This window comes from Quercus lobata, chromosome 10 (genome assembly GCF_001633185.2).
Source record: "Quercus lobata isolate SW786 chromosome 10, ValleyOak3.0 Primary Assembly, whole genome shotgun sequence".
NCBI classification, from domain to species: Eukaryota; Viridiplantae; Streptophyta; class Magnoliopsida; order Fagales; family Fagaceae; genus Quercus; species Quercus lobata.
In genome coordinates, this window is record NC_044913.1 from 5,366,565 (window position 1) to 5,427,512 (window position 60,948).

General features: G+C 35.4%; 5 protein-coding genes across 6 annotated transcripts in view; 2 read left to right on the forward strand and 3 right to left on the reverse strand.

Annotated features, from left to right (window-relative positions):
- The window catches only part of LOC115964088 (E3 ubiquitin-protein ligase AIRP2-like), a 2,561-nt gene extending 61 nt beyond the window's left edge, over nt 1–2,500 (forward strand). The window contains exons 1-5 of the mRNA XM_031083403.1: nt 1–287; nt 1,000–1,162; nt 1,322–1,388; nt 1,748–1,982; nt 2,107–2,500. The exon at nt 1–287 is cut by the window's left edge and continues 61 nt beyond it. Coding sequence (XP_030939263.1) covers nt 196–287; nt 1,000–1,162; nt 1,322–1,388; nt 1,748–1,982; nt 2,107–2,317 — 768 coding nt within the window. The 5' untranslated portion in view covers nt 1–195 and the 3' untranslated portion in view covers nt 2,318–2,500. The remainder of the gene's footprint in view (nt 288–999; nt 1,163–1,321; nt 1,389–1,747; nt 1,983–2,106) is intronic.
- Nucleotides 2,501–5,643: 3,143 nt separating this feature from the next.
- Nucleotides 5,644–8,399, reverse strand: LOC115965724 (GDSL esterase/lipase At3g48460). Its single transcript, XM_031085022.1, has 2 exons — nt 7,679–8,399; nt 5,644–6,261 (listed from the first exon to the last, which is right to left on the reverse strand). Exons 1-2 carry the CDS (start codon nt 8,333–8,335, stop codon nt 5,758–5,760), a joined length of 1,161 nt encoding a protein of 386 aa, XP_030940882.1. The 5' UTR covers nt 8,336–8,399; the 3' UTR covers nt 5,644–5,757.
- A 27,985-nt stretch (nt 8,400–36,384) lies between these two features.
- LOC115964254 lies at nt 36,385–38,232 on the reverse strand. Its single transcript, XM_031083607.1, has 2 exons — nt 36,794–38,232; nt 36,385–36,712 (listed from the first exon to the last, which is right to left on the reverse strand). The coding sequence occupies exons 1-2, from the start codon at nt 38,230–38,232 to the stop codon at nt 36,385–36,387; spliced, it is 1,767 nt and encodes a 588-aa protein (XP_030939467.1).
- Nucleotides 38,233–43,902: 5,670 nt separating this feature from the next.
- On the reverse strand, nt 43,903–48,083 carry LOC115966039 (phosphopantothenoylcysteine decarboxylase-like). The gene is made up of 3 exons (XM_031085378.1): nt 47,873–48,083; nt 46,133–46,480; nt 43,903–44,447 (listed from the first exon to the last, which is right to left on the reverse strand). Exons 2-3 carry the CDS (start codon nt 46,475–46,477, stop codon nt 44,151–44,153), a joined length of 642 nt encoding a protein of 213 aa, XP_030941238.1. The 5' UTR covers nt 46,478–46,480; nt 47,873–48,083; the 3' UTR covers nt 43,903–44,150.
- Nucleotides 48,084–56,531: 8,448 nt separating this feature from the next.
- Nucleotides 56,532–60,748, forward strand: LOC115962579. Of its 2 annotated transcripts, XM_031081437.1 has the most exons (4): nt 56,532–56,754; nt 59,090–59,462; nt 60,098–60,283; nt 60,436–60,748. In XM_031081437.1, the coding sequence occupies exons 2-4, from the start codon at nt 59,451–59,453 to the stop codon at nt 60,505–60,507; spliced, it is 270 nt and encodes an 89-aa protein (XP_030937297.1). In that variant the 5' UTR covers nt 56,532–56,754; nt 59,090–59,450; the 3' UTR covers nt 60,508–60,748. The 2 variants fall into 2 exon arrangements, with proteins under 2 accessions (XP_030937297.1, XP_030937298.1); XM_031081438.1 differs by lacking the exon at nt 59,090–59,462 and having other exon boundaries at nt 56,535–56,754.
- Nucleotides 60,749–60,948: the final 200 nt, after the last annotated feature.

Genomic DNA, 60,948 nt, shown 5'->3' on the forward strand with positions numbered 1-60,948 from the left:
CTTTTGTGCCTTTTGCTTCAATCACCAAACATCTTTTTCTTAGTGTTTGTGTACACTGATTATACATGTAGGACCCCACCACTTTCTGGGTTTCTTTTTCTCCGATCATCTCTCACTCTTGGTTCTTCTTAAACTCCATAATTCTAACAAAAATTATCATAGTCGAAAGAGAAAAGGAAAAAAGAGTGAAGAGAAATGTTGGATTACTATCAGCAGCTTGCTGCTAGGCCCTCTTACCATGATTCCATTATGGTTCTTGAGAGTGATATTCAGTATGCTAATATGCTGTAAGCTCTCTGTCTCTTTCTCTCTTTGTGGGTTTTTTTTTTTTTTTTTGGTTTCTTTTGCTGTGGTGTGAAGGTTCAGTTGTGTAACTGGGACTTGTTTGGTGTGCTAACTAACCTGACTGAGATTCTTTGAAATTTACTGATAGGCTTCTGTTAGCATGATTTTGATTTTGCCTTTTTTGTTTCTATATTCTACTTTCCTACTTTGAGACTGACACTTGCAGAGGATTTGGATAGTGGATACTTTGCCAAACCCAGAAAGCTCACATCTTTAATGGGAATTTTTGAGTTTGGTTCCTTTTTGTGTTTCGTTTTAGTTTTTTGTTTTTGAAATTCCTTCTTTTTTTTGGGTTCCTCTTTCTTTTTCCTAATAACTAAAAAAAATTTAAATGCTACATGCATTTTAGGAACTTCTTAAAACAAGTCATGAACTTGGGTATATTGGTATATATGGAAAGTTTTGGCTCAGCTTTGATTTAATTGTAAATTTTGTTTTTTTATGATCATAAGTGTTTGGTTTATACAAGAAAATGTGGGGTTTGCTGAAAAACCTGTAACTTTTGTGTTAGTCCACACCCCTTCAAATTTCAAAGGCCATTACCATCAATATATATATGTATATATATATCTGAATTTGCTATTGAGCCTTGTAATGCATCATTGAATTAATAGACCAAGATTTGGTTAGTTGATCTTTTGAATATGTATGCAGGGCAGCTTCAATTCCAAGAGGCAAGGGTGGTGCCTGCCTTCAAATGAAATTGGTTTACAATCATTTGGCACCCATTATATTGCTTTTGCTTCAGTGGATGGATTGCTCATGTACTTGTCTACTTTCAAGCTATTTAAACCTATTTCACATAATTGTATACAAGGTTAATTCCACTTCCTTGCTTATGCATTACTACAGCCAATTAGATGGTATATAATTTATATAACCATATCTCTAATACATCATATATCCATATTTGTATATACATGTAAAATTTAAGCTCTTGAAATTTGATATGTATGTTAATCTCTTATTTCTTTAGGTGCACTCTGATGGGAAGCCGAGAATGTCTTCAAGTGGAAGGAGAGCTACTATTAAAGAATTCTACAGTATGTAAATTATCTTCAATTCTGTATTTAGCATATTTAAGATAAGAGGGCTATTGGGCATCATACATAGAAGAAAACAGTTGTGTTTGATTCAAAAAGATTATCAAGAATGTTGCACTTATCCTTTTATTAGTATAATAAGATGATATAATTCCAATGTTTTTTAATCAATTCGTTTTAAGGACACCTATAATTTATATTTTTTGGAAATTAGAGTAGAATAATGTCATATTCATATCTATAATTTTTTAACTATCCCTAGGAACAGCAAAAGAAAAAGAAATGGCTTGATGGTCATGTGCATCACTTCTTCTTATGTCATCTTATGTCAACCATGTGTCCTTAACTTGTGACTGCAGCTGTTATATTGCCATCTCTTCAGCATCTCAATTGTAACTCGTCAGAGTTTGATATTAGTCAAGAGGAAGATGATGGCACGGAAATGATTGTCAGGAAGAAATTGAACGATAAGAGGAAGACTTCAGATATGGACTTGGAGAGAGAAGATGAGTGTGGGATCTGCTTGGAGTCCTGCACTAAAATGGTTTTGCCTAATTGCTGCCACTCCATGTGCATCAATTGCTACCATGACTGGTATTTATAACCTTATCAAATTCATCCTTCCATTTCCAATTTAGCCCACTGTTGATTTGTGATAACGGAGAGAAGCCTAAATTTTCAACAGTTACAAATTCCATTTATTTTCTACATGTTATAGGAGCACAAGGTCAGAATCTTGCCCATTTTGCCGGGGAAGTTTGAAGAGGGTGAAATCAGGGGACTTGTGGGTTCTGACATGCAGTAGCGATGTGGTTGACACTCAAACTGTGTTGAAGGAGGATATGTTGCGGTTCTATCTTTATATAAACGGCCTGCCTAAGGATATCCCTGATGCTTTGTTCTTAATGTATTATGAGTACTTATTTTAATCTAACCGACATTAAGAGCAATATACAGGAAGGAAATATGCCAACCATTACCTGTCCATAGAGTCTGGTAAGGTTTCCACGTAGAAAATTCATTCCAACTTGATATTTGGGTAGAATAATGTACATCCTCTGTTGAAGAGACCCGGTTATTAATTTTAATGTTGCCCTTTTTCCAGCTCGAAATACTGTTTTTGTGTTTTTATGGGTTGAGAATGCATAAGATGTTGAGGCTATGGGTTGTGATTTCTCACATTACAAATAGAAGTTCATTGGCGTTGGCAAAACACACGCACACACACACCAACGCTAGTTAACTTCTTGTTGAATAAGTAATGATCAAATGACACTCATGAACTACTTTTCCTACTTACTATTTATTTTTCTTTTCTTTTTTTCCTTGAAGTGACTCTTTGCTCTCTAATATTGCAAGTAACCATGGTTTAGCACGGTACACGCAACAGCCAGCTTGTGAAAATATGAAACTGTTTGGGCATGTACTAGTTCTCATGTTTTTGAGTGCCTTGCACGAATCAAAAAAGATCATAGTTATACTTGTAATCACAAGAAAATGACAAATGAAGCAAGTAATTATAGATAAGCATCATAAAAGCTAATATTTTACATCTTCCCTTTTTGGAGAAGCTCATGTGTACCGCTCGTCCTGCTTGATTTGTGTATTATACTATTATCAAGCTTTTCAAACATGCATGTTCTCTAGCTTCTCAAACTATATTTGCTTGAGTTTCAACAAGCCTGAAAATGTCTTTCAATAGAATTCCAAAGAAAATTAAATTGAATTCCTACATGTTGTATACCTGAGATACACTAGTTTGCAGCTTTGCAATGCTATTATAAAGAAATGCCAGTGTTTATCCTTAATCATTGTCTTGCGCATTCTAAAAACTAACTGTTTCTGTATTGAATCAAAATGCATTTCAAGCTTCATTCGATTGTTAAACCTCCACGATAGAAACTTTATTCACTTTCATGATGCGGTCTTCTTGCAATTTCTTATATTTCTATTCCAAGAGGGGAAAAAATACCCCAGTTTATTTGACCAGTGAAATCTGTGTAACTTGGCAATCTATGTGTAAAGATCTTGGTTGCATATCTGAACTTCCTGCCCAAGGTTAAAACTCAAAATGATTGTATGTCTGGGAAAGAATGAGTTTTAATTCTGAACTTTCCACAAATTTTCTGGAATTCTTTTGATGGTGTGTATTATGGCGATTTAAAAGAAAGGGGGGGGGGGGGGGGGGGTTTGGTTTGAATGCACTAAGATGTTAAAGGGTATTCCTTCATGAAAAGACGATGTCAAAGGTTTTTCCTTCATGAAAAAACATGACTGGGAGACCTTTATGGCCGATTACTTAGCTTCAATCATATTTTTTTGATCGGGTCAATTGGCCTACAGACAACCTTTATGAACTTCAGGGCTCCAAATGTGCATCAGTATGGTGGGATAGCATAGTGTCTTGTCCTTTGGATTATATATTAATTTAAACCTGGAGTGTAGTACGATCTTTGAAGACTTGGGCACACATTTTCTATGTTGTTTATAGATAATAGATGTATTGTGGGAGACAAGGCAAAAGAATTATGATTCTATGGATATATTTATAATCTAGCTAAATTAATTATTGATTGTGTTTTCTTGAAGGGTGTTTGCATGATAAGTAGTGGTTGATCCAAGAAGTCCTAGAAGAAGCAGAAGAATTTTCTGTCTAAAAGGGGAAAGTTTTATAGAATAAGATGACAAGTTTTATATCAATCCGCAAACTTTTGGCAATTCTTGTGCAAACAGTCTCATCCGTACTGGATAAAAGAAGTTTAATTTGGTTTTCACTTTATACTAGGCCAAGTATGTATCTATTGCGGTGTCATGTCAAAATGACAAGCAATAAATTTTTTGCAGAAGATACATACAATAGAGAATCCTTTTAACGTAGTTCATAAATCAAAATGGCAATCAAAATAAACATTGAGATACCATGTAAAAAGTTATTAGTGGCTAAGAGCTCTAGTTCAAATAATATTTGATCTCTTTATAAAGACAATGTGGAGGGTCTAGTTGTGGATTCAAGAGTTAGATACGTGTGTAACTTACCCATGGTTCTAAAATCAAGAATGGCTTTAATACTAAGTTGAATGTACCAGAATATAAAGAAAAATTGAATTAGGGCTAAGAGAGAAAAAAAAGATAAGAAAAAAAAAAGTGACTAAAAAGAGACAGAAAAAAGAAAAGTTTCGAACTTAATCCGTCACCCTTACCTTAACATAAATTTATATTAAAGTTTATAACATGATTACGAAATGACTCTTATTAATATATTAATATAATGAAATAATTTAAAGTAACTCTAACATTACCCATCAACTGAAAAAGAAAAAAATCTTTCTCAAAAAAACTGAAAAAGAAAAAAGAAAAATTGTTAATTTCATTAATGGTGGTCCCCTTGATGATTATTGCACAGATGCCGACCCTTTATTTCTTTTCATCATGAATGAAGTACCAAACCAAGTGATTGAAATTTTGGTGATTGGCATAATGCTAAGTGCGCTGGTGACAAATCTACCTTACCAATTCGCGATGACGCAATTAATGTTCCAACAACAGGTCCATTTTATGTCGGCTTTGTAAAATGCCAAGGGGTAAATCCAGATATGAAGGTAAATATCTGTAGACTCACAGCAAAAGACAACTGATTGCAGCAAAGTTGATCAGAGTAACAACTGTGACACTGTATGCACAATCAAGTAGGTGTAATGCACTTTTCAAGCAAAGGAATTAATTTAACAATGGTAGCATTTTCCTGATAACAATGTATGTCATTCCAGGAGAAAACATTCTATTCAGCCCACTTATCATAAAGTGGGTTTGCCAACAGTATTCTCCTTTGCTTTATTTGCTTATGTGCAATTATACTTGTTAGGGTTGTTGTGCAATTGTACTTGTTAAGGTTGTTACACGGTTGTAGGTGATGACCAAAAACATAAAAAAAAAAATATAGTAAATACAGAGGTTTATATAGTCCGGCCTAACAACTTATTTTCACAATAAAAGGCCCTTAACAGCCACAATAAAAACAATATAGATTTTATATACTAGAGAACTTTATACTAACCTTAGGCTAACCATAATCATAAACTAACCCAAGGTTAGTATGCTTGTTCAACAAGTATACTACACTATGTGTGGGTCACTTGGATCATAATATGTAATAATACTTTAACTAACTTTTAGCAAATAAGTAATAAGCTTATATAGCAAAAATTTACATCCAAAAATTCTTTAAATATTTGCTTAAGTTTGGAGAGGCCATCAGTTTTGTAAAAAACTTGTAGCATAAAATTCTTATTTGAATTTTGTCACACATATTTCCAATTCATAGCTCAACTATTAAGATCACAATAGTTAACATAATATAGTGACAAATAGGTCACCCTTGTTTGATTTTTCTATCCAACAAGTAGCTAAATGGAGGGTGACTAAATGTCCCATTGAGGAACATCTTTGAAACCACCTTATACATAGCTTCAGTGAGGTGCACACCATCCCAATTGATGTACTTTGAAGGGTTTGCACAGGCACTAACATTAGCCATTCCACAAGAAGTGAACAAATCAAAGTTGTATGGTTCACCTTTTCCACAGCAGCAACTGAACAATTCCTTGAACCCATATTGACTTGGACTCTTCATGACAGTGCGGTAGGCATTCCAGTAATCAGCATAGGTAATGACAGCATTGGGAAATTGCTTCCTGAGTTCTTGCAATTTTGCTTGGAGAACAGCATTGTGGACGTAGCTCTGGTTGTTCACACTCTTAACACAACCTATGTCATCTCTATCATCTTCAGGAGCTAGTGACATGGACAATGGCAAGCACCCACTTAAGGGTAGGCCTTGGACAACAACATATTTTGCACCCTTCTCTAGCAATGACTGCAAGCCAATGTAAATATTCAATCATTAATCTCACCTATTGGTCAATGTTCAGTGAAATGCAATGAAAAAAAATGGGACTAAAATGAAAATTTACTGTAATGTGGTTGTTAAGGTGACTTATCTCACCCGAACTAATATAAATAATATTAGAAACACATTCTCTATTACACTCAAATTCACACTCTACTTATGTGTCAACTTATGATTAGATTTTAACACTTTCACGTAAGTCCACCACGAGTACTTAAGCATATTAATTCAACTTATGCACCAATTACAAGTCGACACTAAAACACAGTGTGAATTTAGGCGTGAGAATGTGAATTTGGGTGTAAAAATGGGTATGTCACATAGAGACCCTACTCATATTTTGGTAACATATGTAAAAGTGACGTTACAAAAAGAATATATATCTCATTAGGCTTTTGGTAACACTTTGCAATAGGAATTTTACAAAGATACTTGTACAGGAGACATATTCAAAATCTTGTTGCCTCAGTAAAGCGTTTAGTAACGCCATCTTACAAGTCTGAAAGACTTCTATTGAGGCGACCTTGGCTGTTCTATGCAACATATTCGCCACAATAAGTCTAAAAAAAATTTCCACCTTTGAAACTGGATTATATATAATAGATTATGCTATGACAAGGACCAACAAGCAAAATTAGGAATTTTTTTTTTTTATTTATAATTATTATTAGCATTATACAAGAGAACAAATCAATTTATGTAACAACACATCTACGGATTTATTCTCCTCTTTTCTTTTCTTTTTTGGTCTTCTGGGTGTTTGGGGAAGACTTTGGTTTGGATATATTTGGATTATTTTTTAGCTTTAAAATTTATTTATGTATTACTTTTTCAAATTTCACTTTTTATAGATATAATTATATTTTTACCTATTTTCAATAAATCAGCAATTCAGAAAAAACTAATCCAGCAATTTTAGAGTAGAGTTTTTTTTTTTTTTTTTGAGAATCAGAGTAGAGTTAAAGCCTAAGTAAAAACTAGAAAACCATAAGGCTTCCAAGCCATTTGCAATAGGAAGGGCTGGAAGGCAAAAATTGGGGCTCCAATAATAGCAATTATGAAAATTAAATAAACCTAAAAGGGTTTAATATTTAGCTAGTAAAAAAAAGAGAAATGATATGACTATAACATTTTTACAACAAATCCTAAGTGGTAAGTTGTTACTAGTTGTTATTGTTGGAGCAAAAAGTAATCTCAACGTTAGTTTGAAATTTGAACCAATAACAACTAAACACCTGTGATTTGTTGTAAAAATATTGTAGATGTAGCATTTCTCTTAAAAAAAAAAAGAAAATAAAAAAGGAAACAAACAATGCAAGAAAGTTTTGGCGGTCACCTATGTGCTTATAATTTTAGAAAGTTTTGGATACCATTCAATACTTGCCTGTAAAACCGCAGTAAAGCTTGTGATACCAAGCTTTCTGAGGGTATCATCTGGTATGGAAGATCCAACAGCGTATGCATAGTCATTGACTCCAATTTCACCAAACCAAAAGAGTGCATCATCAAAGGCTTCTTTGCAATCTGATGCAGATGCTTTTTTACACCCCTGACTTTGCAAGTACTTGTTGAACCAATGCAACTGAGTTTGGATAGATTGAGGTGTGATATCAAGTGTAAGGTTGTTCTTAACAAAGAATGCATGGTTTGTAGCTGTGGCACCAGCTACAGCAAAGTTAACACCAAAAGTAGAAGAAGAAACATTGCCTCTGATTTTAAGGTAAGGAGGCAAGTAAGGTAAAGACAGTGTTTCAGCTACAAAATCAATCACAAGCCTTCCATCTGAGTACCTATTTGTGGGGTGGTGAAAGAAAGTGGTTCCATATGGAGGGTTTGATACATGACCAAAACCAGTGGGGCCTGTGACAGACTTTGTGTTGCCTGTGTCAGTGAATGAGTCACCAAAGGCATAGATCTTCTTGAATGGACGTGGTGGGTGTGTTTCTGTTGCAGCAGAAGATGAAGAAGTGAGGATGAAAATGGTAGTGAGGGTGATGAAGATGAATTGATGAGAGTGGTGAGATGTGAAATGGGAAACCATTTTTTTCTTGAGTCTTCAAAGCTTTACTTAGGAGCTATTGGTCTTGGAGCCCATTTATAGAGCAATATTAAAAGAGGCAACTTATTTGTGATTAGTTCTAGGTATCTCACATGTGAATTCATTATGAATAAATATTTATGAAGAATGTTACCTCCACCGGTTATTTTACAATATTTTTATAAATTCTCATTTAGTGCACCATTAATATCATTTTTTTTTTTACTAATAATTACTCACCATATTAATAATTTGTAAAAAAAAATTATAAAATAATTTGTAACTTTAGCATTCTTCAATTTTTATTGTATACTACACATCTCAATAGTATTAACATCACTTTTTTATTTACTAATAATTACTCACCGTATTAATAATTTGTAAAAAAAAATTATAAAATAATTTGTAATTTTAGCATTCTTCAATTTTTATTGTATACTACACATCTCAATAGTATTAAATTACTAAATTTCCCTTGCATGCACCCATACCTTGTGATGCAATAAATTTAGTAATTTACTCCTAGATCATCCAAACAACTTCAAATATATAAGATAATAGGGTTATGTTTATTACACACAAACTTTTACATACACCATATTTTTAAATTAAAATCATAATTTTTAAACTTGAAATTATGACTTCAAGTCACAGTTTCAACTTAGAAATAAAGTGTATGCAAAAATGTGTGTAACAAGTTGTTTGCAATAAGTATTACCACCTTGTTATAATAATCACTTAATAACTATTACATTAAGGAGACTTATTAATATAACCCCTTTTTTTCTCCTAAAAAAAAAAAAAAAAAAGTTTCTATAGAAAGATTGGTGAGCATATCTGCATATGTTCAAACCATGTAGGACAAAATGGGCTTTTGCCCTTTTCCACAAAATTAATTAGCTTTTTGTCCTTCTTTTCAAACTAAATAGGAAAATGTCCCTCTTTTGAAACTTGACTTTCTTAAAATCGAGTTAAAAAAAAAAAAAAAATTCTAAAGCCCTATAGTGACGTTTTTAAGGACCTATAGTGACGTTTTATAACTTGATATTCACAAAATCGAGTTATAGGCAATAAAATTGCCTATAACTCGATTTTATGGATATCAAGTTACGAAACGCCACTATAGGTCCTTAAAAACGTTACTATAGGTCCTTAAAAACGTCACTATAGGGTTTAACTCGATTTTGAAAAAGTCGAGTTTCAAAAGAAGGGCATTTCTCTATTTAGTTTGGAAAGAAGGGCAAAAAGTTAATTAATTTTGTGGAAAAGGGCAGAAGCCCATTTTGTCCAAACCATGTAATAACATTTCGATTCACTTCAAAATTAAATCTGTCCCATTTATAATTCAACTGTTCACCGAAATCAAACGCTCTCACAAGATATAAAAAATAGTAGCACTAACGTGGAAGAAACTAGAACATGTGGCTATAATGTCCTCATTTTTCTTCTTTAAATTCTTGATTCATGAAAGAAAATTAGTTGGGGCTTTAAATAAGCTTGTCCCTACTCCAACTGCTACCCAGCCTATTCTTGTGATTTTATTACGGTGAAGAAATGAACCATTAATTTAAGAAAAATATTAATAAATTTATTTAAGGTAATACTTAATAATTTATTTAAATAAATTTTTATAAAAAAAAGAAAAAAATTTTTTTTTTATTTTTTATAAAAATAATATTAAAATTTTCTTAAAATAAAATATTAACCATTATCTTAAAAACAACCGTTCATATAATCTTAATTTAATTAAAGCAAAGTTTATTTCTTCTCTTTTTTTTTCTTTTTTTCTTTTTTTTTGTGGGATATTGAAAAATCTTCCATTACAGCATTACAGCATTAACTTCATTGTTGCTTTTGTGGTTGCTTTGGTGTTATCCTTAAATGTGACCGACACTTAACAATATCGTTGTCAGGTTGCCACAATAAATGCATTGAACTACTTTCACTGAGAGAAAGAGAAAGATCACTGAAACGAAATTACATCAAAAGGTAAACTATCGATGATCTCTCTGATGAGTACTAGTTGAGTTAATTTGAACTCGTGATAATATATTCTTTATTTCACTTAAAACGGTGACTGGTAAGAGATTATTTCAACTAGTAATTTATTATCTTAGTCAATCATTCATTATTTATTTAGCAAAATCAAATCCAAAATACTATTTCCGGTTTGTTTGTCCTCTATTCTATTTTAAGATGTCCCAAAATATTGTTCTGTTTCTAAAAATAAAAGTTATTAATTTACTAATGTTCCTATTATACCCCTAATTTATTTTCAAAACTATTTAAAAAGAAAATTAACAAATATTTAAAAAAAATTAATCCAATTAAGGCACCTTTTTAGTTGTCTCTTTAAGAATAACTCTTTTAAAAATAAATTTATTTAAGGGTATTTTTATAAACTTATACATTTTTATAAGGCAAACAAAATAACAAATGATATTCTCTTAAAAAGTTTGACTTTTCAAACAAGACAAACAAATTGAGATAGAGAGAGTAATAACTTTTCAAAATTTTCAAACAAAACTCGTAAATATGTCACGCCATTAAATAATATATCTTAAAAACCTCTACCATATGATATATCAATAATTAAAGCATTATTATAAAAAAAAATAATTAAAGCATTATTTGTCCATAATACTATGGATTTATTTCTAGATCTGGAATACTTAATCTAAATAATGAATTGAATTACTTCAATAAATTATCTACTTGATAATTATTAAAGCATTATTAGTTTATAATGACTTCATTTTGGATAAGTAAATTGTTGAATATACATATATGTATAAGTGAAGTCGCACATTAAATAATAACTAGTATGTAGCCCCGTGCTACCGCACGGGAATGGATATATTATTAACCAGAAAATTTCATTAACAAAACTTAGCAGTATATATATTTTACACAGAAAGATGAACCTTGGTGACAATGTTTATCCAAAAGATCCATTCACGCTTTTGAATCTTTAATCTCTATTGGTGATTGAAATTTTCGCATCTTAAAAATTTTAAAATTAAAAAAAAAAAAAAAACCCTCAGAGTTGTACTCATTTTGTAGTTTTACGATGGGTCATTTTGTAACATGATGGGCATTTGTGTGAAAAAAAAATCTCTGAAGTTCCATCGCTGATAAAAGAAATTCTCTCCAATCTCTTTTTATAGAGAGAGGGGTTTGTGCGTGTTTTTATACATCCTTCATTGTTGTATTATCACGAAGCAGGTCCAATGGATTTAGATTGGTACTACCGATTCTCAAAGCATGAGTGTTTAATGTGTTATTAATTTCATCTCATTGGCTTCTGCACATGACAGCAAAATTAAAAATAATTAGATTGTACACGTGTATAGTAAAATTGGACTCCAATTTCAGATTCTAATTGAACAATTGGAATGATAATATATGATAGTAACAACAATAGGAAAATTCAAATAAAATTTCAAATTAAATTGTAACAATCTGAATAAAAAATTCCAGTAAAAAGACAGGGTGGAGTGATCCACTCCAAAAAGGCGACCAAACTTGTGTAAATATAGAATAATAAATCTCTCTCCGGAAAATTTATATTGTTCATAACCTTTACATTCACTGAACATTTTAAAAACATAGTGACTCACATCTGCCATCTAGACATCTACAGCCGAGTCCTCTCCAATTCGCATGAGATTCCATTGATCACTAAATTCCTTTGCAGCCTGCAAAAAGTATCATCTATCGGTCCACAACAGTGCTTTCTTCATTTTATAGGTGCCAAACCTGAACAAAAAGCCAAATATAAGGATAGTGAATTTTAGGTATAATGTGCATCTAATCATATATTAGCAATTTATAACAAATGCAAAGATGCAAATTTTGTAAGTGAATAGTAAACAAAACTCAATGTCAGAACCAAGAAGAAAACACTTTAATTTGAAACTCAGTGCAAATGTAAAGATGCAAACTTTGTAAGCAATTTATAACAAAGATGCAAACTCTGGCTTTGCTATCTTTTTGGAAATTATGCAATGTACCCAAACTAAGTTTTTATCACCGATATAAATCTCTTTGGTTTTCGCGTTTGACTACAAAATCAATAAAAAACTTAATTAGCACAGTAACTCACTTGACCCGATACATAGAAGTGGTTTTAATGAGAATTAACTCACATACATTTAGCTACATGATGCAAAATTCAACTTCAATTTCAGATTCTAGACACATGGCACAAAATTAGAGTTCTAATTTGGAATTCAATTTCACACTCTCTCTGCTTCACCTATTATTTTATATATAGACTAGTCAACCTGCACATTGCGCGTGATAAATTTTTTTATGATAGTATTATTATTTTGAATATTTTTCAATGAATTATTACTTAAGATGCATTATATATGTATGACCAATATATTGTAGGATTCATGATGATTTGAGGTTTTGGTCTTGGAATTAGATGCGGAAAGTTCCGGCAATGATGCCTTAAGCTGTAAATACCGGAATCCTAAATTACACCATACTATTTGAGTCTAGATTTTTAGTACTTAATATAAGGTAACAGATGAACAAAAATAATGATTTATGTCTTGCATATGTATTTACAAATTTGTTCATTACATAATGTTATTAAAAGCAATCATCAGAATACAAATGATACAACTATAATTTATTCATTTCAATTCGACAAGCTTTTAACCATAGTCCTTACTTAGTTGCCATACTCAGCCTTGTAGTCACTCCAAAGCTGATCAACCGTCTTCACAAGTTAGTAAAATTTAATTCACTTCAAAATAGATAGATAGGATTTTATAAATTTCAAGTTAGAGTCATGCTAGGTAACCACTTTAGAGGACTGTAATTAAGTCCTTGCAAGTCTTTTTAAATAAATAATAATAATAATAAAAAGATCTATTCTTTTGAAAATAGAGATTAGTATTATGAATAGGATGAGGAAATTTTATTGTATTCTTTTTTTGGGAACATAATTTCTATCAAACTTAGTTGGCTAATTTGTACATTTCCAAGTCAATTGAGCACATTTTGCATGTTACATGTAATTCTTCGTTTCCATAAGGGTAAGGGCATTCACGATCCCAATAACCCACTCCATTTTTCTTGCATGCTTGGTTTTTTGGGATGCGAAATGTGTTTGTTCCAAAAGTTGTATGTCGAAAGATTTGTCAATAGTTTTGCAGCAATTGTTTTCCACCTGTTTGGTTTAGAATTGATAATAGTAGTGGTATTCCTTCATCATTTGATTCACATAACAACGCAATTGTTAGTCCATACTTTGCATTTTTGTCTCCTTCTATGTTTGCTTGAAGAAGGATTTCTTTTCCTGCTTTAGTTTGATCTTATAAAAAATATTTGTGAACTCCAACCCAAAATAGTGCTTGTTTGTTTCCAGCCCTAAAGCATTGATGAATGTGTTTTTCTTCATCATTTCAAAGGAATAAAGGATTTTGGAACAGTCTAGTTAGATTGATGTGGTGAAAAACTTCTTTTCTTTTTGGTTATCTGATTGAATTGCTTGTAGCTGTTTTTTAAAAACGAAAACACATATTAAGAAATTAATGTGTAAAAAAAAAATCAACTGGTAACAAAACATGACCATAATCATATACTAAGGATTACACGTGAACATTATTATCATCATAATTGCAATATTGGATTGATGAAGCTAAATTTTTTTTTCTTTCAAAAATATAACAATGACACTAGAATTGTGCATGACTTCATAGTATAAAGTTAATAAAAAGAGAAAATATAGGATTGCAATATTTTTTGCCACAATTTTGGACTTGGTAGATTGTGATTAGTAGAGAAAAAGTGGGAAGTTCATGTGAAAGTAACAAAAATGAGATGTAAATTTAAATTTGTATACCTCATTTTGATGTTGCCTAAAAATTTTGGCGATTGTCTTCTAACATTGGAAAATATTTCGAGCAATAATTCTGTTGGTAATTCATGTTGCATGCTCATTTTTGTGATTGTGGAGAAAGTATTTTTATGATATTTTTGGTATGTATTTTTGAAGTTGTTTGTTTTATAATTTATAGTGTTTTGATTGTTGTATGGATGAGTGATTGTTTAATTTATTAGCATTTTTTTTCTTTTTTGGTGAATAGAAGCCTTTCATATACCCTTCTCCATAAATCTTAAATCTTATAGTATTGTGTGTATATATATAAATATATATAAATTGTAAATTACGTTTGACTGTTCAGTGTTCATTTTGTTTAATTTATCTTTTATGGCATATATATACATATATATGTGTATACAATTTTTATTTGTTGTGTTTAACTGATAAATTTATTATTTTCTTAAAGTTAAACATTTCAACAATATTTTTTAATAAGAAAGGGATATATCAACAACTTTACTCATTCTACATGATAAAACAATTGATTTTGAAAGATACAAGAAATAAAGATCCATTGGAAATGAACGTGACATTTTGGTGATAGGTTTAGGAACCAAAGGTATATTTCAATACAATTACTCACAAGCTTTGAAGAAACTGCACGTGCGCATTCCTAGCAACTGCTTAATTAAGTTGTATTTCCAATCACATGATGTCAGGCATAGTCTTGCTAGGAAATGAAGAAAACTCTTGTTCGTTACTTTTATTAATTAATGATAAAATAACAGTTGTGGATGTGAAACCTATTCAATAAATAGCCGTATGTTTATGTTGACAAACATGTGTCATATAGCCACAAGCTTGCTTTTCAATTGTTTATGAGAAGACAGAAGTTCACCTGCAACATATGTATTGATGACAGTCCAATCATTAAATATTGCAAGTAGAAACCTAAAGAGAGCTGTCCAAAAACAAAAGCTGCATAAGTTGAATCAATATATAAATAAATTATTAATAAATTTGAAATAGCTGGAAAATCTTTGATATCCATTTAAGTTACTGAAGAAAAAGTTATTCTTTGGTGATGGTCATGGCAAAATAGATTGATATTCCCCTTTCAGTTTCGTAGAAAGCATTGATATTCCTCTTTTAAAGAAGGCTAAAGGGAGGCCAAGAGAGCTAACTTAGGTGCCATTATACAGTGTAATTCCATAAACACATGGTTCCTCAATTAAATTAAATCCTTAATTATATGTGCATCTTATTATATGGTAAATGTATCATGTACTTCAAACAGTACAAATTTTATATGCTAGATGGCCTAGCACTAAACTAATTTTCTATGTTTACGATTAATCTGCTGCTATCTTATAGAAAGATTGTAGTAGGAATAACATTTAAAATATATATATATATATATATATATTATATGCTATGGATACAAATTTTTATAATCTCAAGAATGTTTTATATGACAAGAGAGAACATACAAAGCATTTGAATAGAATTTTAATTAATGTTTTCTACTAGTGGGTGGCTTAAGATTCATAAATCACATACAAATTAAAACAAAAACAAAAACTTTGAACAAATAGTCAGCTATTGGGATCAGAAGAAAGAAGACTAAACATCACTAGGTCTCCGTTTTTCCCCTTCAAAATCATATATTTTTTTAGAACACCTTCCCTCTAGAACCCAGCGTTCTCTAGCACCCTTTGGGAGCCCATATTTTCTGCATCAATTATAGCTTCAAGCCTTTCCAAGTGTGGTTATTCAGCAAATATAGTATTAGTCACCTGCTTAACTGCTTTAATTGCAATCCCTCTGCCTCAGTACTTGGAGCCCAAAATATAGCCAAGTTCACCTCTACACTTATCATTGTCTGAATTTTTGGTCACTGAAATGGCACCAATGGGCTAACCATTAAGGCAAATTGCCCTGAATTATGGGTGAGGAATAACTTTGGTATTTATAAAGTTGATTGCATCTTCTTTGTTAGTGTAAGGTTCCCATGTGCAAAAGCAATGAAGATGAAGTTACCACTAAAAGGTGGAGTTGAACATGTGTTAGTCAAAAAATTCTTATCTCAATTAGCAAACAGAGCTTCCAATATTGATAAATGCTTTGGCAGGGTCTGACATGGCAGACTGTAACTCATGGAACATCAAAATAATAAATTTTCAGTTAAGGGAAAACAATTCTTAAGAGACACCAATCCTCTTATCAGCAAGTAACCTCCTTTTTTTTTATAACAAAACTAAAGCATTCATAGATCCAAGATGGTATTTAACATCAAGAAATTTTCAAATTAAAAAACTTCCCAAACTGAAATATAAGAATTGCTACATCCCATAACACAGCCAACAAAAAATAAACTCCAATCGACATTGAGATTAGATACTTGATATAGCTTGTTTAAATTTAAATACATACACAGAGGAGATCTGCTACAATATTTGGCATTGTAATAAATACACAAAAAATTGTTTCAGCTGCAACAATATTGCCTTGTTTTGCACAGACTGCACAAACTAATTTGAGTCGCATCACAACACTCAAGAGGCAGCAAGCGGTAACAAAATTTAAGAAGGGAATAAAAAACATCAAGCAATCAAGCAAAAAGAATAGAGTAGCAAGTATTTAGAGATACCTGAATTGAAGCATTCAGTTTCCGTCAGTATTTATCATGGTTTTAAAAACCGGTACGAACAAAGAACCAAAAAAGGGACTGATTACCGATTTTCTGGCCCGGTCGAGGTTGAACCAATGGTCGAACCGGTGATGTCATAATTAATAAATAATAAATAATATAATATAATAATTTTATAGTAACTAATAATATTTACTTTAAAAAATTTATATTATAAAAGTTTAATCAGAATCATTAAAAACAAACTTATAATAAAAATAAATAACTAAATAACTCCCCTACAATTCCACCTACCTCCATTGGCATTAAATTTTCTCTACCTACCTCCCACTTTCTTCTCCTTTTCCCGTGAATCAGTACTCTGATCATCAATTCAAAATTTGCTTACATTAAATTCTCCACCTACCCCCACTTTCTTCTCCTTTTCCCATTCAATCAGTACTTGCTTCTACCATCCGAATCTATTTCTGCACTCTTTATTTCTTCTCCTCATTTTACACATCTTCCTCTTCCTCTCTCTCTGCCAAGCAAAGTTCAACCTCACTCCACAGCTAGCATGTTCCCAAAATATCATTTCTTTTACAATAGATTAGTGTTGCTTCTTCCCTAAATTTCTTTTCTTTTACAAGAACTGAAGATGAGAAAAGATTAAGTGTTCTTCAGTTCTTGTCCTTTAAAGCTCGTTTATCTGCTCAAAATACCGCAAGGCCGAGAGAAAAAGGAGGCTGAGGCTGAGGCGTGTGAGGGAAAAAGGCGACCACCAAATTTCAAAGCCGAACAGAGAAGATGAGAAAGAGTGAGAAAAAAAAAATTCAAAGGAAACGAAAGTTGAGAGTGTGAGAGAGGGTTGTGAGGGAAAGAAAAATAGAGGATATGAGTTTTTAAGGTTAAGTTTCCCCAAAACAACGTAGTTTTAGGTTGGGAAAAATGTCAAAACGGTGTAGTTTTCAGTCTCAACACAACTGGCCAATAACCGGTTCAACCATACCGATTTTCGGTTTTACGATTAAACCGGCCGGTTTTTTACTATTCTCTGTTTTTAGTAATTTTTCGGTTTTTAATCATAATCGAACTGGATTAGTGTCCGGTTCTCAATTGAACCGGTCAGACCGACCGGTCCGGTCCGGTTTTTAAAATTATGGTATTTATATATTGTGAGGAAAGGAGTAAGGAAGACAAAGAGCCTGCCATTAAAAGGTGGGGAAGGGGAAGGAACAAGTGAGAAACAAAAGGGACGTGAGGATTTTGTCGTTAGAAGGTGGGAAGGGGAAGAAACACGTAAGAAACAAAACGGAAGGAAATCAAGAGGTTGTAACCGTGAGTTTCTTAGGGTTTTCAATTTAGAAGGGTTGGGTTTGGGCTTTACGTTAGAATTAAATTTAGAAGAAGTGGCTGGTGGAATTAAATTTAAAAGAAGTGGGTTTTATGGTAGAGATAGGTTGGAAATAATTTTAGTTTTGTTAGTATATTAAAATTGAGAAAAACTATTTTAAAATTGTACAATAAATTTAGGAAAGATGATGGGAATGACATGACTGTTGATGTGGCTTAATGTGAGTGTAACAACATTAAATGTTACGCTTCAACTTTTAGTAATATATAGATGATAATAGTGGGTGGTTAATATATAAATTACTTCTTCTTTTTTTAGAGGGAAATACTTTCAATTTTATTAATCAAGAGTAAGGGAAATCAGACCTAGAAGATGGTAAAATATCTGGTGAAACACACTCCTTCCAGACTAGTAAAGGAAAAGAAAGTCTTACTCTCTGGGCTAAGGCGTGAACAACTTTATTACCTTGTCGTACAACATGAGAGAAAGAAAAACTCTATAGAGAGTTTGCGTAAGACCAAATGTCTTTTATAAGATGTCCCCCTTGGGAATGTTCCATACCCCGGCGCTGTAAGGACTTTACAACCCACTCAAAATCTCCCTTGAAGATAGTTGATGTGAAACATGTTGCCACAGTGAAGCTTATTGCTCTCCTTGCTGCCAGCAACTCCAAAGCTTCCACTAAGGGCAATTTCATGATCTTTTTGGAGAGGGATGCCATAACAACACCATCAAAATCTCGAATGACCACTCCTATCCCCGCCTCATCTGATTCACTAAACATTGCGCTATCATAGTTTGATTTTACACTCCCTATAGCAGGTGGAGACCACTTTTTTGCAGCAGTAGGTCAGCTTCTGCAGATATTGGATCCCTGTTTTTTAAAGTCTCGGATATACTCCTTAGCAAAAACTGGGATTCTATCCAGAGGCAAAGGTTGTTCTTGGAGGCGAGTTTTGTTCTGGTGCCACCACATAGACCAAGCAGTAGCAACAAATAAGGGAAGTAGAGCAGACTTTTCACAAATCAAGTTTAGCAGCTCAGGGAAGGAACTAGATTGCACCCATGTCCTGTCCACCCAACTAAAGTCAACTGACCAGACAAATTGTAGATTATCACATCCCCAAAGCGCATGTACGACATCTACGTTTCCCTGTAGACAGCGCTGGCACACAAATTCCTCAAGTATTTTTTGCTTCACTAGATTTTCCTTTGTAGGTAGAGAGTTTGTGCAGGCTTTCCAAAAGAAGTGTTTGATCATACCGATACATTCATTCTCCAAATACTCTTCCAAAACAGTTTATGTGATTCAACTTCTACTTGATTACTCGCCTCAACATTCTGGGGTTCACAGAGAAGTTTATATCCGGATTTGACAGAATAAATACCATCCATTAGCCAAAACATGATATCGGCCTAGGGGGTGGTGCATAGAGGCAGAGATTTTATGAGTTGCGCTTCAGGTGAGTAAAAGCATAGATCAATCAAGTGCACATTCCACCAGCCCGTTTGAGGATTAATGAGCATATCTACTTTTGCATCGGGTGCTAAAACACCTGGGTTTGAAAGTACCTTACCTCCCTCCGTGTTTAACAACCAAGCATCTTTGAAGATCCGAGGGGATTTCCCATCACCAATTCTCTGCCTAGATCCATTCTTAATCAATTTCCTCGACCATAAAACACTCTTCCACGCAAAAGAGCCCGAGGATGATTTTGCTTCAAAAATTGAACAATTTGGGAAGTATTTTGCCTTGAACACTCGATAGAAAATGGAGTCCCTATCCTGGCTCAAATGCCAAACTTGTTTAGCCAACATTGCTCCATTGAATTTGCATAAGTCCTTAAAACCAAGGCCTCCATCCGTCTTTGGCTGACATAAAACTTTCTATTTTTTCCAATGAATCTTTCTTCTATCTACCCTTTAGCCCCACCAAAATTTGCGAATCAACATCTCTATATCTTGGCATAATCCCACTGGTAGCCTAAAACAAGTCATAGCGAAGGTGGGTATGGCTTGGACTACCGCCTTCAATAAGACCTCATTTCTTGCTTAGGAAAGAAGCTTCTCCTTCCACCCTTGTAGCTTTCCCCATACTCGATCTTTTATCAAATTTAGGCTCTCCTTTTTGTTCCTCCCTACCACTACTAGCAAGCCCAAATACTTTTCATACTCCCTAATTTTCGGAACCCTCAACAGGTTTTTAATCTCCTCTTTTGAAGAATCAGTCACAATCTTGCTAAAAAAGAGAGTAGTTTTTGTAGAATTTATTTTTTTGCCCCGAAGCCCTCTCATATTTGTCCAAAATTTCTTGAATTTTCTAGACATCCTCTAATCTTGCATGACAAAAAAGAAGGCTATCATCTGCAAAAAAATAAATGAGATATTTTGGGTCCGTTTCTACAAAGCGAGAAACCCTTAATATGCTTTCTATCAACTGCATGCTCAATTAAGCCACTTGAACCTTCTAAACATAAAAGAAAGAGGTAGGGGGAGAAAGGGTCCTCCTGGTGAATACCTCTAGTAGGGCTAATATGGCCTTTTGGTTCTCCATTTACCAACACAGAATAAGTAGCAGAGCGAATACATTCTGAAATCCAGCCAATCCAAGTTGAATGAAAACTCATTTTTCCATTATCCTTTGGAGGAAAGCCCACTCTAAACGATCATAGGCCTTGCTTATATCTAGCTTCAAAGCCATGTGCCCTTTTTTTCCTTTTTTCTTCAACTTCATATGATGGAGGGTCTCAAAAGCCACCAAGATATTATCTGAGATCACTTTGTCTGAGTGGAAGGCACTTTGAGATTCTGAAATAACTTGAGGCAAAATTCTTTTTAATCTGTTAGCCAAAACTTTAGAAACAAGTTTATACAAAATATTACAAAGTGCAATGGGTCTAAATTTAGTAACATATTCTGGGCTTTTTACTTTGGGAATAAGGGTGAGATAAGTGTGGTTCAAACCTGGCATAATCTTGTTTGAGTTCAGACATGAAAGGACAGCCTTGACTACATCATCACCGATGTTGTCCCAGTAGTGTTGGAAAAAAATGGGTGGCATGCCATCCAGGCCAAGTGCTTTTAGTGGAGCCATTTGCTTCAAAGCAAATTCAACCTTAGCCTTAGTAAACTCACTGGTTAGCATACAATTCATATCATCAATTGCCACTGTTTTAGTGTATTGCACAACTTCTTCCAAGTCAGTCGGATTGGAGGTAGTGAATAACTTTTGGTAATAGTCAACTATCATGGCCGAAATATTCTCATCCCTAGCAATCATCTCTCCATTCAAGTTTCGGAGTTCAGTAATACTATTTTTGCGATAGCGTTGTGAAGCCCTATTATGAAAATAATTCGTATTCTTGTTGCCCGAGACCATCTAGTGTATGTGGTTGCGTTGCTTCCACATCTGCTCCTCCATCCTCAACAAATCATTAACTTCCAATTTGAGTTAGAGAAAGAAGTCCATGCTTCCACCCTTGACTGCCTCAACTTCGGCTTTCTTCAAAGAGAGTTTTTCTTTTTTTCTTTTTTTCTTTTAACGTGTTGGACATGTTGCACACAGCATGCTTACTCCGTTGTTTCAGCTTCACTTGACAAGCTTCAACCTTATGTATAACCTGTACCATCATTGAACCTAAAGAGATAACTTTCCAAGCCCTTTGTACCGTATCATGGCATCCCTCCTTATCAAGCCACATTTGTTCGAATCTCCATGGGCGTTGGGGTTTTACCGTGAACCCCTCAAGTAGAATTAATATCGGGTTATGGTCAGATGAACCACAAACCAGATTTTGAACCTTTATTGCTGGGAACAATTCATACCACTCTGCCGTGCTCACTGCCCTATCCAACCGTTCCCATACTACTCCCTTGTTTAGGTAAGTTTTAAACCAAGTGAACTTGTTTCCAACAAACCCCAAATCCAACAGCCTACATTCATCCAAGACTTTTCGAAACTTTTGTATCTGTCCATACGGTCTTAAACACCCTCCTAATTTTTCATGATACTTTAGGAGTTCATCGAAATCCCCTGTACACAACCATGGCACCTTGTATTGCCTGTGTAGAGTGTGAATCAAGTCCCAAGATTCGCTTCGGAGATGTGTAGCAGGTTCCCCATAAAACCCAGTGAAGCACCATCCATTATCTTTCCCCCTATTAATCAGGGCTTCAATATGATTTTTGGAAGAAGAGATAACCTGTAAATCAAAGTCCTTCTTCCAAAATAGATTCATGGCTCTTGGCAGGGCTGGGAGCTAGCCACTGCCATTTCCTCAATGTGCCCCTAACCATCGTTATACACCAACTTTTTCTTGTTTGGTAACTCAGGATGTTTCGACCTCAACTTGGATCCTCTCTTTTCACCTGCATGGACTTTCAGTTTTTCCAAACTCCCTGTTTTAGTACGTGGTATACGTGTCCATTTTGCAACAGCTGGCTAAGTGATGAGTGTAGGAGTAGGACCCTCTTGGTGATTCAGTGTGCTACTTATGGAAGGTTTGGATAAACCCGGATTTTCATCAATCAGCGATGCTGCAGAATTTTGCTAGTCAAAGGAGTTTAAAGATTTCGAACCACTATAGTCCTTATAAGGAATGAGAACTGGGATATTTACTACCCCCTCCATATCCTCGAATTTATTCAACTCAGTATCAATTTCGTGCAATTGCTATGCAAACTTTCCTTTTATAGTTTGTTGACCCTCAAAACCCGAAGGCACATTATCACAATCCCTCAAATCTCTGCCAGAAAACAGATTTTCATTAAATATGGGTGTAGGGTCAGGAGTTACCTTATGAGTGGGAGGTGCTGGCGTTTTTGCTCTCTCTGGTGTCTGTTGAGCCGGAGGTGGTACAACTAAACTAGTTTTACGATCCGCCATCTTCCTTTTCTCATAAAACCCAAGAACGACCACCGTAGACTTTTTTGCCGAACTAAAAAGTGGAGCACACATCCATGCCTCGTATTGCCTGGATTCATTGCTCAAATTACCTTCGTTGTCGAGCCATAAATCACTGTCTTTGTCATTATGTGTGAGATGCCCACACCAATAACAAATATTCAGCAACTGCTCAAATTTGAAAGAAACCCAGCCGTGTGTACCATCATCCAACATAATTTTGCAACCTTGGCTATGTGGTTTTAAGATATCAATAATAACTCGGGCTCGCATAAAATCTCCTCCTTCCATCTCCGCGAGATCACAAGAGACAACATTCCCTATGCCTGAGCAAATGCCCTCAACCACTGCTTTGTTTCTGAATTTGATTGGGATATCATAAACTTGAACTCAAAAAGGTATCATGTCAAAACATAATTCCTGTGTGTGCATGTGAGTTTCATATCATTGTAACACTACAAGGTATTTGTCGAAGCTCCATGGTTGGCTAGCTAGGATCCTATCCGTATCAGGCTTATTGTCAAAGATAAAGAGAACTATATGGTTTCCCAAATCCTTAACCTTGAAATCGTTTCGGGATCGCCACAGCTGCTCAAAGTTTCTCACAATGGTGTCGGTATTCAAGACTCTCTTAGTGTAAAACTTTGTAGCCAAAATGAATTCAACTGAACCCATCTCATTTCGAAGCCTGAAACCATCCCCCTCCAGATCGAAGAGTGATAAACGAGACCAACCTTCTATGATTTCTTTCATTTGAAAGATAGGTGTGTTTCCCTAATCCCACGAAAAAAACCCCACTAGCCTTTAAACAAACAGAGGTTTGCTAAAGGGACAGTCTAGCTTTCAAGAAGAAGGGACTGAAAATTCTACTGCTTAGGAGAAGTTTGGAAAACCAAAACTTTCACTAGCAACAAAGAAACTCACTTTCTTATATAAATTACTTTGATGAACTGTTAATATATAAATTATATAACATAGTTAAGCCCAAACTCATATTATTTAAATTTTTAGGTTAAGTAGTGTTCCTATCTGCCTCTCAACTAGAGTTTCTCCAATGTGTTTTCTTCCCCAAAAAATGGTATCAAGTATAACATAGTTTTCTCATCCAAAATACTTTTTTTTTAAATGTGTAACATAGTTTGGACCAAACAACCACTCAACAGGAGTCTCTCCAAAGTGTTCTTTTGCCAACACAAATCAATATAACCAAAGTCATAACATGAATCAATTTCTAAATTTGTAATATTTAATCTAAATAATGAAATAAAACCATTTCAAATATAGAGAATCTAGCGAGTTTGTAGACACTCAATTTTATAACTTGCATTTAACCAACCGGTAGATCTTTAGATTTGTGATACAAAACAAATCTTGATGTTCTAACGATCATAATGGTATGTCATGGGTTTTGATCGGACCACCTGATCAAAAGTTATCATACAAGCAATTTTCAATGATCATGGCCTGCCTACACGATGGGCCTGATCGCGTCCTATTCTAAACACTTAATTTTGATTGGTTCTCACAAGAATTAATTTAAAATTAATCAACTGTGATTTTTGATTGGATTTCATTTTTATTTCATTTTTTTAAAAGGAAATAATAAAAGAATGTTTTTCTTTATGGCATCTTATCTGCTCTTTTGAAAAAAATTCCAGAGATATGATCCATGAAAAATTCAAAAAAAAAAAAAGAAAAGAAAAAATTCTCAAAAAAAAACGTCATTATCTTCAGCTGTAACTTGAATCACATTTTTGGTCAGAAAAAAGTTGAAATTTGGATTTCTCTATTTCTATAAAAGTTGTAGAGAATTAAATTCCTTTCAAAAAACAGCAATCCCGAATCAATTGGAATTTTGATCAGCAAGTTATGGCCAAAATACGAAACAGGTGCAGAAGACAACATAAATTCAGCATTATCTTCAATTTTCTCTCAAAATTCCAAATGAGTTCAACGTCAAATCTGTTCAAGCCTATCTGATAGACTTATCCTTTCCCTTTACTTCAGAAGAAATATTTTTGAAAAATAAATTGGGTAAAGAAACAGATACAGCCAATGAAAAAATTCAAAAACGCTCAAAATACGTTACTATTTTCAGCAGCAATTTGAAACACATTTTTGGCATGGATAACGTTGAAATTTGGCTTTCTCTATTTCTGAAAAAGTTGTAGATAATTGAATTTTCTTTCAAAAAACACCCATCTTGAATCAATTGGAATTTTGAACGGAAAATTGGAGCCAAAATACGAAGCAGGTGCAGCATCATTTCAAAATTTGAATGAGGATCAGCTCCAAATCCGTCCCCAGCTCATTTAAACAGGTTATCTCTTCCCTTAGCTTCAGAAGAAAGCTAAGAACTTAGCTTTAAAGCTAAGCCATCCCTTCCCCTATAAATAGAGAAGATCTCTTCCATTCTCTGGACTCCAAATTCCCACTAGAGAGCTAGTGAGAAAGCAGAAAAAAAGCTATTGAGCAACCATTGTTCTTACTTTGGTTGTAGTTGAGTACTTCCTTGCTTTCTCCCTAGCCCTTTAGGTGATCATTTCCCCTTTTAATTTATGCTGGTAAGTAGTTAACTTTTTTTTAATTCTTTATACATGCTAGAATAAATGCTTACAAATCATTATTCACTTCTTTTATACTATGTTTGGATGAACATGCCTATGTCTTATTGGTTTTCTCTTACATGCTTAGATGAACACTTCTAGGCCAATACACAATTTTCTTTTGAATGCTTAGATGAGCACTTCTAGGCTAAAACACAACTTTCTCTTTAATACTTAGATGAACATGTCTAGGTAATTGTTTTACATTTTTAAATGCTTGAACAAACAGGTCAAAGTATTCTGATTTTGCCTAGATAAACATGTCTAGGGTTTTTCTTTTACTTCTCTTCATAATTGCTTGGATGATCAAATATGCTTAAAGGTTTTATTTTTATTTGCTTCTCTTTGCAATTATGTTGATGTCAAATCACATGACAATTTTGTTTTCCCTCACATGCTTAGATGAACATGTCTAGGCTAGGAATTCTTTATTTATATTGATCTCTTGGATGAACATGCCATTACCTTCATTTTTTTTTGTTATCTAACAAGTTTTATTTTATTTTATTTTCTCTTCATGTCAAATTCCTCTAACATATATTTATTTACACTTCTTGCAAATCACATGTTTATATGACATATTCTTTGTATTTGTTTGACATGACATGACATTGGCCACCTTAACCTAGGAGACCGGTTTTACCGGGCGAGATGGGTGCTTAATCCCTTCCCATCTCGTAAATTAGCCTCCAAACCAAGATCAAGGGTTCTAGACAATGCTCTTGTATTTACAATTTTACTTTTTTTAGAATGTAACTAGGAAATAAAGCAATGTAATTTACTTTTCTTAGATTGTATCTAGGATAAAAAGCATTGTAAATTTTTTGTTACAAAATTTGATGTAAATTGTCATATACATTAATACAACAGAAGTATTTTTCATTAAAGGTTTTCTTGTTTTTCCTTTTAAATTAAATAAGTGGCGACTCCATGTAAAACCCTCGATCTAGGGGGGAGCACATTTTTATAGAGTTAAAGTTGTTATTTGCCATTGTTCGTTTTAGCCAATCATTCAAAGAAATACTTTGTAAACTATCTGATGCTACAAAGTATATCTTTGAAAACTCAACCAGATGAATATATGATACATTGATAAATAAAGCATTATTACTACTTCCTCCGTCCTAATTTGTTTGTCCTCTATTTCATTTTGAGATGTCTTAAAATATTGTCCTGTTTCTAAAAATAAAAGTCATTAATTTACTAATGTTCCTATTATACCCTACTTTTTTTTCAAAACTTTTTTTTTTAAATAACAAATATTTAAAAAATCAATCTAATCGGAGCATCTTTTCAGTTGTCTTAAAAAAAAACTGATAAATTTATTTAAGGGTAATTTTGTAAAGTTATACATTTATATAAGACAGACAAAACAATAAATGATATTTTTTTAAAAAGTTTGACTTTTCAAATATGACAAACAAATTGATACGGAGGGAGTATTTACTAGTGTATTATAGGTTCATTTTGGTCAAGCAGACCAACACAAAAGGAAGCCAAAGCTCGAATAACACAAGGCTCTGCTGGGTTCAAACTTCAGAGTGTGTTTAGATACAACCTATTTTGCTGAAACTAAAAAATTATTGCTGAAAGTGATAGTTCCTTGGATATCAGTAGGTTGACAAGTCTCGAACGATGATGATCTTTGGGCTATATCCTGTAAAACAAGAACACTGAATCAAAGGAGACCGGTGGGGACCGGCCCAAAAGTCCTCCGATGGTGAAGTTAGTGAACTTGAAATTCTCTGTAAGGAAAGAGTATTTTCTTAAATAAAAATGTCTGAATGCCTTACCCTTCATCGAATAATCCTTATATAGTATGTGTGGAACGGTTATTTGTTTAATAATCGTTCCTAATGTCGAGGAGTCCGAAGAATTGGGGGTAACTTCCATAACCGCTATGGAAGTTACCTCAGTTGGACGGCTCGTTCCATAGTAGTTAATGTAGAATTTGGCACTTAGTAGTTCAATCCGGTGAACTCGTCCATCTTTCATTAAAGACAGACGAGACTATCTAGGACAGCTTGTCCTTGTCCAAATGATGAAGGATGGATAAGATTCCCATGGGATCTTGTCTGTCCAAAGACGGACGAGGTTAGCCAGGACGCTTGGGACGATCACTTTGCCTGTCTAGTTTGCCCTAGCTTGTCTTTCGTTGGACGAGCCATATGGACGAATTCAGGAGTTGATGTTTTTTATGACACCATCAGTTGCCCCTTGTCCATGTGGGTCGTCCAATGAGTTGGGTGAGCTGCCGACATGTCCTTGGACATATATAATTGGTTAATAAATCAATGCGCCACATGTTATTTTTTTATTGGCGACTGATCCCGTCGATTTAGTTTTCCAAGGTAGATACCACGTGTCATTTTCGTATTGGTAGAGTCGTTTCAAATGCCCAGGTCAGCATCCTATAAATAGTGGATGCCTCCCTTAACCTTTCTCATTTCAGAGATTTTCTTCCTTGACATTCATCGTCTAGAGCCTCGTCTAGGAGTTTCTCTGCGTCTAGAGTCTTCTTCCGTCTAGAGCCAGGTATTCTTCTTCTCTCCGTCTTTAGGTTCTGAGTTTCTTGTCAAAAATGTCAGTTGCTTCTTTGTCCACTGATAGCCTTGATAAGGCTATAGACGAGTATTATGAGGATAGTAGTGATAGGTCTAGTTCTAGTAGTGCTAGTGACTGTAGTGGAGGAAGTACAGACGAGAATTATTCTTCTGGGGCCCCTGGGCTCCCTATTGAAGTCGTCCAGGAACAACTTAGAAGAGCTTCTGGCTCTTAAGCTGGCTCCTCGTCCAGCGTGCTTCCGTCCAATCCGACGGACGAGGAGGAGACCGTCTTTAGTTGTGCAGTAAGCGTTCATTCTAAGATGGATGAACAAAGATTAAATAATCTTAAATCTTGGTATCAAATTCCGGAAGAGTTTAACCCTAAGCTGCCCGTTCGTGGAGAGTAGTGTTGTGATCCACGTTTTGGAATAGGCATCTATGAAGCTTATTTCCTAGGGGCCTTAGGTTTCCATTAAATGCCTTTGCTAGAGAGTTGTTGGTCAAGTTAGGTTTAGGTGTCTGTCAATTTAATCCTAATGCGTGGAGATTAGTTATCTCCATGCAAATTTTGTGGAGGGAAGTTTTTGGTGGGGATCGTCCTCTTACTGTGAACTAGTTCCTTTATTATTATAAGCCTTCTGAAATAAGTCAGTCTGAGGATTTTTACCAGTTCACTGCTAGGGGGAATGATTGTAGGTTAATCAAGTCCCTAACTTCGTCTGATAGAAAATGGAAGACGGAATTCATCTTTGTCTCTGGCTTCTGGGCAGGGAACCCTGTGGACATTGGCAGGGATCCCTTTCCTCCTTATATTGGGGACTTAGGGAACCTTCGTCCAGAAGGTACGTCCCTTCCCCTTGTTTATTTTTATCTTTCTCTTTCTATTTGATCTGTTTACAATTTCTAACCTTTGTTTACTCATTGTAGTTGCCAAGCGTCCGTCTTTAAGCAAATTTCATCGTGACCGCGTCCACAAGGCTCGTCTTCATACAGACAGGAGCTTTCATTCTCTTGTCACTCTTAGACGTCTTGCCAAGTGGGGTTTGGGTCCTGTGCCGTCAGTCGAAGCTATTGCACACGAGGTTACGGCTTAATTTTTCCTTTTGTGGTAATGACAAATGTTGGCCTGAAAGCAAAGTTACTTCATCTACCTCTCGTTCATTGTCATCAATTGAAACAATGCAAGATTGCACAACTTCCTCTTTCATCTCATCCTCAGAATTATTTTGAAGAAATTCCTTAGGAAGATATTCAACTAGAGTTATTGGCATTCTCTCAGATTGAATATATTCTTCTTCCTCTAAACTCATGCTTTTCTTTTGAGTGTTCTTCTTTTTCTTCTTGTTTTTCTTGGAATCCTTCCTTTTGTGGATTTTGACTTCTGGCTTCTTAAAGGGCATAATGATTGGTAATGGCCTTTTAGCCATTTTCTTGGACTGCTTACCAATGTATGCTTGCCATTCTTCTTCATTTCCATTTTTAGAGGAATTTTCCCAAAAGTCTAATTTTGCTTCAGTCATGAGCTCATAAAGACTTGGGAGATTGCTTGACTCGACCTTGACATTAAGAGTCTTTTTGATCTTTTCAACATTATTTCGTTTTGCCCCCAGTGGGCAAAGCAAAGTGGACTTTGGTTCCTCCTCAAGCAAAGAAATGCTATTTGATGCAGCAACTGGTACTCGAGAGGAACTATCTACCTCGATTTCACCATCATTTATCATTTTTTGAATTATATTCTTCAAGATATAGCATTCTGATAGGGGATGGCTAATGATTCGATGGTAGTGGCAATATTTAGGGTCATCTATCTTATCAACTTCAGAAGGTCTTTTAGGCTCAGGGAGTTGTATTGCTTTTTCTTTCACCAACTCGTTAAAAATTCCTTCCACATCATCATCATGGAATGAGTATTTCGTCTTCTTTTTCTCTTCAAGAGTGAGATTTTTCAAGCCTTCCTTTCCTTTCCCATTTTGCCTTCCATTATTGACAAAGGTAGCCATTACTTCTCCATTATTTCAGGGCTTTTTTCCTTCTGTATTTTTTTCTTGCCCCCTTTGCATGGTACTCTTTTGTCGGGCAATTTGTCTTTCAACATTGCTCGCCTTAGAGACCAATGCATCAAAACTTTGAGGTTCTGCAGTCCTTATGAAAGTGGCAATCTCTGGTAAGAGATTGTTTGAACACATTTGTACTGCAGATTGTTCAGTCAACTTTTCAGAACATTGGAGATTTAGGCTTCTCCATCTTGTAATGAAGTCATTGACACTTTCATTTGACTTTTGTCGAGCATCGGCTAAATCAATGATTGAAACTTTCTTCTTTGAACTCACAAATTGGGCAAGAAAAGCCCTTTGTAAATCATCCCACGTGTGAATTGACCTTGGTTGTAATTGGGTGTACCAAGTGAATGCAGAACCCTTGAGAGATTGTACGAACTGCCTTATCAACAAGGCATCTATCAAAGCAGATTCTCCACAAGCCGAATAGAAATGTGCCAAATGTTCTTGAGGGGAACCGGTCAAACCATCAAATTTCTCAAAGTTTGGTTTTTGATAACCGGTTGGGAATGGAATAGTGTCATAATGAACTGGATAAGGCTTTCGACAACCACGAACGGGTAAATTTATAGATGCCTGCAATTCTTTGATACCCTCAGCAATGAGTGTCTTTAATTCATCTTGTGTTATAGGACTAGATGATGTGTGCCCTTCTTCGGCTGTAGGCACATGAGTTCGAGCAGATGTACTTGCTTGAGACGCTACTTGGGCTGCCAAGGCTGCTATTTCGGCATCTTTTTCAATGAGTTTTCTTTGCAACTCTTGAAGTTGCTCTTCTAAATTTGTGGTGCTAGTTACTAGAACCGGCATGTCTTCAGAATCACTTTCATCTGAAATCTTTAACACTTTGCAAAATTGGTCCATTAGAATTTCTGGAAAGTCTTCTTCTTGAAAAATAGACTCTGAATCTCCGTATAGTGGACAATGAAAATCACATTGTGTTTCCATGGTATTGGAAGAAGTGATGGAGATTGAAGAATCATCGATGATGGATTGGGACATGAGGCGGGCTCTAGAGTGTGTGATAGGACCTGAGTAAGGCCTTGATGACTTATTAACCTCTTTACAAATCTCTGTCACATTTTTGTGCTTTGAACTTGTCCCTAATCCAAAATTTTCTTCCTTTGCCAACAAATAGCCTGAGAAGAATGCCCATTTTTGAACCTCTAAGTTTAACTTGGCCCTTTTTGATTGTTCAGCACAAAGAGCCGTTAACGGAAAGTGATCAAATAATTCAGAAGTTTGGCTTTCTTCACTCCTTACATTTTTTCTAGGACCTTGCTTGGTTGGTGGCAATGTTTCAATGGGGGCATCAATGTCCATGTCTACTTCTTTTCCCTTGACAACAAGATCACTCTTCGGTGAAGTTAATTCAAGAATGCGAGGCCGCATTGCCTTTGGTCGAGGAGTCACCTTTTGCTTTAGTGATTCCTTCTTTGAAATCTTGATAGATTTCTTAGTGACCCTAACCTTCGGGGTTTCAGGATGACTAGCTTCCCTTTCTTCAGTTGAAGTCATCATTACCGACTCGGTTGTTCCCAATGTGATTGGGATGGAGCCAATCATTATTTGAATGGGAAGAAGCCTTGGGGCCATACCCATGGCATTAAGGTCATTCATATTTGAAACCTCGGTATGGGATTTCTTAGATTTAGCACTTTTCCTTGCCCTCCTCTTCTTTGAAGTCTTTGAAGTTGATGAAACTTGGATGTTGGTCACATGTTCATCATTTGGTACCTCTAGCTTGATGGAAGGGAGACCAAGGGTGAATGTCATGCGACAACCATTTGCTCCTTGTGCAGTTGTGGGAAGCTTGTGAAAGTAAACAATCACTTGAGGAGCCATTGGTATACCTATTTACAACACAAAAATTGATGTATAAGAAACATAGTTGGAGATGAAAAGGAGAATGGGTCCCACTGGGCGTGCCAAAAATTATGTTGACGAAAATTGTTAACCAATGTTTAACAATAATTGTTAATTTATGTTTAACGAACGTTGTCATCTTATGTTTTAACAAACGTCGTCAAATTATGTTTAACAAATATTGTCAAATTAGTCAAATTCATCAAACATAATTTCACCCATAGGCCTTTTGGCATATGGGTTTTATTGATGTGAGTTGTACCCATTCAAGATAATGTATCTCTTAATTACAATCCCTTGTTTCAAGGGAAGACCTTTTGATTCCAATCATGTCATCTTTATTTATTTGTGTGTTCAAGAGGACATATGTCTTTATTTATTTGTGGCTGCACCTAATAATTTATTTAGGTTGCCTACGTACCCTTGGCGGGGATCAAGCCACTTCGTAGTTCTTAATTTGAGGTTTTAGCTTCAAAGTTTCAAATATGGTTTTGTTCCCATTTTAAATGATGGATCTTTAAGTCAATACTTTGGCTTTTAACTAAGCATTGGGTGAGATAATTGGTTTTGATCTCAAGGATAAGTCAATGACCATGATTTTATGGAAATTGATTCAAGGATAATATTTTGATTGAAGTTTCCAAATTTAATTAATGGAAAGAATATTCCTTTGAAGCAATAATTATTTTTTATGAACATTGAGAATTAGAAAATTTCCTTTAAGAATTACTAACTTTGATCTTGTTTAAAGAATTAGTCGCAATTAATTTGGTAGAGTTAATGCCTCCATTAATTTGATGATGGAGTCAAGAACTTCATTAAAATGGTAGAGTCAAGGACTCCAATAATGGGGTAGAGTCAAGGACTCCAATTGTGGGATAGAGTCAAGAACTCCAATTTGGGGTAGAGTCAAGGACTCCAATAATGGGGTAGAGTCAAGGACTCCGATTTGGGGTAGAGTCAAGGACTCAAATAATGAGATAGAGTCAAGGACTCCAATTTTAAGAGAAAAGACATTACAACACAAATTGAGAGAAATTTTATTTGGTAATTTTCAAATAGGATTTAAGAGTCAGGGACTCTTGTATAAAGCTTCATGTATGAAGTCAAGAACTCCTCATGAAACCCAACCCTATTTGTTTTTCCAAACAAAAATTATTTGAAGAAGGTTGAGAGAAAGATTTTGATAATGAGAGAATTTTTATTTGGTAATGTACAAATAGGAGTTATGAGTCAAGGACTCATATTTAAAGTTTCATGTATAGAGTTAGGAACTCTCCATGAAACCCGATCCTATTTGCATTACCAAGCAAAAATTCAAGTTTGAGAATGAGGGAGAAAGAGATTTAGAGAAGAAAGGGACTGATGTAAAATCCCATATACGAACCTATGCTGCGTATTTCTCCTCTGCTTGATGTTGCTCTCTCTGTCTGTGCCTCTCTTTTTTTTGTCTTCTCTCTATGTCTTTGCCGTGTGTGTGTGCACTTGCTCTCTTTTTGTGTCTCTGCTTTCTTTTCTTTTTCTCCTCTTTTCTTCCTCTCCTTTTTTTTTTTTTTTTGCTTGCTGAAGGCTCTTTATTTATAGAGAAGTTTGAGAAACTGTTCCCTCTTTTTTTGTTACTCAACTGACTGGTTAATGGGCAATTTCACCGACCATTATCTTTTTTACGTGCTCATGCCATCACTCACTTTTCAGCCTTTTGGTTTGTTTTGTTTCCAGAATTTTCTTTTCATAGGTACTAGGCAGTTCACGTGATCTCTTTTTTATTTTGTTTAATTCAATCTTTGCTCCTGTCGCCTCCTTTTCAGCCCTTATCCCTTTTTTATTGGATAATGGCAGACTAGCTTTCCTTTAGCTCCTTATTTTTCTATTTTCAATCCTTTCTTATAGGTATTGGCAGGTTAGGTGGCTTTTTAAGCCTCACGTGGACTCCCTTTTTTTTCTTAAATGCATGCATATATATATATATATATATAATACTTTTTGGTCTCATCATATTATTTAGTGCACATTGTGTAGGTGTATGTACCTATAACACTTTTTATGGCACACATATTTTTTAGTTTCAACAGTTACCGTGTGCAAAAGAAAGTTTTTAAGCTAAGGGTTTTTTTTTTTGAAAGTTCTATGTTATACATTCCTGATCTGCTTATTATCTTATTTTAGAAATGTCAACAATGAAAGAAAACAAAGGGAAAGAAGTTGTGGGTGAGGGAAAACATCCTGAGGCTCAGTCCCAGGATCGTCCTGAGGTTCAAGTACGTCCTACGGTTGGGGATAAAAGAAAGTTCTTGCCAAAAAACATTGATTTAGAAGGGCTCCCCAGCCGTCGAAACAAAAGAGTGAAGCACGATTCGTCCAAGGTGGTTAAGTCTAAACCTCCACAGTCTCAGCCTTCCATCCAGATAGTTGATGTGGACTTGTCCACTCCGGTCGAGTCTACACCCTCCAAGACTCCTTTGTCCAAGTCAACTGCGCCTGGCTCGTCCCAGCCCTCTACGAACATCATTGAAAATGAAGATCTAGCTTGGGAACGTTTTCAGTTGGCTATCTTGGACGAAGACATCAACATGTGTTATAACATGGGCTTAAAGGAATTTGAGCATTCTAGCGTCCATGACCTCTTTAAGGTATGTTAATATTCCTTTCTCGTCCTTGTTCATTTAACAACCTTTCTTCATTTAACCATCCTACGTTCTTTACCTATTCATAGGCCATGTCAAAGTTTATGGCAGCGTCCAGACAGGCAACAGAACTGGACAAGACGAGGGTATTGTTGGAGACAAGAATTCAAGAAGTGAATGCTGACTGCAAAAAATGGGCTGGGGTTGCTGCAAAAGCTAAGGAGGAAGTCACTAAGCATAACAAGCTGATCTAGGAGCTAAGGACTAATGCACTGGAGAAAGATACCCGTATTGACCATTTGCAAAAGATGAACGATGAGCTAAGTACTCGTCTCTCCAAGGCAAAAGAAGACGTTGTGGCTGAATTCAAGTCGTCCAAAGTGTATACGGACACCCTGGATCGTAATTATGCAGCTAGTTTTGAGGATTTCATAATGGATTCTATTGAGAACTTCCCTGAAGTTGACTTTAGCTCAATCAAACTTAACCTTGCTGCTGCCACCAGCTCTCTTATTCAGACCGGCTCTGATGACGTCAATGTGGAGGACGATGCCAGCACTCAGCCACCCTAAGATGACCCCAATGCCAATGCTCCCTCTGCTTAAGGACGAGACCTTCACACTTAAAGCAATCTTTGTTTGTTTTCCTTTTATTTGATTTTTGTTTGGTCCTCTGTTTTGGGACCTTCTTATGTAACCAAAGTACACTAGCCTCGTCCATGGTTTTAGGACGGGGTTTTTAAAAAATCATTTCAGTTTTTTGGACTAAACAAGGGCTTTTGGACATAGGACGTCCACCCTTTAAATGAATGAAGTCTCATTTTCTTTGCATGGACGAGTGCTATTATGCTATTTAATTCAACTCCAGCTTTGGCTCGTCCATGGCGAAAATATATATTCTTCATATTATTTATTAGTCTAACTCGTCTTTGCAGGTAGTATTTTTATTCAGCTTTATTCGTCTTAAAACTTACAAGCTGATTTTACATACCATCCAATTTATTTGGTTAACTTTTCTCTCGTCCAGAGTTTGGATTGTTTCAGTTGGCTTTTGATTCTCGCCTTTAACTTGGACGAAAATGCTATATAAGGCTTTTCCTCGTCCATGAGTTGGACGAGTGTACCTATGGTTTTTTCCTTGTTTTACTCAGGAAAATTTAGATGTTACATCTCTGCGTCCAAAGAATTTATTCGTCTTGAATCTTTCAATCACCTTGTGGATTGGCTTGGACGAAAATATCATGGAGATGTAAAATTCACACAACATTTTGTACATAACATAAATTTTGTTTATAGATAAGGCACATGCATACAAATGCCTTTTTATTTAATAAGAACAAACTTCATAACTTCGTCCATAATCATGACACAACCATAATAAATAATAAGGTAGTAGTTTCAAACACAAACAGCATCAAACATAAGTAGTATCAAACACAAACAACATCAAACATAAGTAGAATGTAAGTAGACGGACAAGGTCCAAGCTCGTCCATAGGTTCACTTTTACTGATAGTACCTCCTCAGGTGCTCCACATTCCAAGGATGTTCCAATTTTCTCCCGTCCAGGGCTTCCAAGTAGTAGGATCCTTACCTTTTACAATTGATAACTTTATAGGGTCCTTCCTAATTTGGGCCCAACTTCCCATATGCTGGGTTTTTGGTTGACAAAGAGACCTTTCTCAGGACGAGATCTCCTATGTTGAAATGCCTTGGCTTCACCATCGCATCATACTGCCTAGCCATGAGGTTCTTGTACTTTGCTGCCCTGTGTTCTGCGTCTGCCCTTACCTCGTCTATTAGATCGAGGTTTAAACGGAGTTGCTCCTCATTATCCTTGTCTTGATACATCATCACCCTGTGATTGGCCATATGTACTTCTGCAGGTATGACTGCTTCGCTTCCATAGGCTAACTTGAAAGGAGTCTCCCCCATAGGGGTTCTCACTGTGGTCCTGTACGCCCATAAAACTCCTGGTAACTCATCTGGCCATACTCCCTTTGCCCCTTCAAGCCGAGTCTTGATGATTTTCAACAAGGATCGGTTTGCAACTTCAGCTTGGCCATTGGCTTTGGGGTGTGCAGGCGAGGAATAATGGTTTTGAATTCCAAAGTGTAAACAAAAGTCCCTGAAGAGTGCATTGTCAAATTGTCGTCCGTTATCAGAAACCAATACCTTCGGCACTCCAAATATGCACACAATGTTCTTCCACACGAAATTTTTTACATTTTGTTGTGTGATATTTGCTAACGGTTCAGCTTCCACCAATTTGGTGAAATAATCGATGCCCACCACTAGAAACTTCATCTGCCTTGTGCCCAGAGGGAAGGGACCCAAAATGTCTAGTCCCCATTGTGCAAAGGGCCACGGTGCCACCATCGGGGTGAGGTATTCTAATGGTTGTCTGGGGACGTTACTAAACCGTTGGCACTGGTCGCAGACCTTAACGTATGCTTTAGCATCAGCTTGCATGTTTGGCCAGTAATACCCTGCACGGACGACCTTGTGGACAAATGACCTGGCTCCTGAGTGATTGCCACATGCTCCTTCATGAACTTCTCTCAGTACATAGTTTGTTTTGTCCGGAGCTAAGCACCTAAGATAAGGTTGAGAAAAGCCTCTCTTGTATAGCACTTCGTTCATAAGTACGTACCTAGCCGATCTCACCCTCAACTTCCTAGCTTCGTCCTTCTCTTCTGGTAGTCGTCCGTCTTTTAAGTATGATATAATCGGGGTTATCCAATTTCCTCTACTATCCACCTGTTGGACTTCCGGGATATCTATACTTGGCATATACTGAACTTCATCAGATTCGTCCATAGATTCATTCGCTAAGGCTTCTTTTGCTATGGTATCAGCTTCCACGTTCACCTCCCTTGGGATTTGAACGAAGTCAACTTTTTCAAATCTTTTCATAAGGCGCATCACCCTACTAAGGTATTTTCTCATCCGTTCTTCCTTCGCTTCATACATCCCATTTACTTGCCCCATGATCAACTGAGAATCCCCCAAGACAAGTATAGACTTGGCTTCCACAGACTTAGCCAATTCTAGCCCTTTAAGAAGGGCTTCATACTCGACTTCATTGTTAGTTGCTTGGTACTGTAGACGAACCTTATGTTTCAGTTTGTCTCCTTCTGGGGATTGTAGGACCACACCAATTCCACCTGCATGTCGTGTAGACGAACCATCCACATGGATGACCCATCTCTTATTGTCTTCTGTCTCATCATGACTTAGGGTAAACTTCGCAATGAAATCTGCTAGTGCTTGAGCTTTTATGGCATGCCTTGGTTGATATCTAATGTCAAACTCACTGAGCTCTACAGCCCACTGGATTAATTGTCCTGCAGCTTCCAATCTATTCATTGCCTTCTTGAGCAGATGATCTGTCATGACATTAATAACATGTGCTTGGAAATAATTCCTCAACTTCCTAGAAGCGGTGATCAATGCGAAGGCTAATTTCTTCATTTGTGGATACCGTCATTCCGCTCCCCTCAAAGCCTTGCTCGTATAGTATACAGGTCTTTGCACTTTATCTTCTTCTCTTATCAATGCTGAGCTCACGGCATGCGGGGTTACCGCTAGGTATAAATATAACTCCTCTCCCACCACTGACGGACTCAGCAGCGAAGCCATGGTAAGGTATGCCTTCAAATCTTCGAAAGCTCTCTGACACTCATCAATCCATTCGAATGCTTTTTTAAGAACCTTAAAAAATGGCAAACATTTGTCAGTGGCTTTAGAGACAAACATGTTGAGTGTAGCAACTCGTCCAGTAAGGGATTAGATTTCTTTGGTATTTTGCAGAGGCTTCATATCCAATATTGCTTGAATTTTATCAGGATTCGCTTCAATTCCCCTGTGGGAGACCATAAAGCCAAGGAATTTCCCTGATGATACTCCAAAAGCATATTTGCTAGGATTCAGCTTCATGTGATACTGTCTCAGTGTGTCAAATGTCTCCTGCAGGTTGTCTAGATGCCTTTCCTCATCCTGATTTTTCACCAGCATGTCATCTACATAGACTTCCACATTCCGCCCAATCTGCGGACGAAACATGTGGTTGACCAATCTCTGATATGTCGCCCCTGCATTCTTTAAGCCAAATGGCATCACCTTATAACAGAATAAGCCTTCACTGGTGACAAAGGATGTCTTCTCTTGGTTCGCCTCGTCCATCCTTATCTGATTGTATCCAGAAAAAGCATCCATGAAACTAAGCAACTTGTGGCCCATAGTTGAGTCTACCAACTGGTCAATGCATGGCAGCGGATAACTATCCTTGGGGCAAGCCTTATTCAAGTCAGTGAAATTTAAGCACATTCTCCACTTGCCGTTTGCCTTTTTGATCATTAATACATTGGCCAACCAATCCGGGTAGTACACTTCCCGAATAAACTTCGCCAACATCAACTTTTGAACCTCGTCTTTGATAGCACCATCTCTCTCAGGGGCAAACACCCTCTTCTTTTGCCGCACAAGCTTGGAGTAGGACATACATTCAAACGGTGGGTAATGACGCTAGAGTCTATACCCGGCATATCCTCATGACTCCACGCAAACACATCAATATTTTTTTTCAAAAATTGGGCGAGGTCCTTCTTAATCTTCTCTTCTAGATCTGCTCCGACCCTGGTACACCTCTCAGGGTTATCTTCATCCAAGGAAATATCTTCCAATGTTTCGATAGGCTCTGCTACAACTCTCTTTTCTTCAATATTCATGACTTGAACTTGTTCATCCATGGCTAACATGGCCAAGTAACATTCTCTTGCTGCTAGTTGGTCCCCTTGTACTTGCCCTACTCCGTGTTCTGTTGGAAACTTGACTGATAGGTGGTAAGTAGAAGTAACAGTCTTCCAACTATTCAAAGTTGATCTTCCAATTATGGCGTTGTAGGAGGATGGACAATCTACCACAAGGAAGTTCACATCCTTGGTGATTTGTCGTGGGTATGCCCCCACTACCACGGATAAGGAAATAGTACCCACGGGTTGCACCTTCATTCCACCAAAACCTACTAGGGGGGAGTTTACTGGACGGAGCTGGTCTCGTCCTAACCTCATCTGCTGAAAAGCTGGATAATATAAAATGTCTGCCGAGCTTCCGTTGTCCACAAGCACTCTTCTAGTTGTGTAGTCAGCAATTAATAAGGAGATGACGAGAGCATCATCATGGGGGTGATGAATTCTCTCAGCGTCTTCGTCCGTGAAGGTGATTGCTTGCTCGTCTGTGGACCTTGCTCTCGGTGACCGTCCAGAAAGTTGGACGCTCTGTACTACCTTCAAGTATGCTTTCTTGGACTTTGACGACTGGCCTGTTGAACTTCCCCTTATAATGACTCTTATTTCTCCGAGCGGTGGTCGTGATGATTCTTCCATCTTCCCTTTCTGTTTCTCGTCCCTGTGGTCTCGTCCAAGGAAACTCCTCAACTTCCCTTACCTTATAAGATTTTCAATGTGCTGCTTTAAATCGAAATACTCGTTTGTATCATGACCATGATCCCTATGGAAGCGATAATACTTGTTCCTATTGCGCTTATTGGGATCTCCCTTCATTTTCTCCGACCATTTCAAGGAATGATCATCCTTGATCTGCATAAGGACCTGCTCAAGTGGGATGTTCAAAGGGGTATATTGCTGGTTCCGTGCTGAAGAGCCTGGCTTCTTACTATCTCGGTCTTTCCTTTCTTCTGTCCGTCCCTTCTTTGGACGAGGGCCTTGCTCGAGATGGCGACTGGGATTTGCGTCTACTCTTTTAAACCTCTTCCTCTTCTTAGCAATGATCGCGTCTTCTGCATTCATAAAATATTGAGTCGAATGGACAAGTTCAGCCATGGACTAGGGTTCTTTTTCATAAAATTTATGTATAAACAAATCCGAATTCACCCCATTATGGAAGGCCGCCAATAGGAGCTTATCATCTGCTTCGTCCACACTTAGGGCTTCTCTGTTGAAACGGGTGATGAATGACCGAAGGCTCTCGTTCTCTCCCTGCTCTATGGTCAACAAGCTGGACGAGGAATGCTTGTGCCTTTGTCCCCCAATGAAATTGTTAACGAACAACTTGCTCAACTCTTCAAAAGAACTTACCGAATTCGGGGGTATTTTGCTGAACCAAACTCGTGATGGACCCTTAAGGGTGGTAAGGAAGGCTCTACACATTATTTTGTTAGGCACCCCTTGAAGATGTATGGTGGTCTTAAAGGTGGCTATGTGATCAAACGGGTCGCGTGTTCCATCATACGAATCCAAAGAAGGCAACTTGAACTTTGATGGTAGAGGGTGGCCGTTGATGGAAGGCGTGAAGGGGGAATCAGTTCTATGAACCAAATCTTCTATTGGATTCGCCCTTCTCATATTCTCTTTCATTTCCTCCATGACTTTCTTCATTTGGTTCATTTCTTCTTTCAAGTGTGGTACCGTTCGTGAAGTGGTGCCTCTGAACTGACTTCCAATTTCAGTATTCTCTCTATCACCATGACTCTATGTTTGTCCTCCTTCTTCACGTGTCTACCTCCTCATATTAATCTTCATTCTTAACTCTTGGTTTTGGTGAGTCAACTCCGCCATAGCGGCCACAATAGATTGCGCATGTTGGACAGATGATGTCTGCATGACCGGTGCAGATTGGCGATCGCGATGAGGGTTGCTGCTTCCCTGATAGCCTGGGCTAGTAGCCCTCGATCTAGTCCGAACCATCAACCTTTTGTCACGGAGAAGTAAACTGTAAAACAATCTCTTCCCACAGACGGCGCCAACTGATAGTTCCTTGGATATTAGTAGGTTGATAAGTCTCGAACGATGATGATCTTTAGGCTATATCCTGTAAAACAAGAACAGTGAATCAGAGGAGACCGATGGGGACCGGCCAAAAGTCCTCCAATGGTGAAATTAGTGAACTTGAAATTCTCTGTAAGGAAGGAGTATTTTTTTAAATAAAAATGTCTGAATGCCTTACCCTTCATCGAAGAATCCTTATATAGTATGTGTGGAACGGTTATCTGTTTAATAACCGCTCCTAATGTCGAGGAGTCTGGAAAATTAGGGGTAACTTCCATAACCACTATGGAAGTTACCTTAGTTGGACGGCTCGTTCCTTAGTAGTTAATGTAGAATTTGGCACTTAGTAGTTCAATCTAGTGAACTCGTCCATCTTTCATTAAAGACGGACGAGACTATCTAGGACGGCTTGTCCTTGTCCAAATGATGAAGGATGGATAAGATTCCCATGGGATCTCGTCCGTCCAAAGATGGGCGAGGATAGCCAGGATGCTTGGGACGATCACTTCACCTGTCTGGTTTGCCCTAGCTTGTCTTTCGTTGGACGAGCCATATGGACGAATTCAAGAGTTGATGTTTTTTGTGACATTATCAGAAAGTACTGTAGATAAAGGTAAAAGTTAGTTAAAATAGTACAGTGAGACTTATAAATAAAACCAAAAAGTCTAGTGGGGCCATGAATAATAGCAAAAATAAGTTGAATAATGAAATAATTTTAATTTTTAATCTTAATCCAAACACACACTCACACTCAATCGTAACCCACAGACAACGGACTAGATCTAAGTTTACTATTCAATTTTTTCTCTTTTATATGTAAATCTGTAACGTTACTTTAAAATATTGTAAAATAAAGGAAATATAAAGACAAGAATAAAAAATATGAGAGTAAGATTATGTGTTTGTTTGGCAAAAATTATTTTTCTAACTTATTTTACTATTCAGCTTATTTTTGCTACTATTCATGAGTCACACTGCACTTTTTGATACTATTCATAAGTCTCACTGTACTGTTTCAGCTAATTTTTACCTTTATTTACAATACTTTTAGCAAAAAGTTTTAAGTTTCAACAAAATAAACGGATCTCATACGGATCCTATATCTGAGTAGTTTCTTATCTAGTGGTCATCCAACACACTGTATTATTTCTAACATTAGATACATATATATCTTTCTTTGTTATTTGTCTCTCAGAATTTTACTATTTATATCACATCATTACAATGCGTCTTGCACTGGTAATTTTTAAATACTTTTAGAACGTGAGAATAATGTTTTATTCTCTTACATTCATGATGAAGTTCATCCATAAAATTTATGATAAAACCCACCACATAAATACGAAAAGAAAAAACATTATTTTTTTTGTATTTATAACACCTAATAAATTTTCCCTACTGCAGTATCTATTATATATTATAAAAGAAAAAGGTATAGACAAAGCTTTAATTGAAGGAGTAAATTTCTACTCCTAAATATTAGCTCTTGTCTTACCTATAAAAATTAGGGTGTCTTACATGCACCCCATTTGTCTTACAAGCCGCCACGTGTAATGTTGAGAAATATTTAACATAAAATAGTTAATTAAAAATTTTTGTAAGTAATATCTATTTGACCATTTTGCATTGTTTTACAAAAGAAACATTGTTCTTATTTTAGTGGAAGTTAGTCTACAACATTAAATGTAGCATACTTGTCAAATTATCCACTTGACAAGATTGGTACTCATACTTGTCAACATTAAATATGTCTTAAGACATTTGTCGATAATAGTTTTTTAAGTTTGAGAAATTATGAATTTTTTTTTTTTTTTTTTAGGAACAAACATACAAGTATTTGTGCAAAACTGAGAAAATAATATTTTAATACGAAGGCACACAATAAATTCTATTAAAAAATTATAATAATTCTTAAAAAATGATGAAATAAATTATACTATATATAAATTATTATAAAAAAAAGACGCTATAAGTTGGAACTCTAAAAAAAAAAAAAAAACTCCTCTTGATACACCATTTTTTTTTTTTTGGACTCATTAGTTGTTGCCTGAGAAAAATAGGTCGTTCCTTTTTGTTTGTTTTTAAAATTTTGCCTTTTGTACTGCCCAAAAACAAAATTTGCCTTTTCGTCGTTTCTTTCCTCTTTCCACACGTAAAAACAACACTGTAGCTCACACCCTAGGTAAGCATTTATTAGGACACAGCAACACCGTACATGTTTACAAGTTTGGTTTGGGAGGAATTGAAAATGACAAATATTCACCGGCCACTATAACACAATGAATACAACTCCTTCAAAAATAAAGGATTCAATTTCTTAAACCCATATAACTTTCTGAGGAAAACACCAATCATCTTAAGAAAGTTCGTATACTAGTGAGGCAGAAAGAATTGAAATGCAAACATTAATCATGGTGTTAAGAATAATTAGCATATTCAAAATGTACATAGTACATACAATATGCCCACATAAAGAGACCAAATGCAAGAAAAAAACAACAATGCACCTGATACAACATAGGACCACAACAAATCAGCACGTTAATCATACCAAGTCAACCAACCCTTCCCTTGTCCCTAAAAAATCCAGCTTTACAACACTTGTTAATGAACATTACTGCTGCCACCTTGTTGAATCTTTGACTCCACGAAAAGCCTAACTGTTGAGTAGATTAGAGAAGGTTCAGCCATTGCACCATTGCCATAATCCCCACATGCCAGCCTCTTTGTGACGGGTGGGATGAGAGAAATTCCAAGCTCGTCAATTGACATGAGATGTCGTTCCGTGAAAGGATTGTTCCACATGAATGTGTTCATGGCAGGTGCAACAAAGAGTGGCTTGTTGTAATCCCATGCTCGCACAATGCAAGTCAGTAAATTGTCACACAATCCCCCAGCAATCTACAATAAGAGCATAGTACATGCATTAAAACATATTCAGAAATTGAGTAAGATTATACTCTTGATTATTTCAAATCATATGACAAACAAAATACATAGCTAAAAAGGAAGTTGAGAAAAGCCAATAGCAGCCACAGAAAATGGGGAATGTCTCTTACAGTCACACCCTCTACTACTTCAACATACATCCGCACATCCACATTTGTGTGATTGTGTGTCAGTAAAATTAATATTATACCACAATCAACCATAAATATGCTCCTTCCCTTTATTTTTTCTTGGAAACAGGGGCCTACACAAATTCCCAACATTATTCATTGCTTGGGAAAGAATTGAGAACTTTTCTATGAATTGGGCTCAATGACACTTCCTCCTCACATGAGAGTGGGTGGAGGGTGAATCATTAAACTCTAGCTCAGGTCAAGCTCAAGTGTCACTTTCTCTTCCTTTAATAATGGAATGGAGGGTGAGGTCATATGGGTTCAAGATTTACTAGATACATGTGCAACTTACAAAAACAAAAACAAAAAAAGGTCAGGGATCATGGGTTCAAAACCTACTGGGTGTATATGTAACTTGACAATTAAAAGAAAAGAGAGAACTTATACTTGCCATTCTCACTTTATACGCACATGAGCTGAATGCCATGTCCCATTTCAATAGGTTGCTTTGTTAAAGTCACAGGATAGACACTCACCAGATGAATAGTAACACAAAACTTTGCATTGAGATCTTTTAGACTTAGATTTAAATTATTTAGAAGAATCTTGTATACACCGTATATGTATCGAGTATCTTCTTTCTTTAATAGATATCTCTATTACTTCACCAAAATGAAAAAGACAACGTGGAAAGTAATTGAGTCCCACATTCATAAGTCTTGGTCAATAGTCACTGCATTCCTAGACTACCAAGAATCAGCAAACATTATTTATCGCACTCTAGTACCTTTGCATGACTGCAGAAAAAAGGCCTACAACATAGTTAAAGTAACCTGTTAGTTCACAGCGCTAAAAAGGGATTCTGTACACACAAAAGGTTTTCAATTCAGTGCACACACAATATAACCTGACAAACAGAATTACTCCCAAAGAAAACTGAAGCAAGCATAATGAAACAGTACTTTTTTGTATCCCATAGCAAAAAATAATTTTAATGTGCTTATTTAATATAAATTTCAGACTCTCAAGAAATGCTAATACATCAATTTCTATAACTTCTTTTGTGAAGCAATAGAAGGCATTCTAGTTTGTTTAATGCCACCAATTCAAAAAATGCATTTAGGTATCAACTCAATCAGAAAATCAATGAAATAACTAATTTTCAAATGAGTGGTCTGTATGGCCCAAAATGAATGACTTGGCCTAGTTGCACTGATGAACCAGAGATTGCTATTCCATTTGGTTCCTTCATATAATATATTAGTAAGAAAAGGAACCACTTTCTCTTTTCCTTTAATGCACTGTTTTCAAGAACCAAATTGAGGAGTATGGCACTAATTTCCAAGTTTTGTGGTAATCAAGAGGTTTTGTGGTAATCAAGAGTTTTTCTTTTTTCTTTTTTCTTTTTTTGAGTAATGTTTGCCGTTTCCAGTAACATGAACTCACCTCTATCATCCTGTTGCCACTCAGTAAAATTTCAAAGTAAGATGGAAATTTTTTTCTGAAATTTCTCAAATATATTACCTTGCCAAGTGTGTTGGCTGATAATGGAGCAATAACCATGATATCAGCCCATCGGCGCAGCTCAATATGAAGCACACTGTCACCAATTTTGTTCCAACTAGACCATTCATCCTCGTCAGTATAAAGAACTACACCCTTAGGAAGTGCCGCCCTATCTATGAAATGTAAAGATGCCCTTGTGGCGACTGCTCTTACTTCTGCCCATTCTGAGAAACAATGGCAAAGATTCCCGAACTTTATGGCAGCTACACTTCCACTAGCAGCAAGTAGAATCCGTGGCTTCCTGGAAGCAGCATTGACTTGTGTTTGCTCCCTTTCTGCACTTGCAGATTCTGAATATTCCATAACCTACACAGGGAATTCCAACAACATTCTTATCCAATATTCATATGGTATCTCAACATATATGCCCACAGCAAATTGACTTGTATCAAACATTCAATTTAAATTGGTAATAATTTAAAGTACCGCAATAATTTGCAAAAGTAATTATCAAGAAATACATTCCAAAAAACTTCATTACAATTACAGCTAGAAGTCAAATTCAAGTCACTAAAATTTTGTACCAAACATAAACAGATCAATTGCACATAAAGAGCAACAAAATGTGCGTGTGTGTGTGCACCAATATGTATTTGCATAAAAAGTGAATAAATGGTGAAAGAAAGCAACAAGTGATCTCCCATTTCACAGCTCTATGGAGTATAAATATTCATTACAACAAAACAAATGGTGAGACTGTAGAAGAAAATTGAAGGTTTTCAACTCAATGGTTTTGCTGAAAGCAGCTCTTAAGCAGAATACACAAAAATAATAAAAACTGCTCTAGAAGCAACCGTCCATGCAAAGCTATCTTAAGATTTTAAATCTAAAAGCAAGCTAATTGAAATTAAATCAATAAAATATACACCTTCACAAGCTACACACACTTGGCCCCACGAAGATTATACTCTTATGCGAATACATATGATAGACTCATGCAACAGATAAAGAAGAAGAATGAGAATAAACAAGAATATCAATGGTACGCATAATAGTAGAATTTTCATCCACAACCATGTTCCCCTAAACTACAAAACTAAACAAATAAGCACTTTGTCCACTAATGTTAGGATTTCCATCAAATTTAACCAAAAATTCAAATTTCTAATACACGCATTCCGTCCCATTAAATTTGACAGAAATTCTCAAGGCGGGGGGGGTAAAATACTTAGTACCGATAGTTAAGGGCGGACATTGCTCGATTTTGAAATTTAGGGAAACATTGCAGCTGCACTATAACTATAGCTAATTGGAGAAACCACAAATTAACCCAAAATTTAACAAGAATTCTAAGATATATGTACAAACAAAGAATAAAAATCAGCACAAAAGAGCTTGAATGCCGATTAAAAATCAAAGCTAAGATCATCACACATGCTAACACAACATACAAAATCCTCCACCGTTTTCAAACACCAATTCTAGGAGGTTTTCCACAACCTTATAGAATCCGAAAACAACAAGGAACTCAAGTAAACAACTGATATGCCATAGATCAACCCATTTAGCGTTTTTTTTTTTAATTATTACATCATTCAAACTCCGTACAATACATATAATCTCAAACTTATACAAGAATTAAAGTGAAATTTGCTCAGCTACCAAATAGATCAAACATTTGAATTTCTCAGAAAAATGAAAAGAATTAAAAAAAAAAAAAAAAAAAAATTGTGTGTGAATAGGTTTTAAGACACTTACCTAGTACTTTGAATTCCTCCGAGGGTTTTTTCTCTGAGAAACTCAAACTTGTTTGTGTTTTTCTTTTCACTTCAAACTTCAAACTCTAATTGCAGCTGCTTAAAACGGTACCGTGTTGTGTGACTTTCTCTGACTTCTGAGACAAACCTTTTTCTTCGATCTTTCCCACCCAAATTAAGAGACGCACATGGCCCCATTAAACGCGCCGTTTTGTTGGAGCACAGGCTTATGTCTGGTTAGGCGTTTTGGAAGATTCATGGCCTTATTCTAGTAATGTTATTTATATTTTTTTAACATATATGTGAATGAAAAAATGTGTAAAAATATATGTAATGTTATTTAAATATTGAAAACAGTTGTTTAAATAATGGTAACAAACGAACCCTAAAAATAGTGTTTTTAAAATTTAAAAATTTTGTTTTGCAATCACAATTTATTATAACTTTTATACAAACTTCATTTTAAACTCAAAACGCAATTTTCCAAGTCATTCTTTTGGGATGTGTTTTTTGCTTTTAGGCTTTTGGAACCTCTGGGTTTATATTTGTATTTCATGATTTTTTTTTTTTTTTTTTGGAATACTAAGTATTTCATGAACTTTGATATAAAGGAAAATAGTTATGAAACATGTTACTCTGTCATACTGATCATGTAAATAAATAATAGTAATATATAATAAATGTTATAAATGTACAATAATAATTCATATAAATTAAATAATAAATAATAGCACATTTTTTCTTTTTCTTTTTTGAAAGAATTACTAAATTATTATGTATTGTTAATATTATACCGCATAGTTACAATACTACACATATATATAGGGTTGGCTCTTCCACTAGGCCAATTAGGCTATTGCCTAAGACCCCCAAGTAGGGAGGGAGGACCTAAAATTTCAAAAAATAAGGAGATAGCAGGAAAAAAAAGGGAAAAGAAGGGGTAGTAGGAAAAAAAAAATTGGTTTCCAAATGAAACTCCAAAAAATTGCTACATCCTTTTAACCAAAGAACAAAGAATTCTAAACAAAATCAATTGTCCCAAAATAACATCATTAACTTCTAGACAATCCAAAATTCAACCAGATAAAATAGTCTAAAAATATTGCACACAAATTAAAACAATCAAAAATCTCAAATCCTTAAAATTTAGCCACTATGCTCTCTCTATCTCACTCTTGCTCTCTGCCTCTCTCTATCTCAGCTCTACTTCTCTTTCGATCTCATCGAGGACCCGACCTAAGATATGGTTTGTTTCACTCTTTCCCTCTTTAAAATCTGATTTTTCAGTTTTCCTCAATGCACTGTGAATTTTCATGGATGCTTTTTGTTTTTGTTTCCATCGTGGTCGACTTTTGTGGGCTGTGGCTGTGCTGTGGGCTTACTTCACTTATGGGCTTGTGAAGTTTTGTTTTTTATATATTATTTTTTTAATCTTGCGTTTTTAGCTTTTTTATATCATATGTTTTGTTATTGGATCTGTTTATCTTTTTCTGTGTATTAGTAGAATAGTAGTACTATACTATAAATTTTTCAATTCAAAAAACAAAACTTGTAAGTTATAACTTAGAATAAACATATATAATTTTTATAAGTGTTAATTCATTTAATAATATAATAAATATGTCTTTATTTATACTGGTTGAGATTGTTACATACTTATTATTGTTTGGTGAAGTTACAATAGTACTTTTTATATATTAGGTTCTATTGCTCTATACTTGAAAATTATCTTGTATTCTAGTTATTATAAATAGGGATAATTACACTTTACCCACATGTGGTTTGCCTCTAATTAGACTTGCCTACTCGTGGTTTCAATTTTGACACTTTACCCACCTGTGATTCCCTCCGTTACTAATCCGTAACTTACCTCTCCTTCAGCCGTTACTCTAACACATAATATGTCTGTTAGGGTACTTTTTTTTTTACACCTAATTTTATTTGGGTACCACCTATTTATTTTCAAACACCAGTAATAAGTTATTGGGGTTTTTCCAAATATTTTTTGCTCTATTATTACATTAATCACAAATATTTCATATCTCATTATCTAAATTGGGTTATGATATAAATTATCACAAAAAGCCCCAAAGCTCATATTTTATCCAATTTTATTATCATATTCTATTTAAAGTCCAAGAATACTTATGCTTGGCAATATTTAAGAAGCCCATAATTCAAGTTCATGGCAAAACAATTTTATCAATGGAATTCAAATCCATGATCAAAGCCCATGATTTAAACACATGGCAATTTATTTATCCAAAGCTCAATTTTCATTGGCAACATCAAAATCCAATTCTCATTGGCAACATCAAAGCCCAATTCTCATTGGGAATATCAAAAGCCCAACTTGCGTTGGCACTATTAAAAACTCAAGCTAACTACTTGGCACTATTCTATCAAAAGCTGAAGGTTATTAAATACTTGGCAAAATAATATATCATAATTATTTCACTTAAAAGTCCGATAATAAATAACACTTAGAAATTCTTAAACATATTATTACGATATTACAAGCTCATGGAATTTATGAATTATCTATTCTCAAAACCCATGGCAATCATCTTATAAAAGCCCATGGAAAGTTATGATTGTTAGACCCATGACATATATTTATTGTTATAAACTCATGAAATACATGGACATCATTTGCATCGCGACACCCATAATATACGCCTTCAATACTCATGGTAAACATTCAAACCCACAAGCTCATCATTTAAGTTATGAGGCGATTATTAGAAACCATGAACATTATTGCAACATGGAATTCATCAAAGTAAATAGTACTTACAAAAGTATTTTGAAACTTGTCCTATTGTTTCAAACATTACAACTAATTGCTCAAACGCCCATTGCAAGTATTTATGAAAAAACCCAAAAATATTTACTAATAAAATCCATGAGGAATGAAAGCCCATGGCAACATGTGCACACAATCCAACCCATGTGAGCAAGCCCAAGCAAAAAACACAAGCAACTAACCAAAAGGCAATTAGAGACTCATACAAGGGAACCAAGCCTTTGAGAATGGACTAAGGGTTGTCTCATCAATTTTTTGCCACCCTCTGCCTGACGTGAACAGTGCCCAAGGGCTGTCATATCAGCTGAAGTCAAAAGGATGAAGATGCTCCATGATCTTCCTCAAGACTGTACCTCCAGCGGAAGGGGAGCTGAAACCAAATTATCCAAATTTCAATAAATTGATGCTATAAATGTTAAAAACGATCAAGACATGATTCATGTACCAAGCCCATGAATCCTAAAGGGGAAAATTTGGGAACATGTGGTTTGGAGGGCATAAAGGGATCTTCAGTGGAAACCCCTGAAGTAGACTAGAACTTGACACCTGGCTTAGGGTGTTGAAATCTTACTTCTTGGGGGACCAAATCTCAGTTTGCAGCATTAGGATTCATTCTTGATACACAATAATTAAGTTCAGCCCCGAAAATCTTGGCACTTAATGCAAAAAACTCTAAAATCTCATCATTACCCAAAGAAGCAAGACAACCCCTCAAAGTGGACTTTCCTACTTCTGATCAAAATCTCAGGAAATTTAAACCTTGATTTCGTCACCCTTGATGAGTCATGCATTTTTGGATTCTTGTCAATCAATACTTCTCTAAAGTTCTATTATAAAAACATGCACACCTCAGCCCATGTGGAGGGGGGAGGAGGCCTCTCTAAAGATTTCTGTCATTGACTATATTCTGCAGAAATTCAACCCCTATTAAGCTTCCCCAAGCTCTCTAGAGCTCACTCACAACCTTTCTTAGTCTATAGTCACCATAACACCAACATTCACCGCCTTGCTTACACCTTCCTACTCCATAAACGTCCCATAACTGACCAAAGGACAGCGGCCCTCTCTGAAATTTTGGGTTTGTTTGCTATCTTGCTCGTGGTTTAGCCTCCCTCAAGCTCACCACTCATCATCCTTAGCCCACACTCATCTAATCTCATATGTTCTCTCCCCCTTTCACACAATCATAGCTCATAAATGTCTCTTAACTAGTCACAAACAGACCACTATTCACAAAAAGCTTTAACCTCATAGTTAACCTCATCCCACTCACTCAAAACAGCCCATATTGTCTCATTCATGTCTTATGAACACACACTCACCAAAATCTTAGTCTAATGCTTGCTGCACTGAGCTGGGGATCTTTCTCTCCCTTCATTCCATCATATTTTTTCTCTTTTATTTGTAACTATGGAGCCTTTAAACATTGTTTATTATTATTATGATGAAGGATATAATGTATTTGTAACAATTGAATATTTCCCTTACATTGATGTAATGATGGTTGAAAGTACTGTAATTTCCCTTGACCAAGACACACAAGGACCCCTAGGAGTGAACACTTTTCTAAATTCATTTGATCATTGACTGTTGGACTCTAGGTATGATTTCACCCATGCCGCTGGAGATAATACCGTACCGCTAGAGGACTGATTTGAACTATGACGCCATAAAAAGACTAATAATATAACAAACTAACAACACTAACGTGTTTATTATGCTTTATTGTTGTCTTCTTGTAGGGTGTAGTCTCATTCTCTTGCTTGGGCGGACTTACACCATACCGATAGCCTTTGGGCTTTATTTCAAGGGTCCATTGTCGAGTTTCGGCTTAACTACCCCATATTCTATTTGGGAACATCAGAAAATTTCCCCCTCAACAATGTCAAAAACAAAAGCCCAAAAAGATCAAAAAGTTAGGGTTTTTGATTGCTTAAGAACTTCTTTGAGAACATATGCCCAAAAAAATCAAGCCTAAGTCAACCACTATAAATATCATATTTTCCTTCTTTATGTGTCTCTTTCCTCTCACCTATTCTTCTACAACATTCTCTCTCTCATCTCTTTGCTCTCTCTCTCTGATGGTGGAGTTAAGGAGGACATCGGCCACCATAGCGTCATGTAATGCAAAACTCTCGAAAGCCTTTGAAAGTGTCTAGGTCTAGTCTCTTGATGGCCACGGTGACGCCATTAGAGAGCCGGGCCTTTTAGACAAGGCCGAACTTGCCATTGCCTATGATAAAGTCTGCAGAGAAGTCTTTGGTGGCCACCCTCAACTCAATCATGGAGAATTGGAGGGTGGGGTCGAAGGAAACGCTATCATCGATAGTTATGGCATAAAATTGCCACGTAAAACACGTGCCCCCTTAATTTCAGTGGGTTTGGTGACTAATTGGTGGGGTGGATCTTTGGTTTGGTCGGCGGGGTGGTGGTGGTTTGATTGTGTTGGTCATTGGTGGTGGGATCTGGGTTTGATTGTGTTGGTCTGGGTTTGATTGTGTTTTTCTGGGTTTGTTGTGATTGGTTTCTTGATTTGGGTTTGATCTGGGTTGGTTTGTTTACTAGGTTTATGGGTTTGATTTACTGAGAATTTGGTGTTGATTGTGTTAGAATTTGGAGAAGAACATGAAGAATTCGAATAACCAGTTGTAAAATGAAGAACAAGTTGAAGAACATTAAGAAATGTTTTTTAATTATAAAATTTTAATTAAATTAAAAGAGAGAAAAAATTTTACAGATACCCATTTGATTGATAAATTCAAAGGAAACAAGAAGATAGAAAAATACCCTCATCTTCATTTGTCCTCTAAGCTTTGATTGATAAATTCAAAGGAAACAAGAAGACAGATACCCATTTTATTTTTTTCATGTAACGGCTGAAGACAAAAACCCTAACTTTTTGATCTGTTTGGGCTTTTGTTTTTGACATATTATGTGTTAGAGTAACGGCTGAATGAGAGGTGAGTTACGGATTAGTAACGGAGGGAATCATAGGTGGGTAAAGTGTCAAAATTGAAACTGCGGGTAGGCAAGTCAAATTAGAGGCAAACCACAGGTGGGTAAAGTGTAATTATCCCTTATAAATATATTATGGATAGAATTTAATTTATTTGTATATATAGTTTGATTACAAATGTCTACTAGAAAATATACATCTGGATATAAAAAACTTAAAAAAAAATAAATAAATAAAATGAATTGAGTCTCAAAAAGGATTAATGAATAAATTTATTATTAGTCCTAAACAAAATACAACACAAAATTTAAATGAAAATATCACAAATGAGCAAGAAATTCACCAAAAGGAGGTAAAGTGTAATTATCCCTTATAAATATATTATGGATAGAATTTAAATAAAATACATTATAATTTAAAAATATTATATAAATATTAATTTAATTAGTATATAAATATAAAAAATGCTCTATTTTAGCTATCACCTTAGGCCCCAAAATATTTGGAGCCGGCCTTAGCCCATATAGATCAACCATTAGGCATGTTTTTTATTACATCATTCAAACTCCGTACAAAATATACAATCCCAAAATTATATGAAAGATTAAAGTGAAAATTTCTCAGCTACCAAATAGATCAAACATTTGATTTTATTGGGGAAAAAAAATAGTGTAAACATTGAGGAAAATAGGTGTGACTAGGTTTTAAGGCACTTACCTAGTACTTTTGAATTCCTTGAGGGTTTTTGCTCTCATAAACACTCAAACCAAGTTGAGTTTTTCTTAGTTCAAATTCTCAGTTAGCCCTATTGTTCTGTTTGGTAATGGTGTTGTTGCTTAAAATAGTATTGTGTTGTTGTGTGCCTTCTTACTTCTAAGACTTTTCTTTAATATTCCCCCCACCCACATGGTCCAATTAAACACACCGTTTAGTTGGAGCAAAGACATGTCCTACTAACCAAGACCAACCCCTTAAATTAAGTAAAATCGAGCAATGGATTTTAGTTATCTCAACTGGTAAAGTCTTTGATGGTTGAATAAGAGATTTAGAGTTTAATCTCCGCCTACACAAAAAACCGATTGGTGTCTTGATATAATGATAAAGAGCTATCATCAGGAATGGACACCATAGGTTAAAATTCCAGTAGTGTTTTTATTAATTTTCATCTTTAAAAAAAAAAAAAAAAAACAATATAGAAATTATACTCTAGCCTAATCTAAGTGTATATACGTGTGAAGCTCCCTCCTAAAGATTTGAACCCTGACTCTTATCATTCATACCCCACAAGTACTTATACTAGTGGAGTGATCATTGCACTAAGGGTGTGCGATGGTATTAATTTTCATCTAAGTCCATTACTGATATTATTTTTTTTTTATCTATTAATAATAACTTATCACCTTATTCGATTGTAAGAAAAAAGTTAATGTCTTTGGACTTAATGAGTATCATAAATGTGAACCATTTTTATCTCCCTTTTATTTTAATAAATTCATTAAAATTATGAGTTAATTACAATCATTTTTGAGGGGTAACTCTGCTAGACGAGCACCTGAAAGGTTTTATCTTTCATGAGATCCTCTAGACAACCCCTCTCCACAATTTTTTGTCTCCACCAACTCGATTCGTCATCTTAAAAAAGCTTCATGGACCATAAGACCTTAATCTTAATGGTCCAAATGATCTAAGATCGTCAGATGAACTTTTTTTTTTTTTTTTTTTTAGAAAGAGTTTCAACTTATAGCGTTCACTTCTAATGATAGCTCTTTATCATCAGACCAAGACACCAATCAATTTTTGGTGTAGGCGGGGATTGAACTCCCATATCTCTTATACAACCATCAGAGACTTTACCAGTTAAGATAACTGAAACCCACTCGTCAGATGAACTCATTAGTGGCCAAAAGTCACCTTCGAAATTAAGCAATAATGGTTCTAAGTCTACCACTAGTTATCATGGGATACAAGTTTTCATAAATAAGCTTCATAATATCATATGATGTAGACGAGATAAGTTCATAAATATAAATCTTTATTGTGAATATTTTCGGAGATAATATTTTTTAGAAAATGAGTAATTTTTTAAAAAGTATTTTTTATAAAACTATCTAATTTTCCTAAATTTGGTAGCAACCTTAAATGAGTTGAAAAACAATCTCCTAATTTACCTTATTTAGCTTGTTGTGTGATAGAGTTGTTTTGCTTCTAACAAAATTTAGTGGAAAACAATCTCTAAAAATAGGTCATATATATATATATATATATATATATATATATATTTATATTGACCAAAGATAGTTTTTTTATTTGACTCATACTTTATGATGCTACCAAATACTATAAAACACAAAAAACTATCTTTACACAAGGTTCTCCATCGAAACAAATAGAGCGTTATATAATTTCACAATTCTTGGATAGTGTATTACAATTTATATGTTAATATCTGTTTTAGTAACAACTTATATGGTTTGCTATTACTTTTAATTAACAGTAGCTCATAGAATTAAAATTATTTAAAAGGTTCACGATTTGAAAAAGTTGGGATTTAATTTGAATTTATTCTAAATTATAATTAAATAATGCATTTTACCACCGTCTTTAGTAAATTGTTATTATTATATACTATTAACAATACTTCTTAATGGCAACCATGGAAAAGTAAACTAATAGCTTCAAATCAAATGAAAAAAAAAAAAAAATCAAAATTTCAAGTTTTCATTTGTAAAAATGGACATTTGCCTCTAATTTAGAAATTTCGATTTTGATGATATTAAATTTTACATATAATTTGATTTTCTTAAAATAGAGTTTAAAAAACATGAATATTTTACTATATAATTTCAAGATAAAATCTTTTACTGCATAATTTATAAATTATGGACAAATACTCGTTCCCCTAGTTTTCACTGCCAAATTATTAGTTGGAATGTGAGCACATTCCCCACGGGTCCTCATGGGGTTGATTCCAAATGAAGCTCACACATGGGTCACCATTGTGGATATAGGCCAACAAGTTTTTTGACGGATTAGTCCTTACCCGAACCCGACTCCTCTCTAAACACATTGCTGCCATAGAAGTTGCTGCCACTCTGCTAAGCCACCACCACCAAGGCACCAGGTACCCTTTTTTCTGGCTTTCTTTTTATCCAATGTCAGCTTATATAAGTTGTTTTGGTTTCCTATGACTTTTCTGTCTCATTTGAACCAAAGTAACTGATTTTGTGTTTTATCTGAATAATGGGGGATTTCTGAGATCTCTTGCTCTTGGGTTTTCATTTCTGGACCGTGCTAGATTATATTTGAATTTTGAACAACTAGTTTTGCGAAGAGAGAGAGAGAGAGAGAGAGAGAGAGAGAGAGAGAGAAAAGAAGGAAGGAACTGGATTTTGTAGCTAAGGTGTGATAGTTAATATAGCTAAATAACTATTTACATAATCAACTTGAAATATCATTCAGCTGTAATTTTGAATAGAGTTTCAACTTTTCCCTTTATGCTAATATGATTTAGGTTCATGGAATAGGTCACTCTAAAAGACAACAAGGGGTGAGACATAAACCCCTTACCCCATTAGGGGTGAATGCCCCTCGATTACCCTGGCAACTAGTTCTAGCGGGTGGGGTTAGTTGCCCATAGGTTTTATGGGCTAGAGGCGAGTCCAAAGGGCTCTTTTTTAAAAAAGGTTCCAAAATCCTCTAGGGACTGTGCCTCATTAAACAGTGGGGTCACTAGTTTGATGGGCTGATTTTGGATTACGGTCACAACAGTGGAAGGCTAATATATTCACAAGAGTAGTGAGCTATTAGGTATATGAATATGGATTTATGTGTATTGATTGCTCTAGAGTTGTCTTGTTGGCTTCACAAACTATCTGTCTCATGGGGTTCAGGTCCTGTTGGCTGAACTGAAGCTGGTCATGAACTTGTAAATGCAAGTCAAACTCAGGTTTTCTGATTTTAATTCTGGGATTCATACTGCTATTGGATTTAATCAAAATCCAAATGTGATTATAAAATGTGTTGGCAATTAAAAAAGTTTTGAGATGCCTATCATGTATGAATTTAACATGGGTTGGTATAGGCTACTGTTATAGGAAAATAAAATTACTGGCTCTTGTGTGGACTGCATCTTCCAAATATTATTATTTTTTGATGATCATCAGATTACTTTGTTGTGAATCCAATATTATTTGACAAAAGTTGTGTTGCTTGAGCAATGTAGTGAATTCTGTTTAACTACACAATTGTGTCATTCTTGTGTCTTGATCTTTTGAGCATGATGTGGCATAATTTTTGTTAAAATTTGATTCTCTTCTTTCATAGGGTTTAGTGGCAATAGCTTGGGTTTGGGATTTAATATAATCTGACTAGGATATTATATATTTGAGAAGTGATTAGCAAGGGTTTCTGTCCAAATTTAAAGGACAAAAGTTAAGAGACATTTTGTTGGTTATATTATTACAAATTGCAAGTTATCCAGAGGTTGATAATGTTTTTAAGCATAATGTTAGATTCAAAAAATGAAGTTCATGTACTTGGAATCCATGGAGGCTTCTCTGAATGTGTCAAAATTTGTTTAAAACCATGTTACTTGTGCAATAAAAATATGCAATTTCATGTTTAGGCCCAAACAATTAGGCATTGAGTTATTTAACTGATTTTCTCAGTGTTGTATTTTGCAGTCTTCATTGATTTTGCCCACCATGTTTTGTTTTGCTTGTTTTCATCCTTTTTTTATTTTTTTTGGATCTAGGTTTTTTGCTGTAATTCTGACAGGCACACAATAATACTAGGCTCCTTGAATTGAATGTTTTACCATAGGAATATTATCTGGTACATGAGTCACTTTTCTATAAGGAAAAGCAATGCCATAGTAAATGTGTCAAGTTTTATATGGTGCTTTTCTGTTTGTAGATTAGTATGGATTTATTTATTTATTTTTTTTGCTTTAGTATAAACTGAAACTGCATTTTATTTCATAAAAAGCCACCCAAGTCTTGAATCCATGACCTCACTCTCCACCCTCTTCTTGTGGGAGAAGAAATTTTCATTTGAGCTAGTGCTCATTGACAGAAAACTAAATAACTGGATTGATGAATTAAGTTCATTCAAATTAGGTTCTTAAGGGAAAAAATTGTCTTGGCAATCACCTATAGCTAAATGGCACTTCCTCTTCCCATGATAATGGGAGAGAGGGTGAGGTCGTGGCCTCGTGGTCACTTGTGTGTGTAACTCACCAAAATGACCATACCATTTGACCTCTGCTTCGAGGGGAGATTCAAACTAGTGACCTCTGCTTTATGAGGTGTGGGGTTCCCAGTCAATTGTGTGCATTAGGGTAAAATGACCATACCATTTGTCTTCTAAAGGCTGTCCAGCAAGTTACTTTTCCATGTTAAATAAATTCATCCTCCTCACCTCCTTAAAGAAACCCATTTGCAACCTGAATCTCATAGGCGAGGAAGGGAAAGGGGAAAGAGAATCATGAAATGAGATGAGGTACACAATTTTGCAAAGGCAAGGGTGATCGCAAGTTGATTGGGATCAGTATGATGGCCAGCCTGTCACTCAACCATGTCAATTAGGGAAGAAAGAAATCCATTGCCAACCAACGCAAATCTACTTGCCAAACGTCTGGTCTGATTGGGTGATTCCATCATTTGGGTGGAGATTGATGTCAAGGCCAGCAATCCGAGCCAATCTATGCAAGATCTAATGAAGATGGAGTTGATCTTTGTCAGATCTAATGGATATGAAAAAGAGAGGTCTACAACTAGCAAGGGGTGATGCTGGTGAGGTTGAGGTTTAGGAGGGACGATGACAGGCAAGGTGGGCATTGTATTTTAGTCACATTGACAGTTGAGTTCAATATAATGTCATGATAATTGTTTTATATTCAACTAAAAATTTTTTGAGAAATTTTGGATGTAAATATGAGTTCTGTAGGAGTAAAATATGGGTCTAGAATCTGATTAATGGAAATTCTTGAAACAAGGCTTTGCTGTAAACCTGTAAGCTGTTTCTTGGGTTGGTAATTGAAGGGCAAGCAACTTGCTTTTCATGCTAGAGGGATTGGTAATTGAAGTGCAAGCAACTTGCTTTTCATGCTAGAGTGCAATCTCCAATCAAACACTTTTCAGATTCTCTAGTATTCTTTAGTGGGTTTATCTTGCAATCATCAGAATGGTGCATGCTCTTTGTCAACGAGCTTTAGCTCATATGGCACCTCCTCTTCCTATAAAAACAAGGGTGAAGGGTGCATGTTTGACTTACTAAAAACGATGCATTCTCTTTGTTCCTTAAATGGAAATGTATCTGGTATATATGTACCTTGAAATGTCAAGTCTCACATTGTTTGTGACATGTTCTCTTTATTCTTATTATTTTCCTGAATATTGGAACTCTTTTAAGTGTTTTTTTCCCCCAAGTTGTTGAGTCTACTCTGTCTTGTTGGGCATGTGCAGTTTAAGTATAGGATAATGGGTCGGAAAGCTGGTTCGCTTTATATCAACCCAAAGAAATTTAGCTCTCTTCACAAACCTTGCATGAAGGAAATGATTACATTTCTCAACTGCTTGGCTGTCAACAGCAACAGTAATGATAAGTGTGTCCGGCATAAGGAACTTTTGAGTGCCTGTATGGACTCTCAGGTGATACAACTTTTCTGAATTATTGCAGCATATTCTTCTCCTATCTTTTTTCGTCCTATTTTTTTGTAATTTTTTGAAAATATTAATTATGTTCTTCTTATATTGTCCAATGCATTATATATCTCTAAAACTTTTGACTGCCTTTGTTATAGGCAACCAATAAAAGAAAGTCTTGGGGAAGCATTAATTACCACCTGCAGAGGCTTAGCAGAGGAAGAAAGTAGTTGGGTTTGTAGTGAAAGAATGTTTTATTAATGTCCCATTCTTCAAGTTCAGTAGCAGAGCCTTAGCATGAAAACATTTTGGTTGTTGGACCAGAAAAAAGTTTTGAAATCATTTCCCAATTTGAATTGAATGCATCCACTGAAAACATCTATTGTGGTTTATATTAATCCTTGTTGCAGTAAAGAGTTTTACAGTGCAACTCTACGTTCGGTAGAATGAAATTAGACAAGATAGACATCAGAGTTATTTCTTTACCAAGCTACTCAAAGCTTCAACATGTTGCTCATTGATAAGTGATAACCTGTTTTATCTGCTCACAATTGTCCATGCATCAGTTACACCGGCCAAGTAAACTTTGTTTTTCCTCTTTTTGTATTTCAGCTGCCCCTACCAATTCTTAGCTTCTCCGCTTTCTTTTTAAGAGGATGAAGGGGAAACCT

What these genes read in the sequence shown, in the direction of transcription:
- LOC115964254 (XM_031083607.1), bottom strand. Translation starts at nt 38,232, where the DNA reads ATGAAGAAATTAGCCTTCGCATTGATCACCGCTTCTAGGAAGTTGAGG. An exon ending in GAAGTTGCAAACCGATCCTT is followed by an intron (nt 36,713 to 36,793) that starts GTTGAAAATCAT and finishes ATGGGCGTACAG; the next exon opens with GACCACAGTGAGAACCCCTA.
- LOC115965724 (XM_031085022.1), bottom strand. Translation starts at nt 8,335, where the DNA reads ATGGTTTCCCATTTCACATCTCACCACTCTCATCAATTCATCTTCATC. An exon ending in GCTTTACTGCGGTTTTACAG is followed by an intron (nt 6,262 to 7,678) that starts GCAAGTATTGAA and finishes ATTGGCTTGCAG; the next exon opens with TCATTGCTAGAGAAGGGTGC.
- LOC115966039 (XM_031085378.1), bottom strand. Translation starts at nt 46,477, where the DNA reads ATGGAATATTCAGAATCTGCAAGTGCAGAAAGGGAGCAAACACAAGTC. An exon ending in CAGCCAACACACTTGGCAAG is followed by an intron (nt 44,448 to 46,132) that starts GTAATATATTTG and finishes CTCTTATTGTAG; the next exon opens with ATTGCTGGGGGATTGTGTGA.
- LOC115962579 (XM_031081437.1), top strand. An exon ending in GTGCCTGTATGGACTCTCAG is followed by an intron (nt 60,284 to 60,435) that starts GTGATACAACTT and finishes CCTTTGTTATAG; the next exon opens with GCAACCAATAAAAGAAAGTC.